At 41.7% G+C, this 72,089-nt stretch overlaps 1 protein-coding gene and 1 long non-coding RNA gene across 3 annotated transcripts; both read left to right on the forward strand.

Annotated features, from left to right (window-relative positions):
• The first annotated feature begins 25,917 nt into the window (after positions 1-25,917).
• Positions 25,918-30,818, forward strand: LOC142160387 (uncharacterized). The gene is made up of 3 exons (XR_012693194.1): positions 25,918-26,074; positions 27,587-27,686; positions 30,267-30,818. It is a non-coding gene; the product is annotated as an uncharacterized LOC142160387 (long non-coding RNA).
• Positions 30,819-34,728: 3,910 nt separating this feature from the next.
• On the forward strand, positions 34,729-53,400 carry NDUFS8 (NADH:ubiquinone oxidoreductase core subunit S8). 2 transcript variants are annotated; one of them, XM_075217322.1, is made up of 7 exons: positions 34,729-34,812; positions 35,480-35,537; positions 39,834-39,896; positions 42,064-42,153; positions 42,423-42,595; positions 47,543-47,671; positions 52,636-53,400. In XM_075217322.1, the coding sequence occupies exons 2-7, from the start codon at positions 35,495-35,497 to the stop codon at positions 52,765-52,767; spliced, it is 630 nt and encodes a 209-aa protein (XP_075073423.1). In that variant the 5' UTR covers positions 34,729-34,812; positions 35,480-35,494; the 3' UTR covers positions 52,768-53,400. The 2 variants fall into 2 exon arrangements, with proteins under 2 accessions (XP_075073423.1, XP_075073424.1); XM_075217323.1 differs by lacking the exon at positions 34,729-34,812 and adding an exon at positions 34,824-34,871.
• The last annotated feature ends 18,689 nt before the right edge of the window (positions 53,401-72,089 follow it).

Genomic DNA, 72,089 nt, shown 5'->3' on the forward strand with positions numbered 1-72,089 from the left:
GAAAAAAAGGTTAATGAATTAATTACTTCAGAAAGCTACAAAAAAAATCGATTTTGTAGAAAATCATCGGTTTGTTGGCCTTCCTCGGAAAACACTCTTAGAAGGCATTGTAACGAATTTAAAAAAAAAGATTAATGGATTGTGGCCATTTAAAAGCAAGTTGTATCCATTTTGATGATAGTAATACATTACAATTTCTCAAGTTTTTGGAGCCAGATTACTGGAATATTGAAGAAGTAATAGTTCCATGGAAAGCAGCTGAAGAGCAATTGCATGTATTTAATACATTTTTCAATTACCAAATTGAGATTAATGAGTATCGAGATTTTGTGGAAAATGTGTTAAAAAGCAACGGGAACTATTCAATTCATGAAAGTGTTCAAAGAGCTAGAAATATTGTCAGAAAAATTGTTGTAAGTTCAACAGAAGCAGAAAGGGGTTTTTCAAAGATGAACATTATATGTTCTGAGAAGAGAAGTCGGCTAACTGTTTCCAATATATCAAACATTATGATTATCGGTCTTATCAGCCTACCGCTGAAGGAATGGAATCCTACTCCTACAGTGCAAAGATGGTTAAGGGTAAATCACACAGCTGATGATGCTCGGATAAAAGCAAAGAAAATTGCAAGTGAGGACGCCAATCAAACAGCAATATGGAAATATCTTCACTAACTGTTTATGAGGTATTTAATATTTAAAATCTTACGTTACACATAATCTAGTTGTCTTTACCTCTTTTACTGTTCTTATTGCAGTATTTAATGCGTGAATTGTTAGACTACCTTTCGGTATATCTTTTGGTATAGTTAAAATGGTCATTAGGACATAGAACCTGTTGTTAATTGTTTTGAATCCCACCACTGGGTAGGGGGCGCTGGAAGAGGGGGTGAGAGAGCCAGGGAGGTAGGGGGTGCAGGAAGAGGGGTGAGAGAGCCAGGGGGGTAGAGGGTGCAGGAAGAGGGGTGAGAGAGCCAGGGGGTAGAGGGTGCAGGAACAGGGGTGAGAGAGCCAGGGGAGAAGGTGGTGCAGGAAGACGTGTGAGAGAGCCAGGGGAGAAGGTGGTGCAGTGGGTTAAGTGAGAGGGACAAAGGAGAAGATGGTGCAGGGGCGTAGGTAAAAGAAAGTGTAAAGGGAAAGACATCTTAAGAATGGGAATGTCAGGGAAGCAGCCATCACAAAATACAAGTAGTAGTGAAGAATGGGAATGCACAGAGGACACAAGTGTTAAAAAAAAATGAAAAATCAAGCCTTCTTACTCCATTCACTTATATTTTCCATACCCCCACTTCTAAATTTCTGCTTCGACCACTGCCCTCTGTTCCTGCTCCCGACTGCCTGTGTGAGCCGATAGCTGCTGATCCCTCCTCGCCCAGCGCGCCCAGTAGAACAGAACACAGGATGCCATAATCAGGTAAGTTCATATATTTTCTCGTGTGCAATGTGTTTCTTAACCATCCTTTCATGAACTGGGGGCACTACTGTGTATCCAATGACGTTTAAAACACTATGTACTGCTCATTATTGCGCTGTAATGTGTCTTGCATATTTATCTGTACAGAGATTTTTAATTAAGAGGAAACACATTGCTTGTCATAAATTTCATCTGTGATTGTGTCAATATATATTTTTGTTTGCATTGTAAATGGTGTATTAAGCTGCTCCTGGGACTCACACTCTCAGTATCTGATATGCTGTACCAATTTTTATTTGTGAATGAGTTTTTGTCTGGGCACTACTAATGATTTGGGGGCACTACTATGGCATAATGTTATTTGGGGACACTATTGTGGCATAATATGACCTTGGGGCACTACGATGTGGCATAATATGAACTGGGCACACTACGGTGTGGCATAATATGAACTTCTGCCAAAGGCAAGTCTTTCATTGTTGAATATGATGGGAGCCCAAAGAAGTTGCTGTATCGTGGCCCAAAATTCCTCTTGTCGGCCCTGCCTGTGAGTCAAGGGGGTAGACGTCTCCAGGTAAATAATCTAAATGTTTCCCATCTGTTTTCCATCAAACTGATGGATCACAACCAATTATCTCTCACCCACCTCCAATATCGCCCTTAATTTATATACTGTGTTATTTAAAATGAATAGAAAAGACGCATATCCAGTTACTAAAAAAAAGTTAGTAAAAAAAATATTTTTCTCTGACATTTTGCTGTAGATGGAAATACTTTTAATGCAGCCGTGTGGGTTCAAATGATCATTCAATAGTTATGTTTAGATATATGTTAGAGTTTTATTTCATGTGGAATGATTCATGAAAATTCTGCCATTACTATTTAATTGAGGGAAAAGGGTACCTGTTACCTATATGTGTGTAAGTATTCTGTTGTTGCTATCTTGTGGAAGATTTGAAAAAAGCAAAACATTGGTTTCCTACAGTGACGCCTGTATAATTGGTGGTATTGTTGTAGTATGGGGTGGTGTGGTGGCGGCAATGCTGTAGTGTGTTTGGGGCTTAGTATTGTTAATAAGTAGGAGAGGGTATTGCTGTAATGTGGGGTTGATGCTGGTTTCTGTAATGTGGGGGGTGATGCCGGTTGCTGTAATGTGGGGGGGTGATGCCGGTTGCTGTAATGTGGGGGGTGATGCTGGTTGCTGTAATGTGGGGGGTGATGCCGGTTGTTGTAATGTGGGGGGTGATGCCGGTTGTTGTAATGTGGTGGGTGATGCCGGTTGTTGTAATGTGGGGGGTGATGCCGGTTGCTGTAATGTGGGGGGGTGATGCTGGACGCTGCAATGTGGGGGGTGATGCCGGATGCTGTAATGTGGGGGGTGATGCTGGACGCTGCAATGTGGGGTGTGATGCCGGACGCTGCAATGTGGGGGGTGATGCCGGACGCTGCAATGTGGGGGGTGATGCCGGACGCTGCAATGTGGGGGGTGATGCCGGACGCTGAAATGTGGGGGGTGATGCCGGACGCTGAAATGTGGGGGGTGATGCCGGACGCTGCAATGTGGGGGGGTGATGTCGGTTGTTGTAATGTGGGGGGTGATGCCGGTTGTTGTAATGTGGGGGGTGATGCCGGTTGTTGTAATGTGGGGGGTGATGCCGGTTGTTGTTATGTGGGGGGTGATGCCGGTTGCTGTAATGTGGGGGGTGATGCCGGAAGCTGTAATGTGGGGGGTGATGCCGGACGCTGTAATGTGGGGGGTGATGCCGGACGCTGCAATGTGGGGGGTGATGCCGGACGCTGCAATGTGGGGGGTGATGCCGGACGCTGCAATGTGGGGGGTGATGCCGGACGCTGCAATGTGGGGGGTGATGCCGGACGCTGCAATGTGGGGGGTGATGCCAGATGCTGTAATGTGGGGGGTGATGCCGGACGCTGCAATGTGGGGGGTCATGCTGGTTGCTGTAATGTGGGGGTGATGCTGGTTGCTGTAATGTGGGGGTGATTGATGTAGTATGAGTGCGTGTGGGGGGGTTACTTACTGCTGTAATTTGGACACTAATAATGTATTGTCATGGTATTTATTGATGTAATATAGGTGCTAACAATGTAATGTTGAGGGTCATTAGGAGAAATAATTCTCCCCCACACACACACACTTATACTACATCATATTGTACAGCACCAGCAACACGCACTGCGCCAGCATCAGTGTGCAACAATATAGTGCATGGAGCCCACAACACGTGGGCCTGTGTGCTTTAAATGCCAGGGCTGATTTTTAGTCCCAGTCCGGCCCTGCTTAAAGCATAAGTAGAGCTTGAGGTGTTTAATAAATGCATTGCTGTTACATAACAACCTCTACAAACGCACAGGACTATTTATTTAAGTAGCGCTGTAGCAGTCCATTGTAGGTTTCAGAAACATGCTATAAGACCAAGTTAAGTATATATATATAATGGAAACAGGACCATAGAATAAGCATACAATAACTTCAGGAAAACAACTCAATTTGAAATTCTAAGGAAAGAAAAAGGATTAAACTTTTCAAAATATATTCATAGCTTTTACGTTGCTTATTTAAATTGCCTTTTTCCATGATGTCACTTCCCTCAGTTTATAAATGTGGTTCATTGAGGAGAGTAAGTAACTATACGTCGTCTGGGTGCATCCCACCTCACTAGGTTTATAAGCTGCGTCCTTTCATCAGTGAGGGAGAAAAGGTCTGTTAATTTAGTGTTTAAGTCAATCGCAACCTAAGGAGTCTATTCAATTCCCCATTTTCATTTATAATATACGCAATACAATTTTTGTTTCACTTCATTCAAATCCTCAAGATTTCAATTCATTGTATGTTTTACGGTTACTCACAAGGAATTGTTATCACATGAATCTTTTCATCATTATTGGAAAAAGACAACTCTAAACTATAATTAATGTATGTTGCATTTTAAAACACTTTTTATTTTAAAAACACTTATTAATAAACACATTTTAAAATAAATTTTAATTGAATAAAACACTCCTCAAACTTTGATCAACACTTTATTATGTGCTACAACAAACACCAACATAACATGTGTTATAATCAAACCACTGTTGTTGTACTGTTCTGTAATACCATATGCTGCTCTGTACTAACCACAGGGCAGGTTATATCAATTCAGGTCTCAGTTGTATTGTAATATAATTTGAGATGGGTTATTCGTATTCTGTCTAATATGACAGAACCAAGTTTTGGGTATCCGAGTGCCCAAACCTTCAGCTGACTACCTTCATCTTGTCTGCTTATCCGTTCATGAAGAAATCATCTGGTTTTTGTTTTGAAGGTGAACATTTTCATTGCCTTTAGTAGTACAGCCTGACGTACTAACAGACAGAGAAACAGCTAATCGAGGATAAGTTTGTGGACTTTTAACAGTAGATAAAGCTTTTTATCCTGTTTTACTTCTTTTGTAATCTCTAGGTGATTTGCAAACATTCTGTAGGATTTGTCATATGTGCACAACTTTCTGTGCACAAAGTCCTACTTTTTTGTCATTACATAAGTTCTTCAAAGATTGGATCTTTGCTCTCTGTTCTTTTAATTTCATGCTTGCCAATTCTCCCGGAATGTCCGGGAGACTCCCGAAATTCGGGTCAGTCTCACGGACTCCCGAGAGAGCTGGCAAGTCTCCCACATCCTGCACCTGGCACCCCAAAATGACGCGAATCGCTGTGAATCACGGCATTTTGGCCCCGCCACCCGCGACAAACCGTCTTTTCCGTCACGGGGGCGGGGCCAAAATGACGCGATTGATCGCGCCCCGCCCTCCAGGCACGCCCCTCTCCCGGTCAAAGCAAGGGGAAAGTAGGTAAGTATGTTTTATTTAATGACAAGAATGTTGAACATCTCTGTAATTTCTTCATTAACTGTTCTTTGGACATGAAATTGTCATCAGAAACACATATTTCCTCAAAACGTAAGTACAGGGATATTTTATAGATACTATTTTCACAGCTCACAAAATTCTTTGCACTTGGGTCCTTTTCTTTGTTACGAGACACCATTTTTGACAGAGAAGTTTTGTTTCTGATGACTAGTTTGATACCGATCAGCTGGTATTAAAGCTTCCTGTTCACTTTTTAAGAGTCCCTCATAGATTTCTATGTAATCACCATACATGAAGACATTGGATTCTGTAGAGCGACAGTGCTGCTTTGGTGGGATGTAGTTTTGAGGAACAGTGACTTGGTTCTGATACATTTTTAATGTCACTAGAATATCAGAAATTAGATCTGTATCTGTAAGATGAAGAGCCTGTGCTTCTTTTTCTGAGCAATTGTTCTGGGAAGTCTCTTCCTGGAAGGTTTCAGCAATGTTGAATGAATTTATTTAAAGATAATTGTGACATCTTCGCCTTTCCCGATTCCCTTTGTGCCACTGTACAGCTTACAAATGTGTAATTTCCTGATGAAATGAACTTCGATGGGAGGATACTGTACCTGATGTTTTAACAGTATTTTTGGGCTACAAAAGTAGCATATACTGAAACAATAGGAAGACATTGTCTTGGTGTTTTCACAGGCTTAAAGTTGCTATCATATTATCATATTCATACACGTATATCAAGGAATTTGCAACCTGCTTATCAAAAGGGTCATTCCTTAATGGTGCCTTTTCTTTATACATGACAGTCAACATTTGGGATTGGATTCAAGGCTACTTTCATTGCAAAACTTGTGTTAATTTTCTTAACTTTCCCACACAGCACTTTAATAACAATCACTACGTTTGAAACCCTATGATGAGCAAAATTCAGTGCAACATCAATATGTCGGAACTAATAAACTCCCAATTCTGGATGGCCCAACATGTTTGTTACTATATTTCCCTCCAGATAAACCACAGTTAGAAATATCTGTTGCAGCTTGGTTTGGTACCACCAGGAAGCACAACTTTTCTTCTAGCTCTCTTCAATGTCTTCCAAGTTTTATAATATCTGTTCTCTTTTCCAAAATGTTTGCACCGTGGCTCCCAGGGGTGCCTCGGCGCTGTCACAGGGGTGCCGTGGCCAGGAGGAGAAAAATCCCCCCAAAAAACTTACGAATCCTGTGGCGCCCAGAACCCAGCATCCTCCTCGCTTTTCACTGAATGTCGGGCGAGTGACAAGCAGCAGGAGAGAGGATGCTGGGTCCTAGGCACCGCCAAATTGGTAAGACAGAAGAAAAGAGAAGAAATAGAAGAAAGAAGGTCAAGTATGGTAAGTAAAGAAACTGAGGGGAATGGTGATAGGATACAGCAATGGAGGGGCAAAAGAATGAAGTAGGGGGCAGACAGTGTGTGTGTGGATGAAGATGGGCAGACAGTGTGTGTGTGGATGAAGAGGGGCACATAGTGTGTGGATGAAGGGGCACAATGTAAAGGTGAAGGGGCACAGTGTGATGATTTTTGTACATGTTGTTTTATTTTGTTTGATCTTATTCTTCTTAGTATTAGCTGTAAATTATTCTTTGACAGAAATACAATTGAAAAAAATATATATAAATATTCTTTTCTGTCCTGACCTAAATACTTATTACGTTATTTTGACTCAAATACTTAAAAAACGGGACTACTTGGTAATTATTTTGGAGGGGTGCCTTGAAAAACTTATGGAGACTCTAAGGATGCCGCGAGCTGAAAAAGTTTGGGAACCACTGCAATAGCTGTGCAGAGATGCCTGGTACCTTGCGCAAACCACCCCCCAGTTCCACCTGGGTACATATAAACTACATAATACCAGGATTCACAGAAGTGTTAAAAGGATGCAATAATCAAATATGTGTTTAAGTATGCACCTTTCACCTACTCAGTGGACTTCATTTATGAAGTGCAATGGATGCACACAGTACAACATCTTTTGTTTTCCACAGTTGCGTCTAGATGGTCCACACAAGGCATTTCAAGGTGACTGACTACTCTCTGTTCTCAAGAATTGTGTTTACAATCTAAAAGTGCAGCTAGATTTGCTGCTTGGATTCACCTCAATTATGGCTAAAACTAGGTGTTTGTTTGAAGCATGTTTTAATATATTTGGTAAAGTGCTCCTTGAAAGGTGCTTCCCCATCAAATTGCTTCTGTTAGCTTTAAAATGTGTCCTATTAAAATTATAGGACAAAACCAGATCTCCACCAGCTCTAAGTTGTTGAAAAGTTCAAATTGTTTTGTGGAGTGACCTTGGTTGTGCACCCATGTGTAAAGCAAGAAACACCCCTAAAACGTGCCCTCTCCACCCTCTTATCTAATTTCAATAATCATGCTCCATAACATGAAATCTCGTGTTAGCACTGCTCCATAAAGTAGGTGAACTGGTGTGTTTATTTCATACTCGGCAAGGAACCTCCTGGCTTTGCCCAACTCCTCCCTTTGGCTGCTGCAACCTTCTACACCTCAGCACATGCAGCTGTCTTGCTCTGGAATCATAGACACATCTGAAAAAGAAAGTGAGGTACACAGCTCCAAAAAGGGAATCTTGCTCTGCACCTCAGTCATTTTGCCCATCGTAAATGACTTCAACTGAAGATAACTATTATGCCGGCTGAACCAATATTTATAAAACGTCAGTTTATCTTACTAGGAGCCAGTATGACCTAGTAGTTAGGAGTGATATAATTGAGAATGCTGCCCATTGATTCACTGAGAACCAGGGTCATCACTGAGGTATTTATCCCATGGGTTCCTAGTGAATAGAGGCCTCCATTGTGTCTAGACAATGGGTACAACTGGTCAGTCACCCCAGAATGAGCAAGATGTCTGATAATAATCTAATGAAAATCAGCCTGATACACAGACAAGTAATTGTGTTTTTTTATATCTTTTATTATATCTCCCTGTGATTTTTTATGGTGTCTCAAAATCCTACAGGGTTTGGGTCAATATATTAAATATGGGGAGAAAATGTAGTGCCAAATTTTTCTAGACCTTCATAGGAAAATAAATGCATCAGTAACAGGATATGGGTTTTTACATGCGCACTCTTATGAGTAAAGTAACTAAAAAGCACATACAAAAACACTCATTGTCTGAGGCCTTACATGTATGATTCTGTAATTGTGGGAAAACCAAATTTATGTGACCGCCGCCTCACTACTTCACTGATCACCTGCTCTCCCTTCAGGACTTTGCCCGGGCTGCTCCCCTGCTGTGGAACGATCTTCCACGTCCCATCAGGTTAGCATCTACTCTCAAAGGTTTCAAGCGTGCCCTTAAGACTCATTTCTTTATTAAAGTCTATCAGTCCTCCTCCTAACTTCCTTGTCCTGGCTCTCTCCCCTAATTAGTACCACCCTATTTGTGTCTCCCCCTTCCATTTAGGATGTAGGATCTCATGAGCAGGGCCCTCTTTCCTTGTGTGCTCCTTCCACTGTTCCTTCACCGTATGTACCTCTTGGCCTTAAGCCGGTGGTAGTCATATTTCTGGTGGAAGTAATACCGACACTTACCCTGTCAACATAAAAATGCAGACAGTCTAAATGTCGGTATTTCAATTTGCTGTTGAAACATTGTGATTGCCGACAGTGAAAATGCAGACAGTCACAATGCCTACATTAAATCAGCAATGCTAGTGGATCCAGCGGCAGTAAACAGTCTTAAAAATAAATAAATATATAAATAACTTTCCTCCAACCATCCTAGTGCTGGTTGGAGAAAAATCGAGGGGACAAACAGCATTGGTTTCTCCTTCAACAAGCCCTATGCTTAGCCAGCCGGGGATGGTGGCACTATAGCAGGGGAACCCACAGCATAGGGTCCCCCCTCCCAAGGGGTACCCAGCCCCGTACTGGCAGGGCTCGTCCCACACCCTTGGGCACTATGTGTGGGGTAATAAACTAAAAATAAAAAAAAATAATGAAAAGCTATTTTATATTGGTGAACTACAGGTCCCAACAAGCCTGGGCTGCCATGAACAGTATGAGCATGCTGGAGCTTGAAGGAAAATCGGGGGGATACTATGCTATTTGTCCACCCAATTTTCCGCTGACCAGCTCTAGGGTTAATATGACTGGTAAGGGGAGGGCACGCTTTTTAAAAAAATATATTTATTTATTTATTTTTAAGACTCACTGGCATTGCTGATTTAATGTCGGCATTGTGACTGTCCGCAATCACAATGCCAGTAGTCTGTCAGTGTTTAAGAAAAATGAAATGCCAGCATTTAACCTGTTGGTATTTTCATATCGGCAGGATAAGTGTCGGTATTTCTTCCGTCGGGATTTCATACCCAACCCTTTTAAGCAGCAAGGAGTTCTCCATACCTATAATATATACGTATTTTATATGTTTGATATATTCTGTTTTGTTTGTCTTTGGGAAAGAGGCAACCTTAGTTGTCCATATGAACATGTGTTGTGAAATAACGATAAAACTGGGCACTTGTTATAGTTACATTTAGCACTGTGTTTCCACCATCTCTGTGCCACCTGGTTCCAACCTGTGTGGTCAGCACTCACTTCCACCCATGCTAATCTCACTGATCCCTCATGCCGCGTGTTTCTTTCCCCACTCCGCCACTTGTCTATGCCTGTTAATACTATACACCTGTGCAGGGGCTGCCTGGCAATATGGAATTCTGGCAACTTCCAGTTAGGCCGGTCTGGCACCTAAAACTTTATTTGCCGCATAGCTGTACTGTACTAGTGGGCCATGAGCAGCCCCTTGTGACCTCAGTCACCCCATCATTACATTGGGTAGGCAGGTCGTGGGCCACTGTCACCCCTACCAACTCACCCATGCAATCATGGGACCACAGATGTTACTTATACGGCTACGCATTACTATCGTTACAGTCCTGTCACAATGAATCGCTGCAGGGTGACAGGCACACCCAAGCATTGCTTAGTAAATGCATCATTGTTGGTTCCAAAAAAATGAGGCACAGCAGCTATTGGGGTAAAGAGCATATTTACGCCTATTAACTGGTTCACTGCAAGTTTTCACTAGTTCTCATCCCTTCTCTATTTGCTCATCATAAATACATACAATAAATACAGGGCTAGCAACTGAAAGTGCAAGGCCAGTACAAATGTGTAGTTGTATGGGGAAAAACCCTCCGCACTAGACACCATAAGTACTCTGCTACATCTAGTTCTATTCTATATGTTGTTTATCTTGTCTGTGTAGCTGGGTGCTCCCTCAATAGTTTGAATAAGATATATTAGGAAAGAAAAGTAATACTGTTTATGAGGGGCACTCCTGAGGTATCACTATTAGGAGCTTAAAATATGTACATATGTAACAAGCAGGGCCTCCTTCTACCTTCTTTCACCCCACCCCCATTTTCAAATTATTCTCTACCCAAAATTTGGCTTCTTGCCTGTTCTCTCCGGTCACCTCACGTTCTCTGCAGTCACCCACCATTCCCGATTCTATCTATTCCCTGCAGTAGTTTACTTACCCCTCTGCTTCTCTTCTCTGCTTCTTCTTGCTGGCTCCTGTGCATTGACAGCATCATGACATCATTAGTTACACCAGCGATACTGCGGGGAGCCGGGCAGATCTATGCCCCGTTGTGACTCTCTAGCCAGGAGCCAGGTACTTCTCTGTCAGGAAGATGCGTACCTTAGGGGGCTGGGATTGGAGAAAATGGCAACAGCCACTCCGCACCCCACATCTTGGGAGTGGAAGCGACGCACTGCCTACAAGGGTGCCCACTACCGCATACCTTAATTGAGGGCGGATGTCTCCACCACCCTCACATCTCAGGAGTAGCTGCTGTCTAGAAAGGGAGATCGCCATGTATCTTAATTCACTGTCGAGGCCCCTCCCATAATAAATCTGTTTGAGACCATGGCTGGTTGGGCCCCATACTGCAGTTGTGCCCCATACTACTTTACTCCCTGTATCCCACTGATGGCGGCCCTGATTGTTGGTCCAGTGGGAGGGGGGAGGAAACAGAAGTAAGTGGTGCCCTAAATCCAACTGCATATTTGCAATGATAGGCTACGACAGCAAGGAATCTAGAAGTAGTCTACCATAAAGTATTGGTCTTGTATCTTTTTACATTTATAGCTATCACAATTCCCTGAGTGCACAGTGCAGAGTTGATTAATTGCAACACCTAAGGAGCGTTAATAACATTCAGTGCCAGCCCTCATCTGTAAAAGCCATAGTGGTCCATAGAAGCAATTCACTCCCCTCCTTGTCAGCCCTGCCCTGACAAGTGTACAGTAAGTCTAAAATATAGTGGAGAGGGGATCCGCATATAAATAACAAATGTGGGCTGGTGTGGTTTGCGTGCCAGGGCTGCTTTTGAGTCCCAATCTTGCCCTACATCGGTGTCTCTTGGCACACATTCATGGGAGTGAATGGGGGATGTGGTTTAGTAGTGCTATCTTTCAGCACTTAAGATAACTAAATTCTCCCTGAAATGACAGGTGGGTGGAGCCAAGTGGCGCAGTTGTAGAATTAACAAGTATCTAAAACTATAATGGAAGGGAAGAAATCTGCATTGTTAGAGCGGTTGTAATATATTATGACTAGCACAATGTTTGAAATCCCCTAGGTAATACTCAGCAGGTACAGACCAGTTTCATAGGAATGAAACGTCCTAATGGATTTAAGCTTTTCTAGGGCTCCATGATGGATCCCAGATGGGGAAATGGGTCTGAGAGAGCTTTTATCTCAATTCCCTACAGTTGTTGCCATTATTATTATTATTATTGTTTATTTATATGGTGCCACAAGAGTACCACAGTGTCATATAGGAGGTCAAACAAAAGGGTACACATGAGAAGACAAGCAGGTGGCCTAACAGAACATGACATAATATAACGTAACAAAATATAACATTATGTAATATAATATGACACTGTATAACTTTCAATTTTACTTTGTGGGACTACATGGCTCAGCAGGGGGGGGGTGTGTTTGTGTGTGCATCATGTGTGTGTGTGTGATTTTATCAGGTGTACCTAAAAATAAAGATAAAAAAAAAATTCAGGTAGTTAATTAATAAATACAACAGTGCAGGTTTATAATGCATCATTGTGTCAGCAGATGATAATTTACTTTCTAGAGTCTTTAGCAATCTCTTGGGTAAAATAATATATTTATGCTGATATATTATGCCTATATAACCTTAATGTAGGTCATTCGGTGCAAAATGGTCACCATGTAAAATCTTAGTGCAATCTAGTATCCTCAAAATTCAGCATAAATAACTTCTTCAAAGCATATTACTATACAATCCAGTATATGTGTAGATAATTCAGAAATTGTGAAAAACGGTGACACCTAAGAATTGATAATTACATGTATGAAAGTAAATTCTTATGAAATATTACTACATTTCTAAATATTCCCGTCCTCAGAAAACTTGCAGACCGATAATATCTCAATAACTGATTGCTAGTAAATATAAATAATCAATATTGTATATCTCCTCACCCTCACACTAATTATGTTGATACTTTGTGGACAAATAAACTATTAACAACAATTTATAGATATTTGGATAACTCCCAGCATATAACTTTTTAATTCACTACACTTCACACATTTTTAATATTTCTCTGTATTCTATTATTATTCAGATTGTAACAAAATGGAATTTTAATTGATTTTTATGTAATATTGAATTTGTATTAAATATTTGAAATTATTATACTGTTTCTTTCACTACACAATTACACTTGTTCTCTTCCACCTATAATGCAGATTTGGGTAAGGTTTCTAATTATATTGAAGATGATTCATCAGATTCTGAATATTTTTAGTATGTTTGCATTTTAGACAAGAAGCTGTTTGAAAGTTGTAATGGAAATCTCTTGCTGCTGCTTCAAAGTAAACTACTCCTCAAGGGTTTGAACAAGATGCTGCTTAACATTAGGATGTTGCAAAAGAGACCTCTTCGAAAGCCTGGAGGATGTGGAGGAGAAGGCCAAAAAGCCACTAAATCAGCTGCTATAGGGCATACGTGCCAACTTTTAAATAGTGAAGTCCGGGAGATCCCAGACAGGGGGAGTGGCTGGAGGGCAGAATGGTGCGGGGTGCTGTCAATCGCGGGGGGAGGGGTCAAAATTATGCGATTCACCTCGAATCGTGTCATTTTGGATAGCAAATTGCAGGATGCAGGAGACTTGCCTGCTCTCCTGGGAGTCCTACCTGGATTTCGGGAGTCTCCCGGACATTCCGGGAGAGTTGGCAAGTATGCTATAGGGGCTTGTTCTGGATAAGGTTACTGAATAAATCATCATCATCAGTTATTCATATAGCGCCACTAATTCCGCAGCGCTATACTGGGGCATCCATGCCCCATTGGAGCTTACAGTCTAAATTCTCTAACATACTCACACACAGACAGAGAGAGGGATACTAAGGTCAATTTGATAGCAGTCAATTAACCTACTATTATGTTTTTGGAGTGTGGGAGGAAACCGGAGCAGCCGGAAGTAATCCACGCAAACATGGGGAGAACATACAAACTCCACATAGATAAGGCCATGGTTGGGAATCGAACTCATGACCCCAGTGTTGTGAGGCAGAAGTGCTAACCACTAAGCAACCATCCTGCCCTAAAATTGGTGTTAGTAAGTTTAGGGGTGCTTATCTAAACAAGAAAGATGATATTAATCCTTGTACATAGATCATGCACTTGGAAGATTAGGTAATTCTGTATCCGCAATGAATCATACTTAGTTATTTTTAAATCGAGCTAGGAAAGCTCTGACTGAGCACTTAGTGACTGCAAGAGAAGACGAAGGTGGGGCTGGGGGACAGACCTGTGTAGTTTGTGGTCTAATCAATGTACCATAAAGTAGAATGTGCCCAATTTTTCCACGATTGTCTTGTTTAGTTTAAAAGTAAGAAGATTTGCAATAATAATAGCAACTCACTACTTTTATGCCTAGGATTACATGTGTGAAAGATGGCAGGGTACCTCCTGGGGGTATATTTACTAAACTGTGGGTTTGGAAAAGTGGAGATGTTGCCTATAGCAACCAATCAGATTCTAGTTATCATTTATTTAGTACATTCTACAAAATAACAGCTAGAATCTGATTGGTTGCTATAGGTAACATCTCCACTTTTTCAAACTTGCAGTTTAGTAAATATACCCCCTGGAATTTCATTTGGAACGCCTGAGAAATAAGTATCATCCCAACAGTTGCTTTAGAACAGAAAAAAATGCTTTAATGTATTTGTAAGATGTAAGTGTAAGATGTGTTTGTAAGGGCTGTTTAGACCTTTGTTATTAAAAAAACCCGGAAACAAGCCGTTTTAAATCTGTGAAACACAACTCCTAAGGGGAGGGGAAATACAGGAAGAAAGGGGTAAGAAGTGAGGGTAAAGTGACTAATTCAATTACTACATTGGGTTTTTAAAATCCTAGTTTTCTCTAACAAAGGCTCTAGTCAAGAGGAGTTGAAAACAGTATAATGTAACAGACAAAATATCATCTAGAATTCACAAATTAACGATAATTGAAATGCCAGAATTCAGGGGGTCCATCCTGAATGGACGCAGATCCGTTGAGCTCCAGCTAGTCTGTTGCAAACTCTATATGCAACAGACCAGCCGGAGCTCAACAGCTCTTCATGCATAGGGGACACCCCTTCCCTGACACTCTAAAGTGAATCTTGAGCACCAGGAGACTGCCAATATTGAGCACTAGGAGACTGCCCGCATTGTATTGATAATAATATCGCCAGGAGGGAGCGAAGGGAGGGCTAGCTCTGTGAAGCAAATGGGCCTAACTAGGAGTTAATGCTGAGGCTTCAATTTAGAGAGGCCGCTATTCAGACCTGGCTCTGACAGAGACACATACACCTCTGGGACACCAGTCCATCCTGCACAAGAGCTGCACCCCAAGCCACATATAGCTGGCCTGCATGCAGATCCTACAGTGGGATACATCATACCCTAGACACCAGATGTGGCACCCCACCACTGAACTGGACCTAGAGCATTCGCAATAAAGTTTCAGCAAATGCCATTAACTCTCCACTGTTCAGCACTGAGTGAATATCAATGCTCTTAAACTGAACAAAGTCTGCCAAACCATTGTTATCCTCCAGGTATCTTACCCTGTAATGCTGTAAACCCATGTCAGGAAACTCCTTTAAAAACATCTGTGTTCCAGTGACAGTTCTTAGTTTCTACAAGGAAATTGAACTAATTTGTCTATAACTTTTTTTGCCTGTACCATCCAAGAATTGTGTTTCAAGGATGCTTGTCATCCTCAGCTTGTACAAGTCTAAGCAGTAAAACTATATTTTCTAATGTACAATCTACAGTTATGGACAATTATTTGTAAAACTCAACTGGCACCTTGTGGGAACTTAAAGCAACTACAAGTTTCCATGCGACGCCTGCTCAGAAATGTTCACTTATGGCCTGATTCATTTAGGAAAGTTAAATAAAAACTGAGTATTTAGTCTCCTGGACAAAACCATGTTACAATGCCAGGGGTGCAAATTAGTTTTCTATTTTGCACATAAGTTAAATACTGTCTGTTTTTTTCATGGTGTGCTACATGAAAAAACAGACAATATTTAACTTATGTGCAAAATAGAAAACTAATTTGCACCCCTTGCATTGTAACATGGTTTTGTCCAGGAGACTTCTTACTCAATTTTTTACTTAACTTTCAGGGGCCCACGCAGGATTGTCAGGGGGGGAACCTGACCCAAAAAAAACCAGCTCTGTTTCGGCAGCACTGTCCTCTACAGCAGCCGCGGTGCTGTCAAAGAAGCGTCCGCGGCGGTGCTGTATACAATACAGCACCGCCGCGGACACTTCTTTGACAGCGCCGCGGCTGCTGTATAGGACAGTGCCGCTATGGTGGGCACTAAGTTAGCGCAGGGGGGGGTTTCTGGAGACTCAGAAACTCCCCCTGCATGCGCCACTGACTTTCCTTAATGAATCATGCCCATTATGTTACTTTAGTGTGCCACGACTGACATCTTAGTCGACATGGAGTGTGAAGAGTACCTGAAGCCACTTGATCAAAGGCTGTTGCTAGAGTTCGGTGAAAATGTGGTTCTGCCATGTCAGTAGAGGAAATTGTAGAAATTGGGGAGAGAATGTGTTTCAGAGATAGAAAGCTATTGAAAATGAATAGAGCTAAGATTTCTGCAGGTATGAGGCTTGGCTGTGACAGCAGAACAGATAAAGTATTGACTAAGAGCTTGTAGCTGATAATGTGATGAGCTGAGAAGAACGTTTCTTTAAGGATATCAGAAACTGAACATAGTCTACAGAAAACAAGATCAAGGTAGTGGCCATCCTGAGTGTAGGTGTCAGTCCGCTGGGAGAGGCCGAGTGGGGAAGTTAAGAAAAGTAGTTTGGAGGCACAAGTAGAATGTGGACTATCAATGGGAATGTTGAAATTACCTACAATGATGTTGGGGATGTTAGAGGATAAGAAATGAGACAACCAGGAAGAGAAATGTTCAAGAAATTGTTAGTGTGGTCAAGGGGAGCTCACAGCAACACGCATAGAGAATGGGTTGACAATCCTAACAGCATGTACTTCAAAAGATGTAAACGTGAGTGATGGGACATTTGGTAGACCTGTGAATGTGCAATTTGGGGTGAAAAGTAGTCCAATACCACCTCTAATCCTGAGATTCCACTGAAGAAATCTGATGTATTAAAGTATCCTGAATTTGCATCTGTGTCTGACTTCAATTCCATAATTTACTTTGATGATTGGTTGCTGAAGACTCAATTGGATTTCAATGCCAGGTTATAACGTATCTGTAGTTTGTGAAGATCAGTTCATTTATTGTACGAAAAAAATTCCTCCAACTCTTAACTCTGAGTTGTTAGGAAAAATATATACTGAGTATATTCAAACTAAACTAAACTGATGAGTCACAAATCTTCTGAGACTAATGACTTCAGGGAATAAATGTATGATGGATCGGTTTCTGCAAGTCGCCGGAAATCGGTGACTTTGCAGGGGATTATTAAAGCAGCAATGACTTTTGAAGGCAAACTTGTCTTTAAAAGCCATGGCGGTTTTAAATTTCCCTTGCAAAGTCGCCGATTTCCGGCGACTTGCACAAACCGATCCATCATACATTTACCCCCAGTTATACAGTTTAGCCAATAGATGCATTTGACCAAAATTCACAATAGTGGTGGGTTTGTTAAATACAATTTTTAAAAATAAAAACAATTATGTAAATATCAAAATCATATATGAAACATTTCCTTGTGATGACATGCATTTGTTCTATCTTTCTTGTAACTGTGAATTTGCAATAAAATGTTGACTAAAATTCATGTATTATAAAACATGTAATAAAAAAAAACATTTTTAAAGCTTAATTTCTCACATTATACACACACACACACACACACACACACACACACACACACACACACACACACACACACACACACACACACTCTTACTCTGGTGAATTTCATGCCATGCACATCTTTTAAAAATATCTTTTAAAAACAAGTGGTAAAATATTTGCACTGTATTTGTGAATTTCACATCAATCAAAATATCTGTTGTTTTATACATTTTTTACAACTTATAAAAATGATGACCCTTATTTCCCACATGATGTACTGCTACAGGTACATATGATAGTGTCCTCATTTTCCCATGGTCCACCAACACTGGAGACTTAGAATCGAACATAAATAGCTAGATTGAGAAGTTCTCAAGAATGATATGTTTAGCACTGCCTGAGGTCCACATTAGTACCCTATGGAAATCGGATAAAAATCCAGATAAGTTGGAAACATTCAGATCCCCAAAATTGGAACAACAGAAGCTCTCCATTCTGGTTACAGGATTCTTAGTTCAGTTCAGTAGATATTACCTAATACAGATTTCGACAAGCAAAGTATACCGAATACTGTTTTTCGGTATTAAGAAACTACAGTGAAAAAAACTGAGAGAATATTTGCAAAGAGCATCCATCAAGCTGCTTCATCCACCAAATTTTTTATGTCAGATTCCTATGGGGTATAGCTTGGTGTCACAACATAGTTGACAACTTTTGCCCCAACCATGCCCCTCCCCGCTGAGCAATCCCGTGATTTACAACATCAACAGTGGTTGAGACCACGATGATGCAATTCTCAGCTTCACAGCGAATCTCCCTATGAAGCCCCTGCTCACTTCACTAAGGAAGTAGGCAGGATCTGGAAGGGTGGGCTGCAGGAAAGTAGTCAAGTATGTGATACAATGAGCTGGTATGTAGTGAAACAAAAATTATTCTATCTCAAAGAATGGTAACACTTCAACTCAGCCATCCACTTTTTTGCACTAATTTAATTTGCACTAATTTAAAGTTTAAAATTGGCAGTTTTTAATATACTATATGTGTTACAGAATCATTGGAGTCTAGGCACTTATTACTGTCATTCCTCAAATAGAGGTCATTTAACCAGACCTTTGTTCTTTACTCCTAAGAATCAAAAGAATAAATACTTTATTGGTTAGGTGCTGTCATGATTATGGCCATGGGGGTATATGCATGGTGTACCGGGTGTCCCCAGGCACAACCTAATGCACAAATAGCCAACCTGTGGCTCTTGAGCTGAACTCAGATTGGTGCTTTCCCTCCTTCCTCTGTGCATGCTCCAGTGGTAAAGGTAAGCAGGGGTGGTGGGAAGACCGATGGCATGCAGGGATGTTGATGGGCAAGTTGTGGGTATTTGGGGATATATGATGGGCATGTGGGGTGTACTAATGAGAATATGGAGAGGTACAGCGTCGGACTGGCCCAGCGGGGTCCCGGGAAAATCACCGGTAGGCCCCGCTGTTCGATGGCCCCGCCCCCTTTTGCTAGGGGGCGGGGTCAGAATTCAATCGATACGGAGGACATGTGTAAAGGGCTCTGACTTGTTTGAGGGCTTTCTGTTCCTCTACTATCCTGACAGCGACCCAAACTGCTACTATTCCTGGCGAAGTGCATTGAAACAGGTACACAGTAGTGATCTATTTTGACCCTAACAGGCATCCTTATCAGGCAACACAGTGCGTTCCACAGTGGAACGCATAGGAGAGCTATGAAATGAGAAGCCGTAACCCCGTTCGGATTGTCTGTTTTTCCTCCAGGAGGCCATTCTCCCTAGGCATCCCGCAGACTGAGTACATTTATGGCTTGATGACAGCAGGTCACGAAGATAAGAACTATATAATATGTGTGGAAGGTACAGAGCTTGTCAAAAACTTGTGATAGATTTAGCTCTCCTGCAAGTCAGAGTGTTTAACTTCTCTCATTTTCTTAAGTCTTGTCCTCCCTTATGTATGCTGAATGATTAAAGTCTCACTGCATTTAACCACAGTACATTTTATCTGTTCAATACACAAAGTCATATGTGGCACTTTTTGAGAGTAAAAGAGAAAACGCCATATAGAAACAGAAATTAATGAAATTTAAATGTATGGATTCCTGTAGAATTATAGATATAATACTTGTTTATCATGTTTATTATTATTACAAGACTTTACTGCTTATTTTTTTTTCTTTCTGTTCATTTGTTGTAAATATTATTTTCCATATCCCTTTCACACAAACTGAGATAAGATCCCTCTCCTCTGGTGTGTTTCCTAATTGTGGCCATACATGTAGAAATTCCATAGATAACCCAGGGAGAACCAGGCACATTCTAGTTTTAACGGATTCTCTACCAGCATTGAAAAACTGTTTATATGTTGTAGAATGTTAACAGAAAAAATGATAAATAATCATGATCACATTTTTAAAAGAAAAGTAATGAATGAACTGGAATGTAAATAACAATTTGGCATACATAAGCAGGGATAATATGAATTAGTTAATACAGTGCACTCTCTTTACATTACTCCCCTACGCCAACCACATTAACCACTAGTTAAAGTCTCTGTAAAAAAGTATATCTAAATTTATTCGTTTCATTATATGTTCACCACTTAATAACACTGATCTCAGCATAATACCAGTTTTAAGCTGGTATTTTAATAAGTGGAGAAATAATTATATCTAGAGATTTCTTTGGAAGGGGGTTTAATCTGACCACTATCTAAGAAGTTGTGCTCCAGCCCTCTGTTCACATATTTGTTTTGTTCACTTACCAAATACTAGTGTTTGGGTAATTTGTATACATTGCATTCTCATATGCTACAATATGGCACTAGCCATGTCCTCGGTGGGCTGACCATGCCCCCTCAAGTCATACATACAGGTGGGTGGCCACGCCCCCTCTGGTGGGCCCCTACCATGATATCCCCCGGTGGGCCCTTCATGCCCCAGTCCGACACTGGAGAGGTATGAGGTCATGTGAGAGATTTGATGGCATGTGGAGAGGTCTTATGGTGTGGGGAAGCTTAGGAGATAAGAAAATAATATATAAATGAAGTCAGGATTACTTCCAATTATATAACTACCCCTCACTGTGTGTAAGTAAACAAGTGGTTAATAGATGCTGAATCTAGCAGGCATGGGTCCTGTCACATAGAGGTATGTTATATGCAGAGAGAGGCCTATGACCCAGCTACAAGTTAAGATCAACATCTGTGATTGGATCACTGTTAAATAAAGTAAAAATGTATTTAAAGGAAATAAGGCAGGGTGCTTATTTATATAATTGCACATGCACTTATTTTTGATATTATGTATATTTTGATATAAGAAATCCTTATTTCTGAGACCAAGGAAGAAACTCATTTGTTTTAACCTTTCTAGAGGGAATACATGATTTCTTAGGTATATATCTGATACAATAAGCCTTTGTGGATGGAAGTCTTTTGTGTTGTGATGTGGGGAAGTGGCTTGTTTGGGGTTTTGTACCTTTCTTTGGGAATGTGTATTCTGGACTATCTGAAGAGGGGCCCCATGCTAATTAGATCTTTTGATGTGTGAAGGTCCAACATTGAAGGCAGGAACTATTAATTAAGACTGGCTCCTAGATTCTCTGCATCTGAAAACCAAATGCAGGACATCACAGCATCTCTAGAATTTCATAGACAAGTATAAATGTTGGCTTTGCAATGCAGGTAAATCCATGTTTGTGTAAACACATGATATCCTGATTCTAAAAATAGCCTGTGCCCAAATCAGTATAAAAAGCACTATCTTGTTCACTGAAATGTTTTTCTTGTTTCATCTGACCTGATCACACTAGTACCTTCCACCGGTGTGAGAGCAAATAGACATCACTTGCTTCAAAGACCTGCTTGAAAACATCTTCAATATTGCTGTATTCCTGTGACCTGCAGATTAGACCCGAAATCTAATCCGTTCTCCGGCTGTTTCTGAGGTTGGACCCAGCTTTTCTGGTACCACCGCTCTGCCTGCTACCCTGCAGCTCTGGTCAGTGTGATAGGCAAGGGGGGATCCATCCACAGCACCCCTGATCCATAGTAAGAGGTCAGAAGTACCAGCCCAGGTACGCCAGTAACGGGGTACACTCGCAGCGTCAGTTCCCCAGAAGAAACTCTGTACTGGATGCTGGTAAGGAGTCCAGTGGTGGCAGCATTTGTAAGCCCCTCCTACTGTGGCAAGAGGGCGCATTTGGGATAACAAAAGGGAACGGTGGCAAAGTAAGCCCATCCTGTCACAACAGGGCCGGACTGGCCATCTGGCAAATGCCATAAGGGCCGAAGGCTAGATGGGCTGGTCCGCATGCCCACCCGTGTAGCATCACCTCCATCCTGCACGCTGCTCGGCGGACGGAGACTCAGTGACGTGTCGCCTATGCAAGTAATCGCATGGGATGGCACCTGTTACTTGCATAGGCGACACGTCACTGAGTCTCCAGGTGCCGTCCCATGTGATTACTTGCATATAGGTATAGGATGATCTGCAGATAGATGTGCTGGGAACTTCAGAGAACAGGTAGCAATTATCTGCAGAGCGTTACCACAGGATACTGGAGTAAACAGTGGCTGAGATGATCTGCAGATAAACGTGCTGGAAACTCAGAGAACAGGAGCCAGGGAACAGGCACAGCAACACAGGTAAATTTAACAGGCTTATATAGGCCAGAAGCAGGTGTTTAAGCTTCCAGCAATAACGAGGCAGGTAAGAGCAGTCTAAGTACCACAGTGGCCCCTTTGGTGGACAGTGGTACTACAGGATACAAATATATAAAAAGGTCCAACAAAGTACCTGCAAACAGGAGCTGCAGGATGCAAGTCGTGACAGACAGTGAGTTCAGTGCACTCCAATGGCCTCCACATGATCTCAATCCAATAGAGCACCTTAGTGATGTGGCGGAACAGAAGATTTGCAGCATGCATGTGTAGCTGACAAATCTGCAGCAAATGCATGATGTTACAATGTAAACATGGACCAGATTTTCCAAGGACTGTTTCCAGCATTTCGTACCAACCTTCAATGATTTTTCTCTTTCCCCCACGTCCAGGGAGGTTCTTCAAAGTTCCATGAGTAGCAAACTTTAACCCTGCACACATCCCTTCAACTGGGAAGCCAAAGGCTTTGGAAATGGCCTTGTAACCTTTAGAGGTCTTGTATTTGGTGATAATAGTACTCCTGATGCTCTCAGATAGCTCTCTTGTCTTTACCATTGTGACAAAGTAACAGGGGATAAAAAGTGGCCTTTTTAAACATCATTCTATCATTCATTGGTTAAGTCAAATTATGTGAGCGCTAACAGGTGACTCTGATTTATCGCACAAGTCTAATCTGGTTCTTTTTTAAAAAAAATAGGTTTCAATTGCTCAAAAGGGTGCCAATAATTGTGTCCTGGTAATCTTTCAATTTTATAGGTTTTCCTACTGTTGCTGTTTAAAATTGTTATAATTTTATCCTCAGCTATTCTGTGCCAAACATGAGTGTCTATAGACCAAAGTTGTTTCACTACATTCCTTTTTTTCAAGAGATATTGTACATGAAGTACTTACAATTCAGGGATGCCAATAATGTTTACCACAACTGTGTATATAATATACAGGGTAATTCAAAAGTCGCAGTACACCCTTTTATTTCAAAAACTCTACAGGAATTGGGTCGATTGGCCGATTTCAAGATGGCGCCCATGTTTGGTACATACCGTAAAAGATAGACCACGTCACCCATACCTTACTAGAGTATTCAGGTTTCCCAATTTCCTGTAGAGTTTTTGAAATAAAAGGGTGTACTGCGACTTTTCAATCACCCTGTATATTTATTTGCACTCAGCAGTGGAATAGTGAAAATGTGGTCTTTAATCATACTTGCCTACTTTTTGGAGGGGAGGTTCAAGGTAAAAGTAACCACGCCAAGTGTGTCATTGAATAGTGCCATCAAGGCCCCATCCCATTCACTTCAGTAAAGTGAAACAAGATCTGGGAGCATGGCCTATTCTACTGGGAGTTCAGGAGGACTTTCTGAAATTCATTAGTCTCCCAGAAATTCCGGGAGAGTGGGCAACATTCCAATCCAATGTTTTGTCACCATCTAAACACAAAGTATCAGGACATGGGCCATAAAGGGCAGCCTAATGCTTAAAAGCGCTAGGTAAGCCCCAGGTGTGTGGCCAGACCACCCATGTGATGTCACGCTCCCTGTCCCAAATCCAGGCGCTCCAAACCTTCAAGGTGACTATTCTTAAAGTTCTTGTATTTCTAAGTAGGCAGTTTATTGTTTAAAATATACAAGAAAATATCCCCCATTCTTTTTCCTCTAATTACCCATTCATCGCTGCATGTATTAGTGCATAGCAGCAGTGAAAGGGAGATATCTTGTTCAGGATGGTGAGGCGGAGTCCTCAAAATGGGAATGTTCTGCCTAAATTGGGACAGTTGGGAGGTATGGAGGACATATATTACTATAGTGACTAGATCTGATCTCCACATTGCACCCTCCCTATCTAACTTAAATAATCAGGTCCAGCAAAATTAAATTCCACTTTTCAGCAAAATTTGCACTTAGTGCCCAATTCAAGTTTGCAGCATCCAGTGGATAAAGTCAGGAATCTTTTGTCCTGGCACCTCCAGTGCCCTGTCTGTAAGGACCTATGGTTCTTCCTCCTGTTACCCTCTTCAGGATTCCGACACTCAATCAAGCTGGCCTCTCATATCCTTGCAGCAGCCCATTATCTGGGAATGGGACGAGTCTTCCTGCATCTCCTCACTACAATGCTACATTTGGTTTATTGCTCAAATGGAAAAGAAAACCACTTACCATCTGCATGATAAAAAAAATTCCATCAGATCCATCCCCGTCGTCCCCACACTCTTCACTTACTATACACTAAGAAGCCCTTCTCCTACCGCACCTGAAATTTGTTATTGCCAATACTCTCTATATGTTACCTTTTACAAATATAAAACTTGGGATTATGTGCCTCAGTTTTTTTTATTGGTTCAAATGTATAATTTTATCTTGTTTCTATTGTGATTGTAACAAGTATTTATTATTGTGTTAAAAAAAAAATATTTGCTCTGCGATTGGTTACAAAAAACAAAACATTATTGTTTCATTAAAATGTGATCTAAATCACGAGGCTAAAGTTAGCTTCTTATTCACCCTTCAGCTTCTTATTCACCCTTCAGCTTCTTATTCACCCTTCAGCTTCTTATACAAAAAAGCTTATTTTTAAAGGATTAAATCAAGTTGGATCACTAATTTCACATCAGATTGACACTAAAGGGTGCCCCTTACACAAGCTTTAATAGTATTCACCACTACCCAAAATGGTTTTGGGCATGAAATCAGTGGGCAAAGTGACTATATTTTATCATTTTTAATAAGTAGCTATAGTTTTGCAAGGCTTAAATACCATTGGGCCACCAATTTGATAGTGGGAAACAACACAGGGTGGTCAGTTACATATAAAACACTTGTCTTTTGCCTGGCCCAACACAGTTTGGGATATGAAATCAGGTGGCAAAGTGGGCACAGGTAGCATTTTCATTATTTTGAATAAGTAGCTGTAGTTTTGCAATGGTTGATTTTCTTTAATTAAAAATTTCAACAAAAATAAATCTCATATCACTTTGTCCAAAATACAATAGACTATATACAACATCAAGAGGTAAAATGTACCAATAGAAATGAAAGTTCACATTACGATAACACCCAATTCTGCTACAATCCCTCCACAAAAACTACTGCATTACTTCACAAATGAGAATAATTATATACATCAAAGAAACATGACATACTCCAACGCAATACTCTGCATTACAACAATCCCGTCACCAATCTATAATACCACCCACACTCCCTTTACTGTCAGGAAATGAAAACAAACTTTAAATGTATGTAAACCTTACTAAAAAAAAGAAAAAGGGAATTTCCACTTCCCACTATCAAATTAATGGCCCAACGGCATTTAATCCTTGCAAAACTACAGCTTATTGAAAATGATAAAATATGGTGACTTTGCCCCTGATTTCATTGCCAAAACCTTGATGGGTCAGGGTACATACTATTACAGTGTGGGTAAGAGACACCCTATAGTGTCAACCTGATGTGAAATCAGTGATCCAATTTAATGTAATCCTTTAAAAATAAGCTTTTCTGATTAAGAAGCTGGAGGGTGAATAAGAAGCCAATTTCAGCTTGGTAGCGGCTAAATCCCCTTCGGCTTAGGTACCCTGGCACGTCAATATGACGTCACAGGGTCATGTGATCGCAGCGGTCACATGGTACAAAGTGTTAGGCGGGCTGCTGAAAGGCTGTATTATCCGTGCAGGAGCGCCATAGTTTCTTTCGGATCTTGGCTGCTATCGTGTACAAAAAGGTAAGTAGAAGGGAAGCTAGTGTGTGTGAGTGTGTGGTGGATGCAGGGCTGGCACAGGGGGCATGTGTGGTGGGATGCAGGGCTGGCACAGGGGGCATGTGTGGTGGATGCAGGGCTGGCACAGGGGGCATGTGTGGTGGATGCAGGGCTGGCACAGGGGGCATGTGTGGTGGAAGCAGGGCTGGCACAGGGGGCATGTGTGGTGGAAGCAGGGCTGGCACAGGGGGCATGTGTGGTGGAAGCAGGGCTGGCACAGGGGGCATGTGTGGTGGGATGCAGGGCTGGCACAGGGGGCATGTGTGGTGGGATGCAGGGCTGGCACAGGGGGCATGTGTGGTGGGATGCAGGGCTGGCACAGGGGGCATGTGTGGTGGATGCAGGGCTGGCACAGGGGGCATGTGTGGTGGATGCAGGGCTGGCACAGGGGGCATGTGTGGTGGATGCAGGGCTGGCACAGGGGGCATGTGTGGTGGATGCAGGGCTGGCACAGGGGGCATGTGTGGTGGATGCAGGGCTGGCACAGGGGGCATGTGTGGTGGGATGCAGGGCTGGCACAGGGGGCATGTGTGGTGGATGCAGGGCTGGCACAGGGGGCATGTGTGGTGGATGCAGGGCTGGCACAGGGGGCATGTGTGGTGAATGCAGGGCTGGCACAGGGGGCATGTGTGGTGGATGCAGGGCTGGCACAGGGGGCATGTGTGGTGGATGCAGGGCTGGCACAGGGGGCATGTGTGGTGGAAGCAGGGCTGGCACAGGGGGCATGTGTGGTGGATGCAGGGCTGGCACAGGGGGCGTGTGTGGTGGATGCAGGGCTGGCACAGGGGGCGTGTGTGGTGGATGCAGGGCTGGCACAGGGGTTGTGTGTGGTGGATGCAGGGCTGGCACAGTGGGCATGTGTGGTGGATGCAGGGCTGGCACAGGGGGCATGTGTGGTGGATGCAGGGCTGGCACAGGGGGCATGTGTGGTGGAAGCAGGGCTGCACAGGGGGCATGTGTGGTGGATGCAGGGCTGGCACAGGGGGCATGTGTGGTGGATGCAGGGCTGGCACAGGGGGCATGTGTGGTGGAAGCAGGGCTGGCACGGGCATGTGTGGTGGATACAGGGCTGGCACAGGGGGCATGTGTGGTGGATGCAGGGCTGGCACAGGGGGCATGTGTGGTGGATGCAGGGCTGGCACAGAGGGCATGTGTGGTGGAAGCAGGGCTGGCACACGGGGGCATGTGTGGTGGATGCAGGGCTGGCACAGGGGGCATGTGTGGTGGAAGCTGTTTGACATAGGGGTCACATGGTAGTGTGTGTGTCTCTCTTGGCATAGGGGGGCATGTGTGATGGAAGCTGCAGGGCACAGAGGGGGGGGGCATGTGTGAGTAAAGCATGTGGGCAGAAGGGGCATGTGAGGGAGAAGCCTCTTCCCCACACAGCCCCTCCTCAACCAACAATACCCTGACAACACTCACCATCTTTTATCTGCTATTCCCCATGACAGGTGCTCATTCTCCTTTCCCTCACAGGCCCGCTGCCCACAATCGTGTCTCACTGCCGCCCACCATCTTTTCCCTCACAGGCCCCGCTGCCTCAATCCTGACACCTCTTACTTCAGAATGAAACAAGGTACTTTTTATTTGAAAGAGGAGTAGAGCCTTACCGGCAAGTGAGATAATAATACAGAGACCGTTATTGCCATAGATGTTGTGACTAGATGCAGTAATCTTTAATAAACAAAACCACATTTTACTCAGATGATATTTTCATTACAGGCCATGAGTATAATTGCTTTTGTCACAACACTGTACATAAAAGACTTTTCTAAATTATCTCACAAAAATAACAATACATCCAGTTTTCTACACACTTTTTTAGGTGGCATACTTCAGCTTTGTCACTTATCCATAACTTTTAAATTTGGCTATTTTTCAGGCATTCATTGCGGGACACCAGGAACCATTGGAGGATACGGTAGGGACCAGGTGAAAGGGCAATATAAGACATTCTGGAAGTTCACTGACACTACTCCTGCTGTATACCACTCTTCTGTTAGGCTTTTAGTTTAGAATTTTATTACTGGGGTGGTCTCCAAAGTCTACGACTTTAATGTCACAGCTTGGATGATTGTCTAACGCTCTGAGCGTAAGAATGGAGGTAACGAGGTGGTGTTTACTCTAATGCCCCCACTCACAATGCTGGATTCCTCCACAGGACCCGGCCAAAGTCGGTACTGGGGTTCACAGGCAGTCTAAGAAGACTCTTGAGTCACTTGCGTTTTCTGTGGGTGTCCTGTCTGGGCCGTAGCTCGACAATATTATTAGTTGGGTGACAGGAGGAAAAAGTGCTTTTCTTCCTGTTAATGTACCAAAAGCTAAGGTGCCCAGGTTTCTCTCCTGTTTTTTCCTCTTGTCTGCTAGGTGCCCAGTCGCCAAGTCTGCTGATAAGAAATTGGCATGATGGTGTTCTGCCCACCCATGATCGCTAATGTTTGAGCCTGTCTACTCCTCTTCAGGGTTAAACATAAATTGAAGGCCTATAGCAGTGGTTCCCAAACTTTTGCAGTTCGCGGCACCCTTAGAGTCTCCAAATTTTTTCAAGGCACCCCTCCAAAATAATTATTGAGCAGTCCTGTTTTAGAAGTAGTTGGGTCAAAAAATTGTAATAAGTATTTATGTCAGGACAGAAATACTTATTTAGTTGTATGCAAAAATGCCCCCTCTGCATCCAGACCCTCTGCTCTCAGGCACTCTGCCCCCTCTGCATCCAGACACACTGTCCCCTCTGCATCCAGACACACTGCCCCCTCTGCATCCAGACACACTGCCCCCTCTGCATCCAGACACACTGCCCCCTCTGCATCCAGACACACTGCCCTCTCTCACACTGCCCCCTCTGTCACGCTGTCCCCCTCCTCTGCCCTCTCTCACGATGCCCCCCTCCTCTGCCTTCTCTCACGATGCCCCCCCTCCTCTGCCCTCTCACGATGTCCCCCCTCCTCTGCCCTCTCTCATGATGTCCCCCCTCCTCTGCCCTCTCTCACGATGTCCTCCCTCCTCTGCCCTCTCTCACGATGTCCCCTCCTACGCTGTGTCCCCCTCCACTGCCCCTCTCACGCTGTGTCCCCCTCCACTGCCCCTCTCACGCTGTGTCCCCCTCCACTGCCCCTCTCACGCTGTGTCCCCCTCTACTGCCCCTCACGCTGTGTCCCCCTCCTCTGCCCCGCTGTCGCACTCCTCTGCCCGCTGTTACACTCCTCTGCCCTGTTGTGCCCCGCTGTCTCCCTCCTCTGCCCTGTTGTGCCCCGCTGTCTCCCTCCTCTGTCCTGTTGTGCCCCGCTGTCACCCTTCTCTGTCCTGTTGTGCCCCGCTGTCTCCCTCCTCTGTCCTGTTGTGCCCCGCTGTCACCCTTCTCTGTCCTGTTGTGCCCCGCTGTCACCCTTCTCTGTCCTGTTGTGCCCCGCTGTCACGCTCCCTCTCACTCCTCTGCCGCGCGCCAGCCATAGAATAAAAAGAAAGAACACAGAAACTTACCAATCTGTCGGGCGCCGGGACCCAGCAGACTCCTCTCTCCCGCAGCAGCTTGTTACTGACTTTGATATTCAGTGACAGAGAGGAGTCTGCTGGGTCCCGGCGCCCGACAGATTGGTAAGTTTCTGTGTTCTTTCTTTTTTTCAATGCTTGGCCCGCGGCACCCCAGTGACAGCGTCGCGGCACCCCTGGGAGCCGCGGCGCACAGTTTGGGAACCGCCGGCCTATAGGGAGAGTAGTATAGAGGGGGTAGAGCTACGGTGAACTTCTAGGATGTCTTAAAGTGTCTGGGAAACATTGGGGTATAGTGTAGGGACCAGTCATGCAGTGTCTCCCAGGGGACTATATATAAAAATCCTATTATTTATTCTGTGTTTTATTTCCCTGATTACTCTTTCAGAAATAAAACATTTTTTCTTGTACTACAAAGCAATTTTTGTTACATACTGTCCAGACTGCTGTAATGATATCTTTGTCTCCTACAATCCATTCAAATAGTCGCTGCAGAAATAACCTCTATACTCTTCGTCATTAATTACTGTTGTCTTACTGAAATTATCTTGTCACTACAAAAGTATTTAGTGCTGTCCTATCCATTTCCACTTATATCTATTATCACAATCTCTGTACATACCAACCCTCTGCTTACGCTGACGCTTTTTTTATTTGCTTCTCCCAGGTTACCTCCGCTCTCAGGACTATGACCCTTCTTGAATGCTGCCCGTGGAAATGTTCAACAGAATATCTCTGTCAAGTATCGTCTCTAACTGCAGGATCCTGCTGAAAACTCATCTGTTTAAGGAAGAGTTCAAATAATGCTTGTGACTCCCAGAGGGTAAAAGGACACGTTCTGGAGCGGACTGTTATGGGATTCCCATTTTAAAGTGTCCGTCCATCAAGCGATATTAACGAAGGAGAAAGCAAGAAACCTAATAGAGACAGTTTATTATTTTATTTCTACTCTCGAACTTCATGTTATTATCCACCTGATAATGCCTGATGAAATTACCGCAAAGAGTGATAGTTATGTTGCAGCTTGTTACGATGAGGACCAGCAAGTGGGATATATTACCTGATATTGTAAATGGACGTTATCAGACATTTGTGTGTGCTGTTACATATTACAGACAGCTGAACGTTGTAATATACTGTATATTTGAATACTTAGTAAGAAGTACATAATGTGATGTAAACAAAACATACTGAAAGCAGCTTTTTTTGTATATTTCAGAGGTAAACTTGTAATAAACTAGTTCTTTATTTCACCATTAAAATTACTACATCTTTATTGTTGCTTTGCTTGCTTAACTTTCTCAAAAACATCTCAATGTAAAGTATATCAAGTTTGTACTTTACTTGTAATTGCTATGCCGACCAAGGTTCTCCCCCAGCAATGGAGGACCCAGGAGGGGGTGACTGATCCAGGCAGCCGGCCGGACCAGCACACTCATGGGGATATATTTATTAAACTGCGGCTTTGTAAGAGTAGAGATGTTGTCTATAGCAACCAATCATTTTCTAGCTGTCATTTTTTAGAATGCACTAAATAAATGATAACTAGAATCTGATTGGTTGCTATAGACATCATTTATTTAGTGCATTCTACAAAAAAACAGCTAGAAAATGATTGGTTGCTATAGGCAACATCTCCACTTTATCAAACCTGCAGTTTAGTAAATATACCCCATTGTCTTGCACTGTTTGTGATCTAATTATTTCAATAACCTATTTAGTGCTGATACCATACGCCTCTCTGTGAAAATGGTGCACAATAATTCATAATGTACAGTAACTTACACACGTAGGAACACTGGCCACAACTTGGACATACACACTGCTGTATATGTAGCACATTTTCTTTTGTTTACAAGCCACCAGACCTGCAAGATAAGTTTTGACCCAAACCCCTCTACCCCTTTATGTTAGATATTTTTTACATGTCTATATGTGACCCGTGTGGAAGAGACCTTCACGCTTTCCTTGTGTGTCCTACAAGCATGTCAAAATATTAGATAAATGCATAAAGTATACCTGCTGAACCAAGGATTGTAAAACAAATAATATACTATCTATTCTCTTAATTATCTTTTGGAAAAAAAGTAATGACATAATTTACCAATATATTATGAGAACCATCTTCCACATATTAGGATTTTTTTATTGAATGCCTACATTACTTTTAGCCTGACAATTATTACATATTCACAGTTGTTATATTAAAATATGTCCAAATTTTTTTAAAAAGATGCATCTAGCACGAAGTCTATTACACCACAACTGATTATAAGAAGGGTCCCCGCATAATAAACTTAATTTTCCACCTATAGCAGCAAGAAGTAACTTGTAATGCAATTTGCAACTGATCCATCGTAATCACACAGGTGTTTAATTGTATAGTGTGCCACTAACTACATATTTATTCAGTCCAGGTAATTTTAAGTTAGGTGTATGTCTGAATCTAAATTTGACGTGCACAAATGTAGTGCACTCTAATTTTCAGTGCACGCTGTACCCGCCACAATAAGTGCTGAGAGACAAAAGCTGTGGCATTGAAAGAAAGGCAATTATGCAAATAATCTTAAGAATAAAGATCCTGTTTTATTAATTACTAGCTGAAGTACCAGCCGTTGCCTGGGTTTAAATCTTCAAGCTATTAAGTTATCAATGAGTTGGATGTAACTGTCAACCTTTTCAAAATAATTAGAAGCTTAGCAGGTCTTCCAACACACCCATTAGGTGGCTGCCCAGTGTCATTTTTGTTTTTAGATTAAATGTCATTGAAATCCATCTAGTGGAAGGACCAGGACAGGCTCGCCAGGTCAAAGTTCTGCCCAGCGTACACCAACGGGAGGTTCTACTGGGACCCTAATCTCCCTAAAACCTGGACAGGATTCAACTGGACCATCTCGCGTTGGTTTCATCCCAATCGGTGCAGGGGTGTCTGAATGCATAACTGGACAGACAAGCAGACCAATGATTTATATATAAGATTTTACTGTGATAGGGCATCCTCAGAGTGATTCCTCCTCTTGTCTGCCTTACTTGCATTGATCAACATTCTGCGCTCTTGTTATAATTGCCATACCTACTCCCAGTGCCCTTCTTGAGTATGGTTCCAGTAGGATTAGGATAGGGAAGAGGTATCCTAGTACATGGACTGGAGCCAATGACTGGGGAGTCACCAGACCCATTGTGCTAAATAATGCCACATAAGTACCCCTTGAGTAAAATATACACCATGGGTATATCCAAGTACTTATTTAACTAAAAATGTTAACACTAAAATCTGAACATTTCTTGGAGGGGGAGGGGATGGTGTAATTTAAGTACCGCCCTTAACTATACATTTATGCATCCGTGTTAATATGACCCAGGTGGCAAAGCCTACATTACGCAGCTTGCTGTGACTCATGTCATGGAGGACCCCATCCTGACCACTTCACTGGGAAGTGGCAGGATGCGGGAAAACCAACCAGGTACTGCGGGAGATCTATGCAGAATTAGGGAGTCTCCCGGACAATACGGGAGAGTGGGCAAGTATGATTAAAACATAACCTAAATTATCCACTACAAAGCATACAAGTATAATAGTCAATTTCTGTAAGCAAATCTACATGCTCCAGACTGAATTGAATATTCCCCAGAGCAGGGCCATCTTAACAACATTACGGGCCCCCGGGAAAAGCAGTGCATCGGGGGCCCTATATATAATATATATATATATATGTATATATATATATATATATATATATAATATATAGGGGCCTCGATGCACTGCTTTTTTTAAATGTACTCGCTCAGTGACCCTTGAAGTTTTTCTTTTGCAGGATTTTTTTTTTTGCAGGATTATTTATTCTTATTAAGAGACTTGCCTATGGGGCCCCCTTGCCCTTGGGGCCCCTGGGCACCTGCCCATGGTGCCCAATGGAAAAGATGGCCCTGCCCCAGAGAATACTAAGTAGCACCATAGAAATGAACTGGCAACTATAATTTTCTGCTGATGAAAACAAGTTCTGTGAATAGAGAGGGAGAGGGGGCTCTTCATATATATCTAATGCATGCTAATGTGCATTAAGGTTCTAGCATAAAATAATAATTGCAAATAACTTTTCTCATGGGCTAATATCTACACATTATCCTTTACTTTGAGTTGACCTTTCAGTTTGCATTTCTTACTGTTGCTTCCAATTTATGACCCTGTATCTTCAGTTTCTCTATTTCTCACTCTAAAATGATCTTGTTTTTAGATATCTACAGATCAATATGGATCATTTATGAGTAACCACAAGAGAAATTAACTCTTAAAAGGTTGGCCCAATAAGTACATTTTATCTTTAAAAAATAAATGGCTAAATAAATATTATTATTTTTTTAGGTGACCTGGAAACAAATTCAAGACAAAATGCACATATTATACTATCCATTTTCTTGTTATTTAGTACTGATACTACCATCACCAAAAACAACCTCAGTAATATAAGACAGTATAAGTGTAGCTAAGAGCTGGCTAAATCCTATTTCCCATACAGTCATTGTACCAGGTACCTACACTGAAGGGGATTTAGACACTTCACTGTGAGCTGGCTAAATCCCCTTCCAATTCATGACCCGGCCAGCAGGGGGCCAAAAGGTACCTTCAGTGAAGGGGATTTAGCTGGCTCACACTGAGTGTGCTATTTCCCATGCAGTGTATGTACCAGGTACCTTCGGTGAAGGGGATTTAGCTGGCTCACACAGAGCAGGCTAAATCCCCTTCGAGTTCATGACCCGGCCAGCAGGGGGCCAAAAGGTACCTTCGGTGAAGGGGATTTAGCTGGCTCACACTGAGTGTGCTATTTCCCATGCAGTGTAGGTACCGGGTACCTACGCTGAAGGGGATTTAGTCGCAACCATTTCAGCTTCGCATCTAAATCTGCAGCTTTCAGAGCTTCCCTTCTAGACAGGATGTTGTGCAAATTATCCAATCCAGATTTATAAAACACTAACCGGCAGCTGAGCCGGCCAATCACTGATAAGCACATCTCAACCAATCATACTGAAGGAAGGTTATGGTCCAGTTCCCAACAAACCACTGTGCAGGGCCTGGTCTTAATGAACGAATGAAAATGCTGAAACACTGCACTCAAGGCCGCCTCCACATTTGAGCGACTGCAGTGTCTGCCAATCACTGAACTCCTTAGCTTCTACGGTCGCTCGCTTACAGCAAGGTCAGCGGCATCTGTCAGGTGAGCACGGGGGATGATTGTGACAAGGACGGCACAGTGTACCGGCCATAAAGCAAAATGTATGGAAGCTGGACTAGGTGGAGGCTGTATCTTGTTGTTTCGGACTTTGTTACACGACAGTCACCAGCTAAGCTGAGATGGCACGAGGAACGTACTCTGTGGAACGCAAAGGAAAGAGCTATTGCGCATGCGTTTCCGGCAATAAGACATTACTGCGCATGCCTAGTCTAGTTTTGGCATTAAAGCGCGTGCGCACCGTATAGTAGTTGGAGATTGTATGTCAGATTTTGTTTTTTATTTTGGCTTCACATTACTATAATGGAATCAATTTATTCAACAAACTCTGGATTTTCTAGTATTAAACGACCTTAATCCCATGCTGCTCATTCTGTCATATGCAAAGTTGGCAAGTTGCACTGAGGTCACTGATTATACTAGTGTCCTTCAGATGCAAAATGACGTGTAAGGTTTCATTTTGCAAAGTGGGGACAGCATTGCTCTTTATTTCTTATGAACAAAGAAAACTCGTCAAGATAAAATGCAATAACTTCTTTAAATATTAAGTGTGTAGTAGTGAAAATTAAAGTTATTAGTATTTTTTATGTTATACTGAGTGCTTCTGTGTTTTGTTGTTTACTGATTGTGCATACCTTTTATTCATTACCAGAAAACGTGAGTGAGCATGTTGGGAGCTCGCCTCATTTACAATGCTGCCAAGCAAGCAGGTATGTTATTACACCATTGAATATTTTAATAGCTTATGTGCAAAAAGCATATTTCTTCTTTATGTCTGCTCTTCTGGTATCAGTGGTTGGCGTGTATGATGGAAAATCTATACCAGATTAAATTCTTAATTTTCTGTTTCTGTGCTGAGGTATGGCAGCAGGCACAGAATGATTAATGCAGCAGTTAAAAAATGATCTTACCCTAGCATTCAGATTTCCCATCCACCATACCTCGTCAGTCTTAACCACTGGCCTGAGGTACAAGGAGTTATCTGCTGCCATGTCTTTGCACAGGAAAGGAAATTCCATGTAGTGTAACATTTCAAATGTTCTGGACTCTGGAATGATGACCAGAGCACAACTCTGCATAACTGGTCTTGGGTAACATGAGCCTTCCAGGCCTTGGATTTTGCTCTCACGGTTTAAGGTGTAGATGCTCTGAAAAGGCATCATAACTTGATAAACTCTTTGGTTTTTGGCAATCGTCTTCTTAGAGGCTATTAGCCGAGCTTTCCTCTCTGAGGTCTGGATAAGCAGCATTTTTGATTTTGTCTGAAGGATTATTTGTAAATATGTTTTAGAACTCTTGACAACATCTGGCTTGTCCGTTCTCTTCTTCCTTATATTGTTTTACAATCATTCTTTATAAAAAAAAAAAAATACCTACTTTGTTCTTTACACCATTTTTTTGTATTTTTTTTTTCTTTCATTTTGTACATAGCAGGGCCTGTATCTCCCCAACTCTTCTTGCAGAAATGTTGGTGGCTTACATGCTGCCAATGTCATGTCAACAGTGTGCTTGGTGAGGCCTCTGTCACCCATCCTGGACCTCTGAACCAACACAGCCATTAATGGTAGTTATTGCCAATTGCTGTAGCGTACAGTCTCCTGTGGCAGTCAGTCCCTCTTCAGTGGAAATCTGACAAGGGGATCAACAGCTCTCCTAGCTTTAACAAGTGGTTCTACAGTGCCAATATTAAAAAATGATATCCTTTTGAGAGATTTAGAGCTGGTTCATCCAAGTCTAGTAACAGATGGCCTAGCTGCAGCTTCTGAAGTGTTGGAGGTAGAAGTCTTCCCTTTCATTGTTCTCATGGCTGTGCTTGCTCAAACAATCTTCATAATGAACGCTGAAATCCCAGTGACTGCCAACTCCATACTTTGAACAAAGGAATTCTCTATCCAGTCCAATAGGGCACTAGTTAGACTTACCAGGCAGCGAGTCTGTGTGGTTTGTCTTCTTCCCATAATGAGCATAGTTGTCACTTAGGATACAGTCTTGTCTGAATGATTTTCTATTCTGTTCCTCTTCCTGTCTTATCTGTGAAAAACTGCAGCACAAACACCGTTAATAATAAGGAACCCAAATATGATAGGCACTCTCCTAATGCCCCCTAGATCTTGTGTGTGACCTCAATCACACTGCATCAGGTGGTGAGTGTGATAGTAAATGGGCACAATTGAGACAATGTATAGAGCCCACTCTGTAGCATTCTGTTATTACCTTTAGTGCAGACTGACAGAGAATATATGAACTCATTGGGTTGGTTGTATAATCTTGCTCAAAATAAGGCAGGTAATTATCTAGCAAAGCATCCAGGGGTGATTATGGAAGTTGATGTATAACAATGAGGAGGGGGCATTTATTGCTGGGGTAAGAGAGGGGTAATTTTCCTTTTGTTGTTCACTGCAAGCAGAAGCACAAGAAATGCAAGTTGGTTGCCTTCCTGAGAAATGACAACTGGGGTAGGTTAAAAGTATCTCAAGTTATATTTTTTCTACACAGTTTAGTCATGGAAAGGATAACTTTTACATTGCTGTTTATGAATGTTACAACACTTTTTTCTATTTGTTCTTGTGACCATTTATTCTTTTACACATAGATGGCCTCATTTGCAAAGCACAGAATGGCCAAGGCAATGTGCATAATTGTCTTTGCTGCTGCTGTGCATAGAGGTGATTTGTGATGGTGATATTTTTCTGAGTTAGATGATTTGAAGTGAAGGAGTAGAGATGGTGCCTATTTAGGCGTGTTTCTTGCTTTACAAAAGGGTACACAGCCATTTCCACTGCAAAAGGAGTTTAATCACAGAAAAGTAACACATTTATTTATTTTTAAATAAAGTTTTAAGATTTTTCAGAATATATGAAGAGGAGAGGGGGTACAGAAAGGAAAAATGGGGGGAAGCAAGGGAAAAGCATTGTAATCAAAACAGAAGGACATTTATGTGTAAATCAGATAAGTTAAATAAAATAAAAAAAAAACGTCTTTGCGAACAAGAAAGTGTAGATTGATGAATGTGATGTGGGGAGAGATAGAGACAAGGACTAGAGAAGGGAAAAAGAAAGGAGGAAGGGGAAGTAGGGAGTGTTAGTACAGGGAAGATAAGTAGTGGGGAGGAATAGAAGGAAGATATTCAGTAGAGGAGATCAAGTTCTCTAAGCATTTATTCAGAACTCAGGAAATAAGAGCAGGATATCAAGAAGATAAAAAATTACACCAGGACTGCCAAGTCGATAGAAACTGGTTAGGCTGATCATTTATGAATCTAGTTTTATGCTCCAGTCTGGTAACACATGTATTAAATACAGTACTGTCCACTTACATTTATGATTAGTTTAAGCCATAAAACAAGCTAAACTGAGCAGCATTTTAGGAGAAAAAGGGAACACTTTTATTTAATGATATTATGATTCTAAAGTGGTAGTAGATTGGACTTTGATGTGATGTCAACACTTTTGCATAGTGCACCTCTTGGGATTTTCCCTGTCACTGCACACTTAGGTGGGTGTTCACCTAGTTTGCGAAGTGTAGACTAAGGGGTAAATGTATGAATCTCCGGCGTGTTCAGCCTCTTCAGCGCTTAAATTTAAAGCGGCGCTGCATTGTAAAGGGAAACTTCCCTTTACAATGCAGCGCCGCTTTAAATTTAAGCGCTGAAGAGGCTGAACACGCCGGAGATGAAGAATCCGGAGATTCATACATTTACCCCTTAGCGTGCACCTTGATGCCAGCTGGGCGGACCATCTAAGTGTACTACTGAAAAACCAAGGTGTTTTGTGCCATTCATCCAATGCACTTTCCAAGTAAGGCTCACAGAAAGGGGGCAGTTATACTGTGTTTTTCATCCATTGCCTTTTCAGGTGTGGACAATTAAAATGACTTTCAAATATGTTATCCTGGCACCAGGGTACAAGGCATAAGTGGGATTATGTTTTTGGAGCAGTTTTTTTATAATCCGATTTCTAATTTTGTGTTTTTTATTCTGTTTTTGTGTTTGCTTGATATCCATAAAATAAAAATTATATAACATTAAGGCATTTTTCATTTTCTGAACACTTTAATAAGGTATATGCCCTCTAACAGCTTTTATTATTGTTTATATAGTGCCACCCAATTACACAGTAGTTTATAGAGAATATTTAATCAGTCTAGATGTTTTACCACCAAAAAAAACAACTTGTGTCTAATTTGTAAGTCTCCCAATTAACCTTCCAGTCTGTTTTTGGAGTGTGGAAGGAAACCAGTGGAAACTCTCATAAGTGCGCGGAGAACATACAAACTTCAAACATTGCCCATGTCCCCAATGCTGAAATGCAGCAATGCTAGCAACTGTACCACATAATACATCTAATAGCTTCATGCTTCATTTTGCACCATGTCTATTTAGCGTCAGATAGAGTTAATTATATTTATTTCTATGGGATATGATATGAAACAGCTTTATGGATACAAATGTATCCAATATGGAGAGCTCCGTAGAGATGTGCAAAGGAGGAAGCCACAGAATAATAAAACATCTTATTTGGTAAATTTTAACAGAGGACATGTGCAAGCCAAAATGTGTATTCAGCTGACAGTGGCCAACTCCTTGAAAATGATCATGCAGCTTCCTAGGATAAAAGTGCATTGGAAAATAAAACAAACTGTACATTTTTTTGGTTATTGGAAGTGTGAATTAACTTATGTAACCAGAATGTAAAAATGTCTGTTCTCTAAGAAGATCACAGAACATATCAAAGTATACCAACAATGATCTATCGGTGGAGTAATTAATGGATTACTGCATTGTATAATTTGCTGAATTCCACCTGTGACTTGTAGTCATATTTACTGTCTGCTCTTTTTGTTTTGGATACTTTGCTGTGATCTTCCACACGGGTAAGATGAGGTGCATGTGGTAGTAGCAGAAAGAAAAGTAGGCTTTGGGGGGATCATCGTATCAGGTGGTGTTACAAGTAATCCACCTATTGTATTATACCTGCTTCTGACTCTGTCACTTGTTCTCTTTCCAGGTCCCCCATGCTCTCGGACACTGGCCAGGCCTTTTAGTCTGGCACCTCAAATGCAATCATTCAGTAAGTTGTTGATAAGATCACCCCCATGCAAACTGATAGGCTTGGCAAAAGCAGGGTTTAACCAGTTGGTGTTGGGTAATGATAGAAGTGTGTTGTGTGATTAGTGGTAAAATGGCGCACTCAGAGCAGCTTCTAAAACACTGAATAGATTCCTTGTGTGCTCTTCACTTGGGATTGTAAGAGAAAGGGTTTCCCACGTAAGATTAGTTTATATTTGAGTTTTGCCTTGAATAGTGTTCAGACACCTTTTAAAATGCATTTGTTATTGTGATCACTGATTCCTCTGTTTATATGTGAACACTTCTTCTTAAAAGCCATGCAGGAATCCATAGTCCCCCTTAAAGCTACATTGTACATGCAGTGTGAAGGTGGTCTGCCCGTAGCAGAGATGACATTACAGTATTCCAATATAAAAGAACCCTTGCAAGGGAACCCAACTATTTATTTTTTCTTAGTAAAAGAACAGCATGTTTTAATGATTGTTGTCCTTCAAGATACTATGTAGTGTAGGAGTTCTTATGTTTTTTTCATGACAGGACACATTCATCCTGGGAATCAATTTCAGGACCTATCTTTGAGGCATTTGTACAAATTTATACTGAACAATGATATTACATTGATAGTACACTATACAAATGTAGCACACATAAATGTGTCTTTTAGCACCTGGGGGTATATTTACTAAATTGTGGATTTGAAAAAGTGGAGATGTTGCCTATAGCAACCAATCAGATGCTAGCTGTTATTTTGAAGAATGTACTAAACAAATAATAACTAGAATCTGATTGGTTGCTATAGGCTATATACATAGCCGAAGCAGTATGATTTCTCAACATGTAATGTTATCTTTAAACATCAAACCATTGATAAGTTTTACTTGCAATACAATTGCTAAATGTATGACTTGATGTTGAATCATTGTAAATATATGAAGCTGCAGTGAGAACCACAGCTTTTACTCAAAAACAAATACTGGTCACAATAAATAATTAAAAATAATAATTTGAATGAATCTACAGCATCGGTGATCTGAGCAGAGGAACCATTCCCTCCGCTCAGACTACAGATGCTGCACTATGTAATATAAATTATTTAAAACAATGTGCAGAGAATCCCTTTTCAATTCTCCAATCACCTGAAATTACACCTCCACTAATTGATTAATACTTGTAACTGTATACTATCTGAACCCATTGACTTATCTAGTAAATAGATTTATGTGTTTCCCCTCTAGTCTTGGTGACCCCCTTTTACATTGCAACAGTAAATCTAGAGCAAAAATAGTTATTTAGGCAGTCTGCAATCCACTTGATCATATACATCCCTTCATGTTTTATTACCTTTCACGGATGTATCTAAAAAAAAAAAAACATTTTTGGTTACATTTACTAAACTGCAGGTTTGAAAAAGTTGAGATGTTGCCTATAGCAACCAATCAGATTCTAGCTGTCACTTTGTGGAATGTACTAAATAAATGACAACTAGAATCTGATTGCTATAGGCAGCATCTCCACGTTTCCAGACCTGCAGTTTAATAAATATACCCCTTATATATAAAATATACTGACTTTGTTTTTCTTTTTTCTTTATCCTCTCCTGATTGGCTCTGCTTATATATTTTTTTTTTTGTGGTCCTCTTCCTATGGAGGCCCTGAACTGATCACCCTGGGGATGTCTTTCACTATTAAAGAGGGATCATATACCTGTGGTCTCGGGGTGTGTAAGGCTGGTTGTGGATTATTTACAGTGCAGCATCTGCGGTTTGAGTGGCGATAACTCAGTTAGTCACTTGCAGTTCTCCACGATCTATCACGTGTGGTTTTTCTGCAAGTGCCTAACGGCTATCTCCACTCCAACCACAACTGCTGCCAATTCAATAACTTATGCTGGATTGCCAACTTAGTAATTGTTTCACAAAGCACAGTACTTTTCATTAATATGACATGTACCGGTCAGTTCTCTCATAATACAAAAATACTAATAATAAAATAATATAAAAATACTAGAAAACTGTTTTACTTCAGTATGTATCTAGAATGACAACATTTGCTGAAAGCTGCAGTATTGTTTTGAAAACAACATATTCTAAGTGTATGAATGATGCAGGATTATGCTTCATTTTTCAAACTCTTACAAAAGTCTGTACACTTTATTTTTCTCCCCTTAGAGTACGTAAATGCCAGAGAAGAGGCGCAAGACTTGAAGTCTGTGACTGATCGAGCTGCCCAGACTCTTCTATGGACTGAATTGTTGAGAGGTAGGAGATAGTTGCAAAATAAGTAAATAATAAATATGTATTTACTAGAGTTGTGCACTAATCCATAGCAGATAATTGGAAAAGTTCACTGTCTAACTTGCACAGGTAAAAGGTAGTTGCTGTGGTTCAGTACACTACGATGCATTGTTAGTAAATGAGCCCTAGCGATATCGATTCTATTACTAATATTCCTGTAATTTTCTTTGTAGCCACCTGTATTCCCTTTGACTTTTGGTTTCTCTTTCTGCTTTCCTTCCCCTTTTTTCTAGGCCTAGGAATGACCTTCAGTTACTTGTTCCGGGAGCCAGCCACTATTAATTACCCTTTTGAGAAGGGCCCATTAAGCCCTCGGTTCCGTGGTGAGCATGCACTGCGCAGGTATCCGTCTGGAGAGGAGCGCTGCATCGCATGCAAACTCTGTGAAGCCATCTGCCCTGCCCAGGTACGACTAGCACACAAAAGGACCACTAAATCTTGGCAGAGACTATAAATTGCATTTGTAGTGACACATTAAGGCTAAGCGGAACTGCTCTTTGTCACCAAAGTGCTTCAAATGTAAAGATGTATACTTACTCTAACATTGCATGGACAACCCCCTAGTGATGGGCAAGCCAGGAGGCAAGCAGAGGAGCCCTGAATCTGGTCTCCTCTGCTAGCTGTTACTAATAATCCAAGTATTTTGGATGTAAATTTAGTTGGCTTTACATTTCCTATTAGATTAATCTTAAATTGGATCTATATACGCTGGCAGTATTGGAGATCTTGTGATTCCTCAGTGTATCACCTAGTTGAAAAAAAATAAAATAAGTTACATGACAAAATTCTTGATCTAAAAAATAAATAAATGAAAACTGTAAATATTGTCATGTTTCTCACCCTGGATCTAACATAACAAAATCATCTATAAAAGTAGCCAGATTTTTCTATGTGTTACTCTGGGAAAACAACTAGTTTTTAGGTTTAATGGGGTTGCCCTATTGCCTGAAAGTAGCCTAAATCGCGCCCCCCCCCCCTATGTTTGTGTGTTCACTGTACTTTGTACATTAGAAAAAAAAATATATATTTTCTCAGAGGTGCAGATATATGAAATGGGTCTTGTCATTGAGGTACAAAATACGTCCACTTGCTAACTATACAATACTAATTTCTCTATATAAGAGATTTTATTCACATTAACAAATACATATTTTTAAAAGATTCAGGAATCTTTTTCAGTTCTAAAGATTCGGCACCGTCTCAGAATTAAAATAATTGCAGATAAGGTGGTGATCTTGGAGGAAATATTTTGTCTGTGCTCAATAGACCTCCTGTTTGAACACTTACTGGAGGAGACTGTGGAGAATATAACAGAGCCCAGCATTGCTATGATAACGACACATTGCATGCATCCGGATAGATACCAAAATCGCTCACAATATTTAAATCTTTTAAGGTCTGTCATTGTATGGAATGTACCTATTTCATATAAGATTCATTTGTTCCTTGACTTTGGTAGGTTTTGAAGTTTCAGGGGCTTTTAAAGATATTAAACTGGAGATGTAATTCAATAGAATAAGTGCTATGTACCATCATCATCATCATCAGTTATTTATATAGCACCACTAATTCTGTAGTGCTGTACACAGAACTCACTCACATCAGTCCCTGTCCCAATAGAGCTTACAGTCTAATTTCCCTAACACACAGACAGACACACAGACTAGGGTCAATTTAATAGCACCCAATTAACCTACTAGTATGTTTTGTTTTTTGGCGTGTGGGAGGAGACCAGAGCACCCAGAGGAAACCCACACAAACACGGGGAGAACATACAAACTCCACACAGATAAGCCCATGGCTGGGAATCAAACTCATGAACCCAGTGCTGAGATGCAGATGTGCTAACCACTGATCAATGTGAAAGTCTATAAAAGAGCCATGGCTCACCTTATAGCTGGTTATGTAGGACAATTTATGTACTCTGCTGATAGATTGCATACTATTTAGTTTACATAAATGTGTAAATTTTACAAGACCTATTAGTTTATTTAGTTGAGTGATTTTTAATAACCATAATGGCATATCTGCAAACCTTCGCCACCATTAAAAGGACATTGTATTATAACTAGTGATGTTCACTGACCCCCGTGTTCTGGTTTTTGTTTTGGATCTGGATTAACTTCGTGTTTTGGTTTTGGCAAAACCGCCCTTGCGTGTTTTCGTTTTCGATCCCTATTTTTTTTCTAACATCACATAGTTTTGCTTCCCCCCCCCCACCCCTACGTTATTATTAACCTCAATAACGCTAATTTCAAGTCATTTGCAGTTAATTTTGACCACCTCACAGGTCGCATTATTTTCATACACTTTCGGACAAAGACTGCAGCAGTTCTTGCCAGTGATAAGAAGAAGGCCATTGTCATGCCTGGGCATAAGACCAAAAAATCCACCTCTTATGTGTGGAATTATTTTTACCCAAATCCTGACAACAGTTGTCTAGCCATTTGTAGCATTTTAAAGCTACAGTCGGTAGAGGCAAGGACTTTAACCATCTAAGAACCTCATCCATGTTACACCATTTGAAGCGAGTTCATGGAAAGCTTTTGTGAAAATCAGAAACTTATGCTAAAAAATAACAACAAGCAGTCCAGCATCAGCTACCTCCCTTCTCTCATCTAGATCCCAGCACCTGCAATCTACACCCCCAACACCTTCATCATCAATATCCTCACAAGTGATCGGAGTTAGTCCTGCATCCAAGTTGCTAAGGTGAACCTATCCAGGACTCCTCAGAAGAATCCTTGAGCGTTAGGCCCACTGCTGCTGCTGCTGGATCTGGATCTTCAACCCAGAAGCAGATCAAGACGAACACTACCAGCAGTTTACAACAATTGACTGTTAAACAATCCTTTTGCAAAAGGGAGCAAGTATGAAAGCTGTCACCCAGTCGCAAAGCGGATCACAGATGCCATGGCGACTATGCTAGTATTAGATGTGCGTCCAATATCCACTATTAATGCAGCTGGTTTTAGACGGTTACTTGAGATCTTCTGTCCCCGTTACCAAATTCCATCACAACACCATTTTACTAGAAAAGCTATTCCTCACCTCTACCATTACGTTCCTAAAAATGTAATTATTGGGCTACAAAATCCATTCTACCCACTGTACGCTTAACCACAGATATGTGGACAATCGGAACTGGGCGAACTAAAGATTATATGATTGTGACAGGCCACTGGGTTGGTGATTCGCCTTCACCAGCAGGGACAGCAGCAGCATGTACCCAAGAACGTCGCACTTTTCAGAGGCAGGCTACTCCTGTGTATCATGTGCTTCACTAAGAGGCATATTATTATTATTATCGTAGATTTGTAAGGCTCCACAGTGCCGTACAGTAGGGAAGACAAGGACATACATAAAACAAGACATACGTAAAACAAGAACAGACAAGTCAGACAAAATGAATGGAGACATTAAAACAAAGGGTATGGAGGACCCTGCTCATTAGAGAGCTTGCATTCTAAAGGGAAGAGGGCACAGCTGAAACAAGAGGAGCGCGTGTGTCTCAGAGTGGAGATTGGGATAGTTGTGAGGGTGCATTAGTGTGAATATTGTTATCAAGGATAAGGTCACCTCTTAAAAAAAAAAAAAAAGAGAGGTTTTCAAAGAGCATCTAAAGATTTGAAGGCTGTGGGGATGTCTGATTGAGCGTGGTAGGGAATTCCATAAGTAGGGAGCAGCACGGGAGAAGTCTTGAAGGCGGGAGTAAGAGGTGGTTATCAGAGACGAGACAAGGCACAGGTCAGAGGTAATACCGCTGACAACCTGTTTGAAAAACTAAGGGATGTCATTTTAACGTGGCTTATCCTGCCTGGACTTTCCTGAGGATATGTGATTTCTGATAACGCCAACAATATTGTTAGAGCGTTATAGCGGGGGAATTCCATGACATTCCCTGTTCTGCTCACACAATCCACTTTGTGGTACAGAACTTTTTAAAAAAATAACTGATGTGCAGGAGATGCTGTCTTTGTCCCGAAATATTTCATCATCTTCATCATCATCACCATTTATTTATATAGTGCCACTGATTCCGCAGCGCTGTACAGAGAACTCATTTACATCAGTTTTGGGGTCATTTTCGGATTCTGCAACAGCATGTAGGAGAATGTAGCAGTTGCAAGAAGAATAACATTTAGGGGGAATTTACTTTAATTCCATGAGGATGGCCATTACCGGCAGTTACATCAAAGTACACAGACTTCTGTGATGGTGGATTCCAGTAGGGATGAGTTCGTATTGTTTGAGGATGATGTACACACTGATGAGGGTGAATATGATGACAGTGTAGATTGCAGGTGCTGAGATCTAGCTGAGAGATGGGAGCTAGCTGATGCTGGTATGTTTGGTAATATTTTGGGTAGAATGGCATGTTGGCAGTTTTATGTTTTTCTACAGTAAACTTTCACCTTTATTAGAGAGGTGGGGTTTTTTTTTCTTTAAAAAAAGGTACAAACTTTTTATTTACATTTTTGCTTCCCTGACTTTAAACCACTATGCACTTGAACATAGACTTTAGCACAAGAGGTAGAGGGATTAGTATTATCATGTCTGAGAGTGACAAGAACAATGTGACTGAAGACTGGAGAGTGCCAAGAACACTGCCACCCCTCCTGTTTCTGTATGAGCTATGGCACAGTAAAATGTAACTGCAGATTTAGACCAAGACTGACAGCCCTATTTCTATTTCAGCAATGACAATTGGCAATAGAGCTCTCCTGAATGTCACTGGAGACTTTGAAGAACACTGCTACCCCTCCTCCTTCTTTTCTACCTATGATACTGTCCAACTGCACTAGAGACTGCCAAGAACAGTGCTACCCCTTCTGTGTCCCTCTAAAATGACTTTGGATCGCCATGGAGGGCGGTACTTATAGAATCCAAAACTTGCGAGATCCGACGACATAACAATGACGTTTTGTCTCGTTTTCAATTCTGAGAGCGCGCTAAAGTACTGAGCCCAGCCGGCTCGGTACTTGGATCTGCTAAGTTCGGTTCTCGGGGAACCGAGCCTGAGCATCTGTAATTATAACGTTTTATGTTTTAATTCTCAGTGGCGATAGAAAGTTACTACTTTGTCTCACGTTTGATGTTCAAAAGTTAATACGTAGTAAAGCCAAACTAAATTTCTTTCATTTTACGATGGCAATATAGCCACTCGGGACACGTGAATTTGAATGTATGACTGGGCAAGCATATTCAGGGGCTGGTTTTGGAAATGAATACACACAAGCAGATATATTCTAGTTTCTTCAGAATAACATATATCCTATATGCAAATAGTAGTCATATAAAATGTTTTCCCGTTTTATGCAATAATTGACAAATAAAAACTTTTTTCTTGCAGGCCATAACGATTGAGGCTGAACCACGTGCAGATGGAAGCCGACGGACCACAAGATATGACATCGACATGACCAAGTGTATTTACTGTGGCTTCTGTCAAGAGGCGTGCCCAGTGGATGCAATTGTGGAGGTGATTGATACTTGTTCTGACAAATCTTAGTATAGATACAATACACCCAGCATGAGTGCAAAGGGTGGTCTTATTGTGCTTCTTGTGATTACATCCTTGTTATAGCCACACTTGATCAAAATATTTTGAAGGGAGTGTGCAACCTAATTGTTATAGATGTATTACACTGGAAGCAGAAGCCTATTTTTCTTATGCATACTATCATACTACCATTTTTCACGATATTTTGAATATGGGAACACTGTTTCATTGGCCTCTATGGGTGGGATCTTCTTTCACCTAATAAGAGCAACCAATATGGCAGCTCACATTTGTTTTCTATTGAAAGGGAATTTCCAGAGCACTAACGATCTCTGTGCTCAATAGCCTACTCCCATATGTTTATTGAAACATTTACAAAAAAATAGAAAACGGACGCCACCTTTCACTTGCACACTTTCTGCGCATGAGGCCTAGATGTGGGTGCAAGGGATCAATTACTATCCCCATCTCTCACTCGCCTTTCCAAAAGATTACAAAATGTAAAACATGCTGCCACAGTGTAAGACGTTTAAAGGATGATTTTATCACCCCACACAATCTAAAACACTGGTAACCAGTAACCAAAGGGTTAATACGTCAGTCGCTAAGAAAGGCTTGTGACTATGTTTACAGTGTCTAGGGCCACACTTATTAAAGTTTTTTTGTTTAATATAAAGTGTACATTGCATAATCATTATCAAAATTGAATAAGCATTCAAACAGATAAACCTGAAAAATAACAGAAATCCTATACTTCGCTAATAATTTTGTGGCCCTCTGTTTTTTCCGGGGACAGAAGAAATTTGGCTTCTGATCAGTAATCTGGTCCCAAAGTATAACAGAATATGGTCCACAAAACCTAGATTTTACAAGCCTGCTTATGAATTTAGTTATATAAAGCCTACCCTCCTTTTAGAATATCGGTAGTTGTCACTGTAGCTAGACAGAATTTTAATTTGATTGCAGTTATAATATGCACTCTCTAGGTGGAAATTTAATGTGACATAGCTTCTTTATACCCAGCTGAATGATAATGCTAATTTAACAAATTATAGTTGTCAGATGTTTTTCAATTCCTCCATGGTGGTGCATTTCCAAAATGACTGCATCTCCTGAACCATAGATACAGAATATGTATAAAACCTTCTCTGACATGTCTTATCATGCTAATATGGCATTGATATACCTATGCTATACTTTTTGACATATATTATCTTCATGACAATGTTTATTCCTTTCTGTTATTATTCTAAAGAGTGTTGATGTGTATCGACAATGTTATTTTATAGATGCAATTGGACATTGCTGGGCAATGATTGATATTTACTAAATATTATGCCTGTGTGCATAAAATGGGCACTACATCACTGTGGGGCAAATTCAATTAGCCGTGAGATTCTGCAGTAATCTCGCTATGATTCTATGCGCATTACAGTCAATTACGCTAATAAAAACTTTGCACTTTTTTGCTCGCACTTCTATGACTACTTCGGCACTTTACCGCTAATTGAATCTGTCCCTTTTAGTTGATGTGTATCTTTATAGGTATCAGTTTAGGCACTTTGATGAATCAGACATATATTGTGTGTAACACACCTTGTCCCGGTTAGGATGTATGTATCAATTTGTGTGTGTGGGCTGCAAATTAATTCAGTGCCTTGTATTCAGAGTCAAATGGTGCCTCCACTTGGGTCTGGTTACCGAAGGGTCTTCTTTGGGTAGTGTCATGTTTGTAACAACACCAGAGGGAGTCTAAGGAACCCTCCGTCCCCCTTCACTGGATCACAAACACACACAAATGCGTATATTTGCAAGGAAATGACCTTTAAAAACCATACTGGCACAAATTTTTGGTGAGGCCTCAGTTTCTAAAGTGATTGTTATTTTGTATCAAAAATATATTTTGTATTTGAAACGAACAATTTCATATAATTTTTATATAATAAGTAAACAACCTTATCTGATACCTATCTTATCATACAGATATCTTCCAGTATCTCTAGTATCTATAGTTAAGAGGTACCTCTTTCACCACAACAACATCTGTTTGACATATATATATTCTATATATAATTACACGTTTAATATAAAAATATACTTGTGGTGAAGCAGATACAAATGTGTACACATAAACAGCTTTGTCTTCAAGTGGTTTCAATATCAGCCCTCCCTCTTTCTACTCAAATGTTGAAGACATTGTTCTCACCCGGTGAGGTTCCTGGCTGCATGGTTCACACCAATGTCACAATCTACAGTTCATGGTTAAAGCACCCTCCTCACTATGCCCAGTAGATTATATAATTGTTTATTACATCCATATTAAGTGTATCCTTTGTCTTTCATGTTTACTCACTTGCTTTCTTTTATCAAAGTAACCATCCTATGGTATTCATGCTTAATATGCTGTTTGTCAGTCAAATTATCTTCTTTTCCAAATTTTATTTAGGCAAAACACTTCGATCAACTTCTCGCTGATATGGCTCAGTACTCTCCTCCCTAAGTAGCTTTCCCTATCCTCAACCTTGTCTTAACACAGTCCTGCAAACTTAATATTCCTATACTTCTGTTCCTTTCTTCCAAGATGGCTCTCAGGCAGAACGATAAGGATGCTCCCTTCATAAACTGCTCCGTTTTTCCACACAGATCACGTGGTTGCTCCTTCTCCTGCAGTCTCCTCAAACTCTCTCTTCACTCTGGTTGGCACAAAGAATTGCGCTCTGCTACTTTTGTTTTCCCTCTGCTTCACTGTCACAGCCCCCGTCAGGTTGACTTATGGTCTGTCCTCCAACTGTCTCCTCCTTCTCTGTTCCGTGCATGGGCTCTCCACGCTCCCCCCTTCCTCTTTAAGTTCCCTGGCCTGCTAGGAGATGTAGTCTCTCGCCGGCAGCCGAGGACACCACTGCGCATGTGCAGATCAACATGTCTGCTGGAGCTACACACAATTTTTAATTTATTATTAATTCTAGAGGAGAGTTAGGAGTTATAGCTTTCCATGCCAAAATAGGAGATCTGGTTATGTTCTGCAACTTTTGAAACATAACACCACCGACTCGTATGCTACTGTCAAAGTAATGAGTAATAATGGAAAAATATTGTAGGAATACTTCTTGACTAAATAAAACTTCTCTGCCTTCCCATTTCATTTTAAAAACCCCAAAGGTAGTACAAGACTGCAAGGCAGGTGTTTCCAAACAAGGTTATTCTGTGAAGCCCTGCACAGCAGTGAGAGGGGTGGGGGTATTTTGGTTCGTATTTCATGATCCATTAAATATCTAGCATTTTTTGTTTTTATAAACTTTTGCTTACAGTATTGTAAATGGCTGCACTATTATAGTCATGCAAGGTTCTGGAGCGTCCTCTACAGTCTTCTCCAAGAGGTTTTCAGACAGGATACAAACAGTGGGTACAAACAAAGTGCTACTGCTACAATCGCCAACTTATCTCAAACCTATTCCATTTTTAATTTTAATAAGTTAAAATTGGCTGGACTGTAAATTGGGAGAACCCAGTCTCTATTAAATTTCAAATCAAGCTATGACCTTATTTATGAAGCAGAGTATCTACAAAGTAGCGTTTTGTGCTTCCAAATCCCTGTCACTTGACTTGTAGTTTAATAAATCCATTATAGAAAATTCTGCTGTATCTAATGGTAATCTTCATTTTACTTCTGTTCTTTTGCTTGCTATTCTAAATAGATATTATTATTGAAAAAGCATTTCCTTTATCGCCTTTTATAATTTGATGGTCCATGCATGTCCGATAAATTATGTCTTCCCTGCAAAAGACTGTGTCCCTTGCATCACATCCTGGCAAGTGCATCATCCTCTGTCCATGGAAGGAACTGAAGCAGCTGGTTCTCTTCCGGGTGCTGCAAGAAACAGCCGGCTGTTCATAATGCAGAACACGATACTCAAGTCAATGGATAGAAATGTTCCTTTTCTTACAAATCATGAGTAAACTTCACTCTCACTTACACTTTTCTTTTTTTCTTTGAACAGAGAATTCACAAACAATGTACTTTCGACATGAGTTAGTTTAGTATTGTATTTATAAGAGGGCATGGTCTTAGTACTGTCATATATATAATAAATGTGTTTGTTAAAATATGCTTTACTTACAATCATGTGATTTTAAGAAAATACACCCTCTTTCAAATCTGTTGTTTGGACATAATTCATAGTCATCTAGCCCTCACAAAGTCCTAAAAAGTGATAAATCTGATTGCATGTAAACCACAACAGAATTTGCTTTGTCGTTTGTTTAACCTACAAAAATTTAAGCCAACATGAAGAAGCCACAATGTTTAAAATGTGTGGATAGATTTAGAGTTAGGAGGGCTTGCCTGGTATTTGTGAGCTACATACAAAAGCAGGCAGTATTTTCCCTGCATGCAGAGATGTAGTTTTTTCACCCCTGGCTTTGCATCATGGATTGTGCAGGTATAAATATGCATCCTGTAGCTGGATTCACACTAAATGAGACCCTGTGTGTATTTTGTGTAAAGGAGAAAAAAAAAAAATGTCCATAAAAGTGGTATCTTTTACTTAAATATTTAATGGGAAAATGTTTAGGATAATCTTAAAAAGGCACTAAACTCTGAAACATTATTTGTTCTAAAAGCTATACATGCTTTTCTAGGTTTGGATGGAATGAAACGAGGGCGACGTGACAAAGTATCTTGTTGGATAAAGACAAAAAAAGCAGTATGCATTTTTCACTTTAGTCACTAGATGGCCCTTATTTAATATTATTTCACCAGACAAACCACTGTGCCAGCTAGCCACTGAGCAGAATACTGTAGATTAATGGAAGAATAAAATAAAAATAACCCTGGTTCTTTACCTTAAATGTTATGTGAAATGAAGTTAATTTCTTATCAACAAAGCTCCTCACAAATGTATCCAGTTAATTTCCGTCTCTCATTGATGATATTTTTCATGCAGGGTCCCAATTTTGAGTTCAGCACAGAAACACACGAGGAACTTCTGTACAACAAAGAAAAACTCTTAAACAACGGTGATAAGTGGGAGGCCGAGATTGGTGCAAACATCCAGGCTGACTTTCTCTATCGCTGAGAGTCCCCACAGAACATTCAAAGCTGACTTGCATTTCTGTGCATGGGAAATCGCCCCATATAAACCTTACACAGTTTGGTCACCTTGCAGAGCACCTATTACAGATGCGAATTGGGCCGGGATAAGAAAGGAGCAACATCTGTAGCCCAGCAGTGTATATCTAAGTTCCCCATGCAAAGCTAGTTAACAGAATTATTTTTCTGTGAATCAGACCCATATTTATTTAGCTGATGCAGCAGTGCTACTATTCACACATGTCACTCGCTGTTACCTCCTTCATTGTTTATTATAATTATATTCTGTAAACCACTTTAGCCAGAGGGGATCATGTTTTATTTTACATGTAGACATGGTTTACAAAGTGTGTGCTACGCAGGTAACTGTTCTGTAAAAACATTTGCATTGCAAGTAAACCTTTGTGGAATATTTGACTCCTTAAAGTTTAATCCCTAATGCATTGGGTGTTGTCTTAATGCCCCTCACAGACACCCCCATAAGGTATTGGCCGTTCTGTCTGACACATAATCTGGGAGTAAAGCTTTGTAGGACTCTGGCATCAGCATTGCATATTTGTGCCTCTGCTATATTAATGTATTTCTTAATAAATTCTGATTTTGTTTGAATGTAAACTGACCTTCACAGTGTTTGCGTATTTTTTTTTAAAGGGGGGGTTTATTATTTTCCTGGGTGCCACATTGGTAAGCGTTTCAGCGCTGGGGCTATGGGTTTCATCCCAATCTGCGTTTGTATGTTCTACCTGGTTGAATGGGGTTTTTCCCAGTGTCATAATGAGGATTTCTGTCTGTGGAAACTGGTTGGGTAATTACTAACCCAGCCAAGTAGACTAGGTCACTTGTGCATGACTAAAGAAATCCTGAAAACATGACCTGTTGAGGATGACTGGAGTTACACTACCCTAGTGTCTGCGTGTCTGTGTTTTAGAGAATTTAGATTATAGGCTCTACTGGTGCAGAGACTGATGTGAATGATGAAACATTTTAGGCAGCTTTACCAGAACTCTGTGTGGAGTTTGCATGTTCTCTGTCGTGAACATAGAGAAATTGCAGTTATTTATAAGGGTCAACCCATCAAATAATTGTGGGGAATAAGGCCTAAATCATAACTGCAGTGTAAATATGGTATATCAAATGAATCCATTGATAAATTGAGCTACTAAAGTGTAAAATGTGAAGTCAAAGTCTGTTTGTGTATGTGTGTATTCATTGACTCTGCACATCCCAGTGTTAGAATATAGCGGTGTCACATGTAGCAGCTTCAAAAGGCCCCTGCGGTGAGATATATCCTGGCCTGGGATGGAGTTTTCACACCTGAATAGACTTTTAGGAACCGATCAGCATGGTGTCTGGCTCAAAGAGACCATCTGCTGACTTGGCTATAATTTTGATATAGACAAAAGGAGTCCGTTGAAAAATATGCCACTTAAAATCAGTAAAAGTAGTGATCAACCACATATTCCCCAATAGCATGATGAAGGGCAGCTCATATGTCAAATTAAGCATTCTGCCACACAGAAGTTGAGGAAATGAGTATAAGCTCAACTGATACCACACAAGCCTAGGTATAGGGTATCAATAGATGGGTAAATTCAAAGGGGGATCTATTAATAATAACATTGGGTATGTGTGGCGCTCCACAGAAAAGTTAGGTCACATAGTAGAATTGGGTAGTAAATCAGGCAACATGCAAATGGTGGTTCTGAAAAGTGTCAGACCACAACCCCTGGGGATGGGGACAGGTGTGGATGTGTCTTTAAAAAGCTGAGACCAGTTATTGTCTGACAAACTTTCAAATTGTTAGTCTTTTGGGAAATCAATTATTCATTGATAAGCTGTCCATCTTCAAGCCAATTTCCCTTGGCTCAGAATATACCACTTCAATGTAAGTTATACTCGGAGTCTAATCGTGTTATGTCATTTGTTTATTAATTGTTTTTTATATCTGTATGCCCTGTACCTTTTGTATATTAAATCTATAAATTTAGTAAGTGGCCTTGATACTCTAACAAATCCATTAGCCTGTTAAGAAGAATATAGCTCGACCAAGTTAACCCTTTGAATGCCCTTTTAATGCACTGATCAAACGTCATATGGATGTTGCTAGTTTTCTGGTATGGAATCTTAAACAGCACAGTTTATAACTATACAATAGTTATTTTTATCTGAGAGATTATTATTTTAAAAGTCACTAATTTTGCCCCTGGCGGTTAACTGCCCAATGTATATGTCATAATGTTATTTTACCCCATTAAACCGAAGATTGTGGAACTGTGCAGAGAAATGAGTGGCAGAATCTTTACTGGAAAGCCTTCCTTTTATATAGCATATATGATCATTGTGTTTTTATGAAAACCAAAGTGGCAAGCTTAACCTTTTTCAAGGGAACTTCAAGATTTAGTTTCCTTTGGGTGGCCACTTGTCAGTTTGTCTCTTTCAACATGTTTACTCGCTTATCATTTATAAACTTTTGAAGATGGTGGCCTGCATATGGCAGAAAGCAGCGGATTCTGCTTTTGGACACTTTTTCTTAAATCCATTCAATTATTTAGCTCATCTCCCAATTGAACAGAAATCTAGTTGCAGAACATGCACTACGAGATATTGAGAGCAGTTTGCTCACATTGGACCTGAGTCATTAAAGAGAGCAAAGCTTAAACAAGGAGTAACTTTTGCACCTGGACAAAACCATGTAGCTTTGGAGGAGAAGACCAATTTAAAATGTGGGGACAGATTTATAGTTGGGGAAGGGCGTGTCCTAAATCGACTTTGAATTTCAGTGTAAAAATAAAGCTATCAAGTATTTATGTGCTAGGTGAAAAAACAGCCAGTATTTAACTTAATGTGCAAATTAATAACCCCTTGCATTGCAACATGGTTTGTTTACTCCATTTTTTGCCTTACTTTCCTTAATGACTCAGGCCCAATGTTCCTTTGGAAATACCACAGAAGCAAGTTGTGACTCAATGCGCCTTAAACACTTGTTTGAATGAACCATTACTTTCATCTATCGCGCATTTTACCATCAGGGATAATATAATTCTTTCATGTACCTTTTGTTGCTCTCGCCACATCAGAATGTAAAATACAACTATTTTGTCTTCCTATACTTAAGAAAAACTAGCTTATTAAATTTAAGAGCACTAATTGAGCAAAACTGTTATGCCCAGTGAACCAATGCATCTTAAAAAAAACAGAAAATAGGTATGATCATAGAGGAAACCATATCTGGATATGAGGACTGTGTATTAAGTATGTCATTTATTTCATTAGTATGCAGGCTTCGTTACTCTTGTTTCATGCCCAACACCCTGTTGGGTGTTTATATACGTTGAATACATTTGTGAAGACCACTCACTGCATCTAAACTGATGGTGTATTTGCTCAAATATGAAGGATGGACTAAATAGAACTATCGATAATTATATCACCTAAATTTAATATTTTTTCGTTTGAGGTGTATTTGTTTAAGAAAAAGGCATATTGTGCTTGCATGACAAAAAGTGTATGTAATGCAACTAGAACTTGGTAGTACACATTCATCAGGTGATGCCATTACTAGTTAGGTCTTGTTCTGATGCTGGAATAAATAACATTGCCTTACCCAAGTAATTTAAATTCCAATTACTGCATGGTTCTATGGTGCTGCTGCTTCTTTTGTGGGAAACTGTTGGAGGAATCTCTACACATAAATAAAATGTAGCATTAAGCGAAAGTAAACCAACTATTTGACAATCGATCGCAAAGGTGGTGTATTACTGAGCTGAAAGATACTATAGCTGAAGAATCTAGTTAAGGCCCATTGTGCTCTTGTTGCCAGGTGAAGAGGGGAGGCTTTCTCTATCCGAGTCAGCAGAGTATGAGTTACCAGTTCGTGGTCGTGCTCTAAGGAAATGCACTTTGTATATTCAAATACAAGGGTAGTGTAGCTTAGCAAATGGAACGGCAGCTAGTTCACATGTATTGAATCCATTCGGATACTATCCAAAGATGTGGGATCTTGCATTAGTTGTTTATGATAAACTTTGGACAGTAATAATATATTTTAATTTTAGAGATATAAAAAGGATTGTAAAAATAACACTAAAGAACTCCTTTTATCTCTGTGCTTTATATACAAAAATGTAAGTTGATCCTTACCCTACCTTGACTGGCCTGTCTGGTGCCATGTTGCACTAAGGACCTGATGTAGAGTTAGACGTAACTTCCTCTTTCATAAAATGGAAATTTTGGTACTGCGCATGCGCACTCAAAATAAAATGCAAGCGCATGTCGCTGTGGCACATCTTCCACTTCCATCTCCTTATTTTCAGAGAGGCTGACGAGGAGGGAACGGGCTTGCTAGTGTAGGCCATGTACAGTAAGGGCATGTTTATATAAAGGCCACTGAGTCTGACCTGGATGCTGTGTCAGGAGCATGTCTCTTGTGGGTGCTCTAGGGTAGGTTCATAAATGTGCACAGATGATGATGATGACGACATGATCCTAGAGCATATGTCACTACGCAAAATATGACATTCAGATGCGATTTTACATTTTTGTTTTTTATCGTTAAAAATCGTTCTCAGTAATGCAGTACAGTAGAGGCAAGCATAGGCTCTTACACAAGCATTGAGTAAACAACACTAAGCATGGACAAAACTTTGTACTTTGTTCTAACTTTTAATATTACATTTGAAGTGCATTTATTAATGTGTCTCAAAGATTTTTTCTCCAGCACGGGGTGAGGAAAACTTGATGAGTGTTCCTATAGAAATCCATTGTAGTTTACATGATGTTAACACTTCTGAACACACCAGGCAATGTTGAAATGGCATAAAGTGAACACTTGTCAGAATTTGTGTATACATACCCATTTGCTCACATTATTATGAGCAGTAAAGTGTGTTTAATAGGCTTTCGGAGCACACATTAAAATAAAGCTTGTGTGTATAAGGGCTTATTGATTGGAAGCTAAAGCTGGGTACACATCATTGAAAATTACGTCAGAAGCGATTTCTGTAATGATGTTACCAACGACTGAAAGTCCAGATCATGCAGATTCATGTGTACGCACCTACACAATTTACATTCAGATCTGTGCTTCTCATCTCTCGTAACCATCTACTGAAAAGATTGTGACTATGTACACTCTACAGCTATCTGCATACACTGCTGGTCGTGAGTCTGTACACACTTCCACATTTGCCCGACATCGTTCTATAGTTGATCGTGATATTTGGGACGTTTATAAAACCAAATCAAACGATACAATGTGCTATGGTATAATAAAACATGATCGTGGGAGAGTACACACTAAGGCAATATCTGACCAAATGGTCATTTATTGTGTGATCTGCACGATAATTGCTTCAGTGTGTACCCAGCATAGCTTTATACAAATGACTATATTTTCTAAAGGGGATTTTAAAGTAATTCAAAGTAAAATTGCTTGAAAACATGCAACTGATCATGTAATTTGTATTATGTTTTCGGTGATGATGGTCCTTTTAAAAAGGGAATATCTGTTTTGTGTGGCCTGAATAAACCGTGACTATTATGGCATACTCTGTCATAGATGAAGGAATGGTGTTTTGGGGGATAATTTTTCATGATGACATTTATACACACAGGTGGCCAATAAAATTAAACTATCTGGGTAAATGAGGAACAAGTATACTGAAAGCAAAGGGTTCAAGCCCGTACAGCATAACAAGGTGGGAAGGAAGATATGTCAAAATAATACTACTACTATTACTATATTTTATTTATAAGGCCCCACAAATGGAGGTAAGTGGCAAATGCAGGTTTTCTAGAGGGGGATTTTCAAATGCTCATTTTGGAAACAAGCAAAAAAAAAATCAACGGAACAATGAATAATAACCTTATTTCTCATATTCAAATGCAGCAAAATCCTCAATAGCCAAGTTCTGAAAGGGGGTTGGGTACGCTTTACCTATTACCAGTATTTTGACATGGAGAAGCCCTACAAAGAAAATCCAAAATTATGAAAAACCGATTGGAAAATAAACAGACTTACCTTCAACCTGACGTTGGACATCTCTTATGAAAGCACCATGCTGACAGCAAGTGATTCTGATTGAAAAAGCTTTCGGCAGTGCAGGCTGACGTCATTGCGACGTCTGTCAATAGAAATTTAAAGTGGCAATGTCGGGTGAAGTGTTTAAACACTTAACCTTAGGGGTCCCCACATTGCCGCTTTATATCTCTTATTATTATTTCTATATTTGGCAAATATATTTCTCAAAACCTGGCTTTAACTGAGATTCTCCACTCTGCTTCTTCAGAAACAACTTGAATCAACTTGACAGAATGTACAGAAGGATGCTATAGTTCTCTGAATCCCTAGAATAAACACAAGAGGTGAGTTTTAGCTGTATGGTGAAAATGACGAAGCTGGAGATATTGGTAGAAAAATTTAGACGGAATATCCATTCGAGATTGGATGTCAGTAAACAAGGGGAACACTACTGTGGAGGTGAGATTGTTTAAGAAACGGACCCCTTGTGAGGTACACGAGATGAATACTTTAGGAGTAAGGCCTGGATCGAAGTCAGAGGAGTTAAATAGAGGAATTAGGGGAGAGGGATGGGGGAAAAAAATTTCTGAGAGGATGAGTCCCAGACCGCCAGGGAATGTGTAATGACCGGATAAAGTGAGACGGATTTTGGACGACGAGCCCGTGGGAGCCATAGGAGAGTGGATAGAGATAGCATACCCAGACTTTCAGCCTCGATCTCGACCCAAACCCTGGAGGGTGTTGAACTGCACCACAGAACGCATTGAGCGAGCTGAGCGGAGAGGTAGTAGCGTCGGAAATCAGGGATTCCCAATCCCCCTCCCTGCGGGGCTCTCTGTAAAAGCTTAAAACGGACTCGGGGGCGCTTACCAGCCCAGATAAATTTAGATACATGAAAATGGAGAAACTTAAAAACTTAGGGGGGGACCCGGATGGGGAGGGTTTGAAAAAGATAAAGGAGTCTAAGGAGTATATTCATCTAGACCGCATTAATACGACCTATCCACGAGATGTATAACTGCGACCACGAAACAAGATCCGATTTAATGTGAGCTAGGATACAGGGAAAGTTGGCCTGAAAAAGCTAGAGAAGATGCTTAGATATACCCCAAGGTACTTGATTTTTTGAAGACGCCAGTTAAATGGGAAGGAACTTTCTAGAGACACCTTATCTGCTGGGGAAACGTAAAAGTCCAGGACTTCTGTCTTATCAGTGTTAACTTTATATCCCAAGAAGTGGCCATAGAGATCTAGTTCGTCTACAAGAGGAGGAACGGAAAAAAACGGGTTAGTAATAGCTAACAGGACATCGTCCGCATATAAAGCTATCTTATGAGAAGAATTGCCCACCTAGATGCCCAATATCTGCTGATTAGCCTGAATTCTAGCTCCTAAAATACGGGCCATAAAGGATATGCCTGCCAGTAGCAGGGAGACCGATGACTTGGAGGCACCTGCTTGGTACTTAGCACATATGAAAGCCAGTATGTCATCCGACCCTGGATACTCTGCCCTTCCTCTTGCCGCCACGAAACTGAGCCATTGTAGCTATGCTGACCGGTACACTCTCCATGTATGAGGGGTTAATGATGTTTCCGCTAATTCCCTTATGCCGGCTCAATGATCTCCCAAACATAAGTCGGACATGGCGTACCTGTCAGCTGAGCCTGGGGAGCCAGCTATCGTAAACGCTGCCATTGACGGCGTGATAAAGCGTCAGCTATTTTGTTGTCAACACCTGGGACGTGTAGCGCTTTAAAAGAAATGTTGTATGAGAGACATCTGAGTACCATGTGCCTCAGCAGGTTGATAGCTTGTGGTGCAGAAGCACTATGCCTGTTTATACACTCCTAAGTTATCGCACTAGCAAACAATGTCTCTCCCTTTCAGTTTCGGGGCCCACAACTCTATTGCGACAATTATAGGGAATAGTTCTAATACCAACAGGTTTTTAACCAAACCACTCGCGACCCAGGACTCGGGCCAAGGAGCACCACACCACAATCCTTGGAAATAAGCACCGAAACCCCACGACCCAGAAGCATCAGTTTGCAAGTCTAGGGAGAAAGAAGATACCGCCTCAGAAGGCCATATTCACATGTCATTAAATTTCGAAGAGCATGTATAAGAGCATTTAACCACATCTGTGCCCTACTGGCCTACTGGGTAATAGACTTTCTTTCGCTGAGTGTAAAATGATCGTGAAGAATTTTCATTAATTTACGTGGTCCTTGCTCGTCATCTGATGACCCTTCGCCACTGGACGCTAAAGGTGGACTGTCTGTGAACGTACAACATAAATTCTTTCATGTTCACTGATGTCATTGTTGTGCCCTCCACTGTCGTCTGTGCTGTTGATGTGTTGTCTTCACTTGCCAGTTGTGGATGCTTGGTTTGCCCCCTCATCTGATTTGCACTCCCTGATTTGCTATCCCCGGGGAAGTTCCTGCCGAACTTGCATTGCTAGTCTGTTGCACTGTCGTACTGACAAAACAACAGGGTTAGTTTGATTGCCGCTACTTGGGGAACTGCCTGGCTGCGCTATGATTTGTTGCGCTACTGGTAATAGTGACATATGAGGCCCATTAACTGCTCCCCCCACTGCCTCTGTAGCTTAAATCATTTGACTTGGCATACTGGGAAGATGGGTCCCAGGGGCCGAGGGAGGTTGTTGAGACACATTTATGTCCCAAAAACCTGGTGGCTGGGCTGAAGGGAGCAAACTACTAGGTGGAGGATAAGGGGCTAACCATTGCTCCTGTGCCTGAAGTGAACCTTGTGTACTAAGAACCCCAGTGTGATGCCAGTAATCAAAAATCGCCGGAGGAAACGGCAAAGAGTTTGCCTGTTCTGGCCGATACCTTGCACTGGAGCTTACAGGAGGGCGAGTGGCAATGGACATGGGCGGGAGGGGGAATTGAGACCGTTACCCATGGGGGAGGGGGGGTTGGGGGGTGCCATACCCCAGATAGTTGGAAATTGGCCTTGTAAATTATGGCATGAGGAGTCTGAGACCCGGCAATAGACCTAGCTTCGTACTTCTGAACAGTGGAATTGTTAGGGTTATAAATTTCAGGGGGGTAAACAAATCCTGCTGTAGGGCCAGGGAGGGGGGTGTTTGTGTTGCCCCAATCCTATTGTTTATTGCCCTGTTTATTAAACTTTGGGTTGGCTGGGTGGTAGGCATAAAGCCTGCCAAACTATGGCCTTCTCTACTTATTCCTCCTTCCTGATACATTGGTGGTTCAGTGTGCGTTGCTGGCAAAGGACGGGGACGGGGGATAGAGGGAGGACTTTTCTCTCATCCCCGTCGCCTCACTGCTGCCCTTATCAGAGCTTTGGACCGCCGCACATGCGCGGCGTCCGGAAGTTCCAGTTCTGCGTCGCGCTCCCGAAGCAGGAGATGCGGTGGCTTCGTCCATTACCGGGAGGTAGGTAAGGAGTGGTGGGGTCCAGCATTGGCCACCAAGGCAGGCACAGCGGCATTAGTGTAACGGGCCGGTGGGGGAGCGGATTTACGTGGGCGCGGCATTCTAAAACAAAAATCTAATGGGACTGCATCGACACAATGAGGGCTAAACATTCTATATGTAGGGGATTAATAATAGCAGGGGAAAACAGGAGACACGGTGGATAATAGCAATAGCAGGAAGGGTGGTAGAGCCAAGGAAGAAACAACAACAGCAGGGCAGAGGGGCAGGGAATGCCTGAAAGGATAGAGAAAGTAATAAGAACAGCAGGGAGAAAAGGAATAAATACCAATGAGATAGTACAAAACAGTAGGGAAAACAAAGGGAACAATGCAGGGGGACAGCAAAAAACAGAAGGGAGAAAACAATACAGTGATGATATTTAGCCTGTCCGATGTTGTCGTGTTGATTTCCAGCAGAGTAAGAAGTATTCAGCATGCTTTGTCCAGGAGTATATCCTCTCCAGGAAGTCAACACCCACTCCCATCCCATTGGTTGGAAACTGGAGAGGAGTTAACCCTTAAGTTGTAAGTACCATTTGTTATCCCTATTATCTGAGATTAAGGACGTTTCGCTTATGGCTGCACTTGTCATTAACGAAACACTTGCCTTTCCCTGCACTGTACTCTTGTCAATAAATCACAGTCCTGCATATGTCTCCCCACCTATTCCCTGTCTAACCAACAAGATACAGTCCAGATAAACACACAATTAGTGAAATAAGATGTACTTAACCAACAGGTCTGCAGCATCCAGTTGCAGCATGGCTTCCTTCTGTAATGGACTCTGGTATCTGCCTCTACTTATCCACTGTAAAGTCTTCTACACTCTCTCAGGGTATCTCTCTCTCCTTAATCCATCTGTCTCTAAGACTCTTGTTACTCTCTGACAAGCTGCAGGAGACTACTTCAGGATGTCTGTCTCCCTGAGTGCCTCTCAGAATCTCCAATTGCTTTTTGTAATGGCTCCTTTACACACTTCCACTCCCCATTTCATGCTGCAAGATGAAGTTCTCTGCCAGCAGGGGAGGTATCTAAAGAGGATATACAGGCTGCTTGGGATGCCAGCGCTACACTACTTTGGTGAGAAGTGTAGAAGAGAAAAAATTCCCTCTCCTTCATCACACTTTTTCCCCTTCATCAGACTGTACCCCATTCATCACACTGAGCCTTCCTTTATCACACATTTGCCCCTTCATTACACTGTGTACCTTCTTCATCACACTGTTACCCCTTTACCACACAGTGTCATTTTCATCGCACTGTGCCCTCCTTCTTCACAGCGTGCCCCCTTCATCACACTGTGTCCCCCTTTATCACACTGTGCCCCCTCCTTCATAACACTGTGGCCTTCTTCATCACACTTTTGCCCCTTCATTACACTATACCCCCATTCATCACACTGTGCCCACTCCTTTATCTCACTGTGACCTCTCCTTCATCACACTGTGCCCCCTCCATCACTCTGCCCTTCCTTAATCACACTGTGCCAGCTCCTTCATTAACTGTGCCCTCCTGCATCACACTTTTGCCTCTTCATCACACTGTACTCCATCCTTCATCACATTGTGCCCCCTCCTTTATCTCACTGTGTCACCTCCTTCATCACACTGTACCCCCTTCATCACACTGTGTCCCCTCCTTCATCACACAGTGCTCACCTTCATCACACTGTGCCCCTTCCTTCATATTACTGTCCCCTCCTTCATCACACAGTGCTCACCTTCATCACACTGTGCCCCTTCCTTCATATTACTGTGCCCTCCTTCATCACATTGTGCCCCCTCCGTCATCACACTGTGCTCTCCTTTCTTCATTTCACTTTTTCCCCATCATCACTGTTGTCAGGATCTGCCTTCACCTTTTCTGCAGCATTGCTTCATCATGCTGCTTTGCATTGGCAGCTCCTGTCTCTGGAACTATATTGAACTTGTTACACTGAATGTATTATCTGGCAGTACTTCTTATCCGCTATAGATGCAGCTATTGTGCCTTGCTTCTTCTTACTACTAGGGTTAACCTGCTGCACTGATTAATCTCCTGCAGCTCGTGGCTTCCTATTTATATCTCACCCAGTTACCTGTGCTGGTCTATGTTGTTATGTTGCTGTTCCTTACTGTTGTGCTCACACTGTGCCCCCTCCTTCATAAAACTGTGACCCCTTTCTTCATCACACTGTGCCCACTCCTTTATCACACTGTGACTTCCTTAATCACTATTTTGCCCCTTCAGCACACTGTGCCTCTCCTTCATCACACTGTGCCCCCTCCTTCATCACACTATGCCCTCCTTCATAACACTGTGACCCCTTTCTTTATCACACTGTGCCCCCCTTCATCACACTGTGCCCTCCTTCATAACACTGTGACCCCTTTCTTCATCACACTGTGCCCACTCCTTTATCACACTGTGACTTCCTTAATCACTATTTTGCCCCTTCAGCACACTGTGCCCCTCCTTCATCACACTGTGCCCCCTCCTTCATCACACTATGCCCCCTCCTTCATCACACTGTGCCCACTCCTTTATCACACTGTTTCCCCTTTATCACACTGTAACTTCCTTCATCACAGTTTTGCCCTTTGATCATACTGTGCCTCCTCCTTCATCACACTGTGATGAAGGAGGAGGCAGCTTGATTCATAAGTAGCATTCATGTGACTCAGGCCTGTGCCAGGACCATGGACTTGAGAAAAAAGGCTAGGAAGACAGGCCTAGAGGTGCAATGGTATAAAGGAAAACACAAGCAAAAAGTTCCCTGCTTGTGAGAGCTAACATCCCAGAGACATGGTGGAGACACAAATAGGGTGGCACTGAGTGGTGAGCGGAGATGGTAGTAAAGGCAGAGGTGTTAGAAGGAGGGAGGGCTGATAGGCTTGAATGAAGAGGTCATTTTTAAAGGCATGTTTGAAGCCTCAGAGACTAGTGACTAATATAATAGAGGGTGAAAGTGCTTTGCCACAGATCAGGTGCAACACAGACAAAATCATGGGTAGGAATGAGGTCGGGGATGCAGAGGGAGGGAAGAACAGTGGCTGAGGGCTTTGTAGACAGTGGCAGATCAAGAGCAGGGTGAGCGGGGCAATGGCCCCAGCAGCTCCACCACCCACCCCCACAGAAAGGGAGTGCAGCCTGCAGTCGCACACTATGTGCATGTACCTATAAACTGAGAGGCAGACAGAGTCCTGCTTAGCAGCTCTGATTGTGCTTTAAACTTAATCAGAGTGGCTGGGCAGCATTGTCTGCCTGCCTGTCTCTGCCGACACAGGCAGTCCATCCTTTAAGGAGTGAAAAATGGGACACAGCACCAAGTGTCACCCCCCCCCCCTTCTTAAACAAAATTCTAGGTCCACCCCTGTTTGTAGGTGAGGGTGAGAAGTTTGAACTTCATTCTGTAGGAGACAGGAAGCCAGAGTAGTGTTTGGCACAGAGGATCAGCAGAGGCAGAGCGGTGAGAGAGGAAATAAGGCAGGGGTGTTCAGGAGAGACTGAAGAGGGGCAAATCAGCAGTAGGGTAGGCCGGGGAGAATGTTTGAGTATTATTTTGCAGAGTAATGCAAGATAGGTCAGGCTACATTAGTTGAACTGAAGTAATGCATGACTTCAGCCTGTATAGTGACCAGGACTTTCCTGGTTTGTGCAATCCCTATTATTACCTGATCTGATATACAAAAAAATAAAGAAACAAACTGACACAATGAGTTGGCAACAGAAGACCCCTTCACAATGCCTAGCAAGTACAACGAGCACAGGCAAATTTGCATCCCAACACAATTTATGGCTTAACATGATCATAAATATATACAATTCTGTTTCTACCCACAGTTCTTGTTTGTTAATCGTAAAGCCAAACCAAGAGAAGAAATGTGTGTTTTTGGGGGACCCACTTTCACTTTGGCACAGAGAGGGACATTATAAGATCCTGCTGTTATTATTCAGGCAGCAGCGATTCTCAGTCCACTATCCACAGTGTTTACCCAGATGTACTGCAGTATATTTGATTATAGCATAGGAGCCTGTTATAGCAGTATTTATCTGCTAGTTTCAACAGCAATTTTTCTGGTTGTTCATTATTATATCCATACTTTATTATTTCGCTATATTGAATATCACACAGAAGACTTTCATGAGAATATTTTAATGCATACCAATAAAGTTTGAAATATATTTTAAATATATGGTCCTCGAAGTGCCCCCAAAACACACATTTCTTCTCTTGGTCTGTCTTTACGGTTACGATTTATGATTTATATGTGTGGGTGCGCCACTACTATGATGGCTGACAAAATGTTGGTTGATATTAAGCCTTGTGATACTTAAGAGTTATCAACCATCTGGGAGAAGTTAGGTCCACCTGGTGCGATATATTCTTCTTGTAGTTCTTGTTTGTTACCAGCATGTGTAAGCAACTTTATGAGTGTACTTGCTCTCAACCACGATGGTGAAGACAGTCTCATTTTGCTTCAACTACCTAACCTTGGCACTGTCCTTTATCATGATCTATCCTGATACCCCAGACTTTTCTGCCAATTTCGATCTCTGATCCTTGAATGTGGACTTCCAGCACTCCAGCCTTGTTACCTTGTGGCTCTTTCATCCTCCCAAACCTGGGTTACAGACCCTGTGCTACCGTGCCCTTTCTTCAATTATATTGCCTTGCTGTGCATTGGTTTTCTCATATACTTTGCTTTCTTTACAATTAACCTATTTACACTACTTTTATGTAAAAAATGTTCCTAATATTGTTGTCGGTTTCCTGTTTAAACTTTGCAAATTGTGCCTACATTTTTGTGAATGTCACAAAGCTCTTTTTCAACTTGTATATCGGCTTTAATTTTCTTTTACGCCTTAAAATGAAAAGAAAGTCTTTGGCACCCAATGGAACAGCTTAAGAAAAACAAGAGAGTAGAAATCCTACAGGCTCCACATAGCAACCTGAAAGCAATAAAGCATATGGTTTTACTTTAAATTTTAGTTCATTCACCCTTTAAAATGAATATATATTAAACATTTTGTATAATTATATTTGGCCTCAAGCATAGTTGAGTAGTTTTCTTTCATGTGCATGGAAATTTGCATTTAATTCTATATTTTGTTTAATTTTCTAAAATGATCATTGAAGAGACACAGTCGTGCTTATTGCTAAAAGATTTAGTACCAAATCCTAACACTTTTTATAATGCAAATAAAATGCAAACTTCTTTAGAATTAAAGTAATGTAGCACCTGGGAATATCTCATATACCATCAGGTGCTTTGTAAGACGCCACAGTATTCCGCAGCGCTGGAAAGTTGGAAAATCAGGACATACATAAAACAGTGACATACAAGGCAGACAAAATAAATGCAGACCTGAAAACAAAGGGTAGGAAGCGTCCTGCTTATTAGAGATTGGAAGAGGGCACAGCTGAAACAAGAGGAGTGTGGCTCAGAGTGGAGATTGGGATAGTTGTGAGGGTGCATTACATTGGGTAGTACAGGTAGGAGGAGTAAGATAAGCTCTGAAAGATAAATGGATTTTAAGAGAGCTTTTATAGATTTGAAGGCTGAAGGAGAGATTAATCTGGTGTGATAGGGAATTCTATAAATGGGTAGTGGCACAGCATAAGCCCTGTAGGCAGAAAGTTACTGTTACAGGCAAAATTGGATGGGATCATAAACTATAGAACCGCTTCAGGAGGTCTTCGCCTATAGCAGCCCTCTTTCCAAGGAACAGGATTTGTTCCACAGTACTCGGTTGCTCTGAGGGCTTAATTTGTGGTAATAGTAATTTATAAGATGCAATATTACCGGTGAAGTGAGCAAAACACAAAGAAGTAGCAAACAAACCCATGGGTAGCAGAAAAGCCAAAATACAGGCCAACGTTCAGGGCAGGCTAGTACCAAGAGACAGACTGAAGTCAGGGCTGGATGCATTCAATAGAATGAATCCGAAATACAGTACTGGCAGAGTTCAATACAAAAATCTGTTTAACAGGCCAAGGTTAGGGCGGGAAGAGGCTAATGTAAATTCAGGAACAGGCAACGGTCAGGGGCAGAAAAAGATAGCAAAATCCAATAAATAATCCGGGTCACAACAAGAAGTCAAATCAGGTCAGGATCCAAACAGCACACTAGCTCTAGCAGAAAACGATTGCTAGCACAGGTGATTAACAGGAAGGAGTTTGTATTTCGAGGGGCCAATGAAGACAGATCGACCTATATAGCCGCACTAATGCAGCAGAACTAATGCTGCCTAGCAACTGGCTAGACGCTGGCAATACATGGAAGGGAAGTTGGTTGCCATTACCAGTCAACCAGGAAGACGGGAGGGGGCGCCTGCTGAGACTTCTCAGCAATAGGACACTGGTTGATGCCAGACAACCGACTTGACAGAGCATGTTACTGGCTGCAAATATTAACATTTACCAGAGACGAGGCGAGGAACAGATCAGAAGTAGAGTTAAAAGAGAGAAAGGGGAAAGCATTTTGAGATGAGATTTGAGATGTATGAGGTGGTGGTGGTGTAGAGGAGAGGTTTGTAGGTAAGGGTGAGTAATGTGAATGGGATTCGAGAGGTCATGGGGAGCCAGTGTAGGGATTTCAGGGTGGTGTGGCAGATGTAGAGAAGCAAGAGAGAGGAAGATCAGTCTTGTTGTGGAATTTAAAATTGAAAAGGGGATAGATGGGTGAGGGGAATGTCATAGAGGAGGAGGTTGCAGTAACCAGGTTGCAGTAAGTTTTAGTAGCATCATGGGGACAAAAAAGGGCATATTCTAGCATATTTCGAAGTATTATTTCGGGTGCCGGAGCCGGACGCCCTCTGGCCGCAACTCACGTCCCGTTGCTAGGCAACGGGACGCTTTCACATGATCGCGGCGCTCACGCAGGCGTGATGCGCCGCTTTTGTTGCCTAGCAACATAGACGCTACCCGGCGATCAGCTGAGACTGATCGCCGGAAATCCTCTGGGACATGATTTCCTGTTTGGCTCTATTTAAACTCCACTCTGGCACCATTAGGGTGACAGAGTATTGGTTCCATCCAGCTCCAGCATTATTATTATTGTTCCAGATTATCTCCTGTGTACTGTTTGACTCCTTGGCTTGTTTGACTTGTCTCCCGGATCTCCCTTTGTACTTCGCTGCCCGCACTGGTATTGACCCTTGGACCGTTCCCGATTACTCTTTGCCGTCTCTCCGTGGTGCTGCGCTTCTCTGGTTTCAACTTGGCCTGTCTGACTACTCTCCATTCACTGCCCTGGTAACTAACTGGGAGAACCGCGACCTGCGCATCACACGCAGCAAAGCCCAAACCTCCTTGCGGGGGTCCCTAGTGAACACCGGTGGTGCCTTAGACTCCGCACCTCCCAGTTTAGTAGCGCCAATACCAGTCAGTGATATTCCTAGTGAAAGACGTAACAACTTGGAGAAAGATTGGTTATAATGAATAACACCATGGAAAGGAAATCTATGAAGAGATAGCGGAGAGACAGTTGGTTACGCAAGATAATATGGAATGGGAGAGGTTAGCGGAGGAGAGTTGTCATCAACAAGGGGTTGAAGGCCAATTAAGCAAATTAGATTTATACAGTGAGAAAAAGCAGCGAGCAGAAAACATAGACTTCTGGGACCCCAACAACAGATAGTGGGAGTGGAGGGAAGGATGTGCCAGAATGAGTGGTTATATAGGTAGGGATTGAGCCAGGAGAGAAAAAACAATTAGAGATAAAACTAACTTGTCAAAGAAAGGAATCCAGATTACTTTAGCTAAACTACATTGTATCAGTTTATCTTCCTATCTAATATTGTTTTTCACCCCTATTTAAACTAGAGATGAGCGCACTCGGATTTCCTGAATCCGAGCCCACCCGAACGTTGCCGATCCGAGTCGGATCCGAGACAGATCCGGGTATTGGCGCCAAATGAAAACTTGAAAGCGAGGCTCCGAGTCATAATCCCGTTGTCGGATCTCGCGATACTCTGAACCTATAAATTCCCCGCTAGTCGCCGCCATCTTCACTCGGGCATTGATCAGGGTAGAGGGAGGGTGTGTTAGGTGGTCCTCTGTTCTGGTAGATCTCGTGCTGTGCAGTTCTGTGCTGTGCTGTTCTGTGCTGTGTTCTGTTCTGCAGTATCAGTCCAGTGGTGCTGTGTGCTGTGCTCTGTTAATTTTGAGTTCAGTGGTGCTGCTGGGTCCTGTGCTGTGTCCTGTTCAGTCCAGTTGTGCTGTGTCCAGTGGTCTGTGCATCTAAGGGCATAGTTATTTCCCCATTATTCCCAAGTGTTTAAAAAATTTAAAAAAGTTATAAAAAAAAATAATTAAATTTTTTTTTAATTACAACAAAATTTGCCAAACCAATCCTGCAGTATAAGCCCATTGGTACTGCAATATTACCAAGTTCACACATTCTGCAGTATCTTGTGCTACATATAATGGAGAGCAAAAATTTGGAGGATAAAGTAGGGAAAGATCAAGACCCACTTCCTCCTAATGCTGAAGCTGCTGCCACTAGTCATGACATAGACGATGAAATGCCATCAACGTCGTCTTCCAAGCCCGATGCCCAATCTCCTATTACAGGGCATGTAAAATCCAAAAAGCCCAAGTTCTCAAAAAAAAGCAAAAAGAGAAACTTAAAATCATCTGAGGAGAAACGTAAAGTTGGCAATATGCCATTTACGACACGTAGTGGCAAGGAACGGCTTAGGCCCTGGCCCGTGTTCATGACTAGTGGTCCATCTTCACCCAAGGATCTTAGCCCTCCTCCCCCCCCTACAAAAAATTGAAGAGAGTTATGCTGTCAGCAACAAAACAGCAAACAACTTTGCCTTCTAAAGAGAAATTCTAAAGAGAAATTATCACAAATCCCCAAGGTGAGTCCATGGGTGTTGGTGGTTGTCAAGCCTGACCTTCCCATTACTGTACGGGAAGAGGCTATTGATGAACTTGATGATGAGGATGGTAGTGTGGTTATTGTAAATGAGGCACCAGGGGGGGAAACAGCTGATGTCCATGGGATGAAAAAGCCCATCGTCATGCCTGGTCAGAAGACCAAAAAATGCACCTCTTCGGTCTGGAGTTATTTTTATCCAAATCCGGACAACCAATGTATGGCCATATGTAGCTTATGTAAAGCTCAAATAAGCAGGGGTAAGGATCTTGCCCACCTAGGGACATCCTCCCTTATACGTCACCTGAATAACCTTCATAGTTCAGTGGTTAGTTCAGGAACTGGGGCTAGGACTGTCATCAGTACAGGGACACCTAAATCCCGTGGTCCTGTTGGATACACACCAGCAACACCCTCCTCGTCAACTTCCTCCACGATCTCCATCAGATTGAGTCCTGCAGCCCAAGTCAGCAGCCAGACTGAGTCCTCTCCAATACGGGATTCATCCGAGGAATCCTGCAGCAGTACGCCTACTACTGCCACTGCTGCTGTTGCTGCTGTTAGTCGGTCATCTTCCCAGAGGGGAAGTCGTAAGACCGCTAAGTCTTTCACAAAACAATTGACCGTCCAACAGTCGTTTGCCATGACCACAAAATACGATAGTAGTCACCCTATTGCAAAGCGTATAACTGCGGCTGTAACTGCAATGTTGGTGTTAGACGTGCGCCCGGTGTCCGCCATCAGTGGAGTGGGATTTAGAGGGTTGATGGAGGTATTGTGTCCCCGGTACCAAATCCCGTCGAGATTCCACTTCACTAGGCAGGGGATACCAAAAATGTACAGAGAAGTACGATCAAGTGTCCTCAGTGCTCTGAAAAATGCGGTTGTACCCACTGTCCACTTAACCACGGACATGTGGACAAGTGGTTCTGGGCAAACGAAAGACTATA

Source organism: Mixophyes fleayi, chromosome 6 (genome assembly GCF_038048845.1).
Source record: "Mixophyes fleayi isolate aMixFle1 chromosome 6, aMixFle1.hap1, whole genome shotgun sequence".
NCBI classification, from domain to species: Eukaryota; Metazoa; Chordata; class Amphibia; order Anura; family Limnodynastidae; genus Mixophyes; species Mixophyes fleayi.

Bases quoted from the DNA above. Each gene is read 5' to 3' on its own strand.
- NDUFS8 (XM_075217322.1), top strand. From the start codon at position 35,495: ATGTTGGGAGCTCGCCTCATTTACAATGCTGCCAAGCAAGCAG. The intron at 39,897-42,063 runs GTAAGTTGTTGA...TTCTCCCCTTAG, and splicing joins ACCTCAAATGCAATCATTCA to AGTACGTAAATGCCAGAGAA. The intron at 42,596-47,542 runs GTACGACTAGCA...TTTTTCTTGCAG, and splicing joins AAGCCATCTGCCCTGCCCAG to GCCATAACGATTGAGGCTGA.